Source organism: Prosopis cineraria, unplaced genomic scaffold (assembly GCF_029017545.1).
Source record: "Prosopis cineraria cultivar Desert tree isolate PC_DT_omini unplaced genomic scaffold, ASM2901754v1 PC10, whole genome shotgun sequence".
Taxonomy (NCBI): Eukaryota; Viridiplantae; Streptophyta; class Magnoliopsida; order Fabales; family Fabaceae; genus Prosopis; species Prosopis cineraria.
In genome coordinates this window covers 23,116,938-23,189,026 of record NW_026555341.1, presented here as the reverse complement: position 1 = coordinate 23,189,026, position 72,089 = coordinate 23,116,938, and the positions used below count along the sequence as shown (strand labels likewise).

The 72,089-nt window shown below is 29.8% G+C and overlaps 2 protein-coding genes across 2 annotated transcripts; both read right to left on the bottom strand.

The window, feature by feature from the left end:
• Positions 1-40,316: 40,316 nt before the first annotated feature.
• Positions 40,317-41,699, bottom strand: LOC129284586 (glutathione S-transferase U10-like). Its single transcript, XM_054920106.1, has 2 exons — positions 41,299-41,699; positions 40,317-40,962 (listed from the first exon to the last, which is right to left on the bottom strand). The coding sequence occupies exons 1-2, from the start codon at positions 41,620-41,622 to the stop codon at positions 40,600-40,602; spliced, it is 687 nt and encodes a 228-aa protein (XP_054776081.1). The 5' UTR covers positions 41,623-41,699; the 3' UTR covers positions 40,317-40,599.
• A 17,429-nt stretch (positions 41,700-59,128) lies between these two features.
• LOC129284476 (protein FEZ) lies at positions 59,129-61,314 on the bottom strand. The gene is made up of 3 exons (XM_054919970.1): positions 60,935-61,314; positions 60,539-60,846; positions 59,129-60,279 (listed from the first exon to the last, which is right to left on the bottom strand). The coding sequence occupies exons 1-3, from the start codon at positions 61,116-61,118 to the stop codon at positions 59,422-59,424; spliced, it is 1,350 nt and encodes a 449-aa protein (XP_054775945.1). The 5' UTR covers positions 61,119-61,314; the 3' UTR covers positions 59,129-59,421.
• Between the last annotated feature and the right edge of the window lie 10,775 nt (positions 61,315-72,089).

The window sequence follows — 72,089 nt, the reverse complement described above, 5'->3', positions numbered from 1 at the left end:
TTGATGTTTTCAGCACGAAACTCCTCCAGTAGCTTATGATATTCATTGATTTTCTTCTTCACATCCTTGTTCTTAGTCATCTCCCATTTGTAGTAGTTTCCCACAATGAACTTTTGTTTGCCGGCATCCTCAGTGGTGTAGTTTGTCACCAAGAACTCCCATATTTTACAAACTTCCTTGTAGACACAGTAGACATTGAACAAATCATTAGATAAAGTGCTAATGATCGTGTGTCGGCATACCTTATTTACATGAGTCCATGCAACTCTCTAGGCCTGGTCAATATCAGCTAGAGGCTCGAATTGAGCAAGAGCAACAGCCACACCATGCATGAATGGTAAAGACTCATTCCTGCTAGTGTTTGAAGTTCCTACCATCAAAGACTTCTATCTTCAATATGTCTGGGAACGACCTCGACAGGGGGACGGCAACAGCGGTAGGGACGTACTGCTCTCCAGCCGAACCACTGGGTATACCTTCAGGGATGACATTCTCAACACTGTTGGTCGCCATTCGATTTGAATAGTTCTTAAGATTGTCGGCAGTACCGGCGGCATAGACATGAATGACGAGCTGCTTAAGTTGTGCCCGGAAGGACACTGTCCTTAAGAACTATTTTGGCATACCGGGTAATTCCTCAAGATTAAACAAGCACAGAAGCAAGGGACTAGAACAACATAAACTAAAAATGAAGTCAGATGAACAACACAGTTAAAGCTAGAGGGAGGAGAGAATTATCCCGAAAACTCAAGAGGCTGACAAGTTTATCTATCCGTACCCATGGCTATATATAGCCCGAAGATGGAGACATGAAAGTTGGCTCATAATCACCAAATTAAGGCTTTGGTTACACAAATATAAAACACTAAAAATAATTATTTATTTAATTATTTTGTAAAAATAATCAGGTAAAAGAAACCCAATACTTCTTAAACTCGCATCCAAGGGGGCGAATTAGCTAATTTCAACTATGATTGCTCTGAGTTTGTCTGTCTCATGTGCGCGAGCCCACTTCTCCTCCAGGCCCATTTTACTAGCCCACTTCATTCTTTAGTGTGGATATACTAGGAGAGTTCTTCATTTAGGCAATGTGAAACTTTTGACACACACACACACAACAAGAGATCCAAACCAAATTGCTCTTGTGAAAGGACAACCAAGGAATTGATGTTGAATGGTTTCTTGTTCGTCACATCCAATGGCCCATAAGCTAGAGCCTGCAAAGTGATGATGTGCTAGAATATCCTGTGTAGGAATGGCTCTACTGAATAGCTTCCAGGCAAAAACAAAAAAACAAAAGAAAAAAAGAAAAAAGTGTTTTTTTTTAGGAATTTTGAGCTTCCATAGTGCTTTCAAAAAAAAAAAAAAAGGCTGGCTGTGTTGTAGTTTAAGAAAGCTCGATTTCATGGTGTAGATTCCTGGGCTATGTCTTGTCAAAATTAGTTTGTCCTTGCACCTTTGATAGCAAGTAAGGATAAAGGTAATGCTGGAAGTTTCCTGATCAGGTGTTTCTATCACCCCGGGCACTTTTAAATGGATTTGGATTTCACTTTTCAAATGAATTTTTTGAAAATATAATGCCTAAATTAGTTTCCACATTTTGAAAGTATAAAAGCACTTTTAGAAAGTAAAAAGTGGAAAAAAACAAACAGGCCCTAAAAATTGTTTGGAAAGCATATTTGAAGTATGTTTTTTTAAAAGAAATTTAAAATCAATCATTATTCCCATTGAAACTCCATTTCAAAATGATTTTTGGTTTGTCCAATCTAAACACTAAAAACCTTTCATCTTACAATAATAGCAATTAAAAACATTTATATAAAATTTATATAAGTTAAAGAATTGTTGTTAAAATTTAAATAAATATTTATTGATTCGAATTGATCTTTTATCAACAAATGATTATTTGAGTTTTAACAACAACATCTTTTAAATTAGTAATAGCCATTTAAGCTTGTTTTTCATTTAGGTTTTGACAACAACGGGTCCTTGATTGATAAATAAATTTTATATAAAAATCCTTAACTACTTATTTTTCCTTTCATCTTCCTTTTCTTTCCTTATTCTCCACTGCATTATCGATATTTGGCCAAATAATACAATTCCTCTAATGCATAAAACCGTTTTTATTCTTTTAATTTTTCCCTATTCATTCCATGTTTATTACATATTTCAATGATGAGATTTGAATGTTAAAAAATGGGAGCCACACTTTCTGATTTTATAAACTTCTAAAGATACTTTTAATTAAGAATTAGAGAAACATAGCTTTGGTGATTATTGATATTATAACTCCCTGCATAATTATCCAAAAAAATTCCTTAATTTATAAGAATGTGACTTTAAAAAAAACATTTTTTTCATTCAAAAATATTTCAACAAACCATACTGATAGAGAAAATATTTTGTTCCAACGATAAATTAAAGCTCCTTCAGAACCATGTAGAGTTTAACAGAATAAACCGTAGTGTCAGCACCCTTCAGACAAAAATCCACCATATGCAGTTTACAACGCACCCTTTAATTACCCCCATAGCCTTGCAACTTAAAAATCTAAGTGCAATAAACTATTAGCAGAAGCCTGAATTGCCATAAAAAGAATCATAACCACACAGAGATAAATATTGAAAATGAAAATAAGTATTGTTTGAACTAAATCAGATTTTCCAAATTTATAAGCAGAGATAATATAAAAACATTTCACCAAGTTGATTGACATTGTAAGGATCAAGCAGAATTGGTTAAACTATGAAGTATGTAATTCCCTACTTCTGTGGCAGAGATAATGAACAAATAAAGCTTTTGCCGATGTTAAGTTTTTCCTCAAACAGTATGTTAAACCTAACTTCTAAATCAAATGGTGAATTTTCAAGATTTTTTTGCCCACAATTTGCAAAAATGCAAGTGTTTAAAAATAAAGAAAGTGAAAAAATAGAGATCAAGCAAAATGCAAGAACTACAAAACAGGTGTAGATATAGTACTATTATTGTTCTGAAATAAATTGTAGAAACTGTATTACGAAAAAAGAAAAATGCTGGAGTAGCGATGCTGTTATTCTATCAGGTATTGGTGCTCTCTGATAATGGATGTGTACTAATCTACAAAACAGGTTGAGTATATGCACGTTATCTTTATCTTTTCCTTTTGGCTCCATATTCAAATTTTTTTTAGGACCATTTCTTGCGATTATTGTCCACTCTTGTTAAAATGTTTTGGTTACTACTTTTTGATGAAAGTTATCCACTTCCTTTTACAAACAATGGAGTTGGTCTTGGGAAAATAAAGTTGGATTTTACCTCAAAACACCTACTGATAAAAGTAACTGCCGTCAAATTAGATCAAGGAAGAAATAGATATCATTAGAGTTCATTAACATCGTATCAGTGTTGAATTTCCATTGCTGATGCTATAGAGCCCACAGATATTAAATGTTAACTATTTAAAATATGGTTATTACATTTGGGCGTGACAGGAAAGTTACTAAATTTATATTAACCCACATAGAACATAAGTGACATGAGAGATTCCCTTCCCAAAATTCCTATGAATACTATGGAAATTATTATTAAAAAATAACTATTTGACACTAACCTCCTTTTACAATTGTTTGTGCTAAAATATGAAACATCTCTCAAATAGGTCACAAAGTTATTTAGGCTAAGTAACTAAAGAGTCAAGCCTAATATAAATAAAGAGGTTGCCCTCAAGCTTAATAGAAGGCTACGATGGAATAAACATGCCAAAATCTAATTAGTTACAAATATTGAACCATTGACACATAAAGACACGATCTCAAGTGATTCCAAAATCTATAGACATCGTGTCCAAGTATCTTGGTGAAACGAGCTGATTACCAAACATGAAGAACACTGAGTAAAGACTGTGCCATGAGTTTCACGGGATCCCTGATTCTTTGACAAAACATTCTAGGTACAGGGAATGACTACCACCACTTTGACACTATAAGAGAATAAAAAGATACAGAAGAAAGACAGTCAACACTCAACTAAAGACTCACACTTTGCATCTTTAGCTTTTAGTTTTATTAGTTAGTTCTTACTTTCAATTTAGACTTGTATCCTTTTCACATTTCAATAAAAAAAATCAAAAATACATATTCTACCAAACCTTGTGTATCTTTTACATTCGAGTGAATTGTGATAAGGAAACTCGGGATCCTCTTATTATCAATTAAAACTTAACATCTCTAGCACATCTGGTATTTGTTGTTCACCATAAACAACTATTATCTTTTTTTATACCAAATAATTCCTAAAATAAGTTTAACAAATATATGTCCTAGCATTATTTGGAATCTGAAAAGAAAGCCATAGTATTCATATCGCATGGATATTTGAACAGTAAAACTTGGTTTGGATAAAGAGAAAAATATGATAAAAATAAGGAGGATACTAAGAGGGGAAATTCCTCACATTAGTAATTTTTTTGTTTTACTATTTTTCAGAGTTTTTCCTTTTATTATTCTCCCCTTATTATTATTATTTTTTCTCCATTCAAACCAAGGTAAGAATTTTTATGCATGTCATGTAGAGATATTGATACATATTTTTTCATTGGATTAAGTGCTAGACCTTATTTTTTTTCTTTGGTTTCTCGCAGAAATTCTTCTAATCTTATTTAAGACATTATCAAATATTAACTGAGCACCTTTCTTGATGGGGATTAAGTACCAGCCTTTATTGTTGTAAACATATTAAGCTTGCTAGCCCAAAGAGCAAAATGGGGCCCACACTTGAGCAGAAATTGGACTTTATACACTTGGAAATAGTTCCAAGGCCAATGCTACTTGGGCAATTTGCTGCTCAATGGTCCACTTTTGTTTGGTAGCAGTGGTTTTGTAAACGTGATGACTTCTTCAAAGCATTCAGTGTTTCAGTGTTCTTCGGCCCAAATTTGAGCCATGCCCTCTATTCACTTTCACTTTCAATATATATATATATATATATATAAGGCCAGATTGGACCAAAAGACGCAAAAAAAGCAACCTCACTTGTTGGGTTTGGCTTTCTCAATATTGCTCCCCAATTTGTGAGGATACTTGTTAACTATGATGGTATGGGATTGAATTCCCCCCAGTTAGACTTTTTGATTTAGGCTTCGGCCCCTTTTATTACCAAAAAAAAAAGTGGAAGATTAAAAAAAATAAAAAAAAAGTGACAAAATGGAAAGCATTTCTTTAAATGGGCCTAAAATTGAGAGGAAAAATATATATGATGGTACTTATTTTTTCTTTAATTTTAAATTATAATTTCACTAGTCAAAATACAAACTCTTATAAGTTTGCTTCACAAAAAGGCTAAACAGACAACAATTATAATCACAAAATCAATGACAATTATATATGCATAATATGTCCCTAAGTTAATAATAGATATAAATATAGATATAGATATAGATATATATATATATATATATATCCTACTACACAAAGACGAAGGAGGCTATATAAGATGCAATTTAGCTCTATACCTCCGGATCCTTTCCTTTACTACTACCCGAAGTGTTACTTGAAAAAATTTAATCATGGGGTGAGATGAACATCTTAGTAACTAAGAAATCTTAACTTCTAACACATACAAGCATAAGCATGAAGGCATATAAAGCAGTAGCTAATAATATCATATCAAAATAAAATATTTAAATATGCATGATGAATTAATTTTCTTTCTTATCTCCTTATATTTTCTAACTAAATCCATGGGCTATAATTCATAATAGGATCAATCTATATGATTAGACTAGCCCAAGCTCCTCAATGTTAGAGGGGTGACTTGACTAAAGATCACCACTCCCTAACTTGGACAATAAACTCCCTTGCTAATTAAATTCCTATAAGGTGTCATATTTATTGCCAGTAACACATAACCACTCCCAAAGTAGGTATCATTGGCTAAGCCCAAATCATACCAAACTCCTATCGGAGCTAGTGCCACAACTATCTAACACTGGATGCTACCCAAGTTTTGTTCATGCCATGTGGGTTTATAATATAATCAACTCTCAACTAGGTTGAACTCCCACCTATATCAATTTTCAATCATGCCATAATGTATGTCAATTCCAATCATGCACCATAATGCAATTCCACATGCTAAAAAATTATAATTTCTAATCAACATACTCAATTTCATCTACATATACATGCTTCACAATTTATATTTAAAGAGTTCTCAACTATTCTCATAATTTACAATGAAGTGTATCTTGTTTCACCCATACTATTTAACAAATTAACTTATACCCACTTGACACATTTTCTAAAAATATTAAAATTGCATCTATACATATAACATACATTTCATAATTTTTATAATACTAAAAATACTTAAAACATGCATATAAGGAAATTCAGGTTCCCAATTACCTCCATCCCTTGAGTCACTTAAAAGGAGCACCCATGGATTCAATCCAATTTCAATCTTCCAAATACTCCAAGAGCTCAAAAAGAGTTTAGTCTACAATTAGACAACCCAAAAATATCAATGTAATATTAATTTCGTCACTTTCCTAACTACCCATTTTTACTCAAAAATTTTTAAATTTTAATTTATTAGGCAATCGTGCTATTTAATAGTTTCATTACCTTCATTAGACCCCAATAAGCCTAACTAAACCTATTAACCACTAACATGATCCTCACATTGCCAATTTTTAACCTAAGGTTTGCTTAAATCAACAAAAATTTGGACAAAATATCAAAATAATTCATACCCACTGTCCTAGCAACAAAAATATACTCCCAACAACTCTATTTTATTATTCTATGATTGACAAAACTTTCTTCATAGTCAAAACAACCAGAAATTTAAATTTATAAAAAATCTCAAATCTTTCACTATTAAAAATTTAAAAATAAAGTGAAGAAATAAACTCAAAAGATGTTAGAAAATTAAACAACTAGAAAATAAAGATATTAAGAGAAGAAATAGAGACAAGAGAATGAGAGAATTTCTTATGAATTATTACATCCTTCAATACAAATTACATGCCCTATTTATAAGCATGGTCTTACACATCAAGGGTTACACAAATAATAAAAGCAAATAAAAGGTAATCAACTCTCATGATAGGGTTATTTGTGAATTGTAAAGAATTACAACCCCTTTCTTTTGAGCAAATCTATTGTAATATATTTAGAATTAGGTGCTAGTAGGATGTGATTATGTATATATGTGTGTGAATATGTGTGGATTATATGGCTTGTGTATGAATTTTTATCTACTTGTAGACTTGTAACTAGGAAACTTTAGTTATGGTTTGGGTTTTGATGGATTTATTTAGTAGACTAAGTTTCTACTACAAGTAGATATTTATTTTGATATATATGTGATTCTACAAATAAATGCAAAGTGGTTGTATTGTAAATGGTGTGCTATGGGCAAGCATACACTTGGATAAAGAGAGTGGGTGCGTGGGCCTCACAGAGATCTCTGAACCAAGTGAAAATATTTAGCGTGTATATTCACATGTATATATGATATTTGAAATAGTTTTTGGCTACTCTTGTGTGATTTGAAAATTTTGGGGGCATAGAGTCCATTTTAGAAAATGGCACTCGGGTGGTTAAATTTTAATATAAGGGGTTTTTCCATTATTTAAATATTCTATCAGGTACTCCTAGTCTTATTTGACGTGTCCAAAGTGTTCCCATAGGTTTGTGACCATTACGATGAGATTTGAATAATTTTGAAAATGGTTTTTACCAAAAAAACTGTACTTTTGCATCCAGGTATTCAAATTTCAATCCGACCATTGGATTTCTATAAAATTTGGGTGACAAGTAAAAATTTTTATAAGCTTTGTGTGGGCTTTAGAATCACATCGATCGGACATCGAATGGAGAAATGACACACTTCGGAATTTGTTCTGGAGGTACTGTTATGATAACAATAGTGTTGATGTTGGGACATGCACAAATTTTGATCTAACCGTTGGATCTTTTTAAAATTTAGTACACTTATAGTACCCTTTGAATGTTATATGTGAGCTCTAGAATTTCTCTAATTGGAGGTTGGATGATGAAATGGTGCACTCTAAAAGTTAGTCCAGAGGTACTATCATGACAGCTAAAAAGCTATTGTGACAGCAAAAATGACCAAACTTTTAACATGTCCAATTTTTAATCTGACCGTTAGATCTTTTTGAAATTTGGTGCACTACTAGTAATCATTAAGAATGACATGTGAGCTTCAAATTTACTTCGATTGGGGGCCAGATGACAGAATAGCGTTGTGAACACCGTATTTTGTCTGGACATTTTTTTAAAATAATAATAAATAATCAAAAAATACAAAAATACAAAAAATAAAATTTAATCCTTTTTTAGGATTATATTTTCAAAAAAAATAAAAAAATTAACAAAAAATATAACCTTGCTTAAAATCTCTTCGAAATTATCCTAACTATTCAAGATATTAGGAACTAATTTTGAGAGTCAACTTCTTTTGAATTTCTTCCTTTAAATTTTGTTATCTTCCAAAAAAAATATGTTTGCTTAATTCAAAATCAAATTTCTTTTGTCTTTTTTTTTAACTTCTAAATTAACAAATAGGATTTTAAAAAAAAAAAGAAAGAAAGAATTATAGTTTTTTAAAAAAAACAATAATACACAAACCGATGGGTTAAATCTTACCTCATCAGTTCCAAACTTGGTCTTTTGGTCAGATGCCATGCACACAGAGATAAAGAAGACCGAAGCACACATGCAAAAACAAAAAGAAACAAAGATGACGCACAGCCACATAGTTAAAAGGGAAATGCAGAAGAACACTAGAGGCAGATACAGAAAAGATCAAATATGAAAAACACTTGGTCATGCAAAGAAAAGGAGTCAGAGACGCATGCAGAAAAAGAAATGCATGCACGTATGAAGAAGAAAAGAAAAACAAATGCTAGACACGCACGCGAGCAGATACAGAGAAAAGGAGAAAGAAATAGAGAAGACGTGCACGGCAAAGAAAAAGAGCCCGAGCTTTAACAATAAAAGGATCTCTCACGCAAAGATCTAAGGAGGAGGGGACTAGATTTTTTTTGCTCATGGAGGAGAGAGCGAAGGAGAAAGGGATGGAGACAGAAAAATAAAGGAAAAACAAAGCATGGAGAGAAGGAGAAATAGGAACATTTCAGCGAGGGAGGATAAAGGAGAAGAGACGGATCTGAGACGAAGAGAAAAACAAAGCATTAGGACCATAAAAAAGAAAGGAAGGAGAGAAATGAAATGCAAAAAAAAAATAGAGAGAAGAGGGCATCTGGAGAGAAAGAGAGAAACAGAGAAGGAGAGATGAGAAGGAAACTAAGAAACAAAGCTTGAAGGAAAGGGAGAAGAGAGAGACCGAAGGAGGCAAAAAAAAGAATAGAAAGCACAAGAGCACAGGGGACAAAAGAAAAGAAACTCAAACTAAACGAGAAAAACAGAGCAGAAAACTAGACGAAGAAGAAAAGAAACTGGAGCATGAGAAGTAGAGCATCGAGATAAGGAATTTTTGGGGGAGAATAAGACAGAGAAGGAGTGTTGTATCTGGCAAGAAGATTCTTCTGAAACTTGAAAAAATGAAGGAAGATAAGTTCGCAGAAAGTACTACGCCGGACACCATCGTCTTTATCTTGCCCCAAAAACTTGGCAAGCTGCACAGGACAGCTGCATCTCTCATCTTGCTGCTTCTCTTTCACTTTATGTTTCTTCCTCTTATGCCTATGGTTTTTACTTCAATATTTTTCCTTATTCTTCTTTAGTCTATTATTCTTCTTGTTATTTTTTGAATGATAAGATGAATCATGCTCGCTGTCAGATGAACTTTCACTTCTAGAGCAGTCAGACATGGAACATGAATAATATGAATCAAAAGAGCGGTGGTGCCTACGATGTGTTTTAGAGTGGGATTTAACCTTTAGGGCTTCTTTATCTCGGACCCGGTGACTTATGTATGTTCTTTCTTGCTTAAAATTTTGTACTCCTTTTAAAATTTCATGTGCCTGTTTCTTTCAATCATATTATTTTGGAAAAAATTAAGAGTATGCATATGTTTAATATGAGACTATTGTTTATTCACAAATAACTTTAAGGCATCAACTTCATTTTGATTTTCATGCAAAATAAATTAGGTAATTAATGGTGGTGATGGTATGCAGATCTTGTTAATTTTAATTGTTGGATGCTATTACCATTACTCTCATCATTTTCTTTCGAAAGTCATATCTGAGCATTAAACCAATTAAAAAATCTTGAGGAACATATCTTCAAGTCAAAAGAGGAGTAAAGTGTCAAAATAATTTCTTTCTCTATTCTTTCGAAAGCTAACTCATATTATGCACCGACTGCAAATGCAAATATTTTGATTATCTATTTGTCGTGTGAGATTTTAAGAATCTCCGTAGGCATTTAGAATGATTTCATATTGTGTAAATCAATAAGATTTTGCAGGTATGGAGATCAATCTTATAGGTATTTATATGGGTTTCAAAGACCCATTATTAAAATAAACTCTCTTTTTATAATTTAAATCAATAAAACATTTAAGTCTCATGTGAGATTTTAAGTATCTTCGTAGAGACTTAAATTAATCACATTATCGTGTGGGATAATAAATTCTCACAGATATAGTGATTCACAATTTGTATGGTGAATACATAAACGAATTTTGTAAATAAAATAATGAACATTTTTATAATATTAATTAAATAAATTAATAAATTTAAATTATGATCATATCGTTTGATAGGATTTTTTGGTCATGTGAGATTTTAAAACTCTGTAAACCTTTAGAGTAATCGTACTACCGTGTGAGTCAATAAGGCTTCGCAGGTATAACGAATAAGATTTCTATATTTAAAAATATGTGTTATATAATTACACATTAAAATATATTTAAAGAAAATATTATTTAATCCTTTTACTGTGTGAGACTTTGAATCTCCGCAGATATTTAGGATAATCTCGTATCATGTAAATCAATAAGGTTTTGCAGATATGGGAGTAAAAGTTATATATTAAAATTAACTCTCCTTTTATAATCTAAATTAATAATTTATTTAAGTCTCATGTGAGATTTTAAGAATCTTTGTAGAGATTTAAATTAATCACATTATCGTGTGGGATAATAATTCCTCGCAGATATAATGATTCTCAATCTCTATAGTAAATAAGTGATTTTTGTAAATAATCATATAATAAATAATTTAGAAAATTAATTAATCAAATTAATGAATTTAAATTATAATTATATTTACCAACTATATCTTTTGGTCATGTGAGATTTTTGAATCTCTATAGACTTTTAAGATAATCGTATTATCGTATGAGTCAATAAGACTATGCAGATATAACGATTAAGTTTTTAATATATATATATATACACAAAATTTATATATTAAATTAATTACATTAAAATGTATTTAAATAAATTTAATTCCTTTATCGTGTGAGATTTTGGAATCTTCACAGATACTTAGAATAATTGCATTACCGTATGAACTAATAAGGCTCTACAGGTATAGTAGTTAAAATTCTCAATCATAAAACAAAAAAATAATAATTTTAAACCCTTTTCTTTCTTTATTCCAAAATTTAAAAAATCAAGAAAATAATTAAAATTAAATTATTTTTTACAATTTAAAACACACATATCAAATTTCAGAAATCATTTTATTTGCAAAATGGTGAATTATTTCTAGTTAATTTCTCTTCAAAAAAAAATATTTTCACCAACAACTTTCAAGCCCAAACTATGTGGACTTTGATCTCTATCACAGGGTACGTAGGCCTCAGAGTCAAATTCTGAGTCAAGTCTGTTCTCTCTCATAAATAAATAAATATTTCTCATCTAATTCTTATCATTTTTATCAAACACATAAATATAAAAGGGATAATTAAAATAATTATAAAACCATATTAATAGAGCACAACAAATTCAGGTAACCATTTTGACAAACGGGTGTTGTGGGATGCCTAACACCTTCCCCATACTCAACCGACTCCTAAACCTATTCTCTGATTTTCGTAGATCACCCTTATCCTCCTTTTAAATGGTTTCCCAATATTTCCCTCAAAATCTTGGTGGCGACTCCTCATTCGATCCGATTCCCATCGCGAAGGTCGGGACCTCTGCTCGCGCGCCATCTGTGTCGCATTTTTCTGGGTGCAACAAGTGCCTCTCAAAAATTAGCCCGAGAGGGCTGTCATGACAATAATTTAATGCTATCTGACAGCATTTTTTTACCTCGCTTTCACCTAGTTTGCTTTCGTGCGCTATAGGTAAAACCTATAAATTTTTTTTAAATATTTTAAATGTTTATTTTACGATGGTGTATCTGTTTAGTGATTTAAATAATTTATTTCCTAAGTTAGTTTTAGGATTAACTCCTTAACCACACTTAATTTCATTGAATTGTGTGATTTTTGGATAACACTCGGGGAAAGTGTTACACATTACAAGCAGTATTATCTTTATATATGATCGCCAGGATCATTTTATTAGAAGACAGGCCACAAGTAGCTCGTATGTGATGGATTAATGATTTTAACCACACACATTCTTGACTTGCTTCATGTACAGGTAGAATTTTTGTATGATTAGATGATGTGGCTGATATTGTCTGTTTTATAGATTGCATGAAATGGTTGTACCATCACATATGAACAAATAACCCATCGTAATCTATGAACATGAGGATCGGACAAAAATCTAGCATCTGCATAACCAATAAGGTCAGCTTTAGGTACTTTGAAATAAAATAATCCCATATCCATAGTACCCCTAAGATAATGAAAAATGTGCTTAACACCATTCCAATGCCTTCGTGTTGGTGAAGAACTATTTTTCGCTAATAAGTTAACAGCAAATGAGATGTCAAGTCATGTGTGACTAGCAAGATATATTAGTGCTCCCATTACACTAAGATATTGTACTTTTAGACCAAGTAGTTTTTTATCACCTTTTTGAGGTCTAAAAGGATCTTTATCTACCTTCAATGATCTTATAACTATTGGGGTACAGAGCGGATGTGATCTATCCATATAAAATTATTTTAAGACCTTTCTTGTACAAGTTTCTTGATATAGAAAAATTTCATTATTCATATATTCCATTTGCAATCCAAGGCAAAATTTTGTTCTTCCTAAATATTTCATTTCAAATTATTTCTTTAAGCAATTTATAATAGTTGAAAGCTCTTCAGGTATTCTAATGATATTTATGTCACCAACATAAATAGAAATCATAGCAAATCTTTTCTAGATCTTTTTTATAAAAATACAAGGACAAATTAGATTATTTTTATATTCTTCTTTCAATAGATATTCACTAAGTCGATTATATGACATACACCTTTATTGTTTCAATCCATATAAGAATTTATTTAACTTGATTGAATAATTTTCTCGAGAACTTGAATTGTATGCTTCTAGAAATTTAAATCCTTTAGGGAGTTTCATGTAAATGTCACTATCAAGCAAAACCATACAAATAAGCTGTAACAACATCTATTAGATGCAAATTGAGTCCTTCACCTATTACCAGGCTAATTAAATATTGACAAGTAGTTATGTTTCAACAAAATCAATTCCAGGCCTTTGTATAAATCCTTGAGTCACAAGCTGTGCCTTATATCTTACAATTTTTCCATTTTCATTTCTTTTTCACACAAAAACCCATTTATATCCAACCGGCTTGACACCTTCAAGTGTATGGACTATAGGTCCAAAAACATTTTGCTTTTCAAGTGAGTTTACTTCTGCCTCAATTGTGTCTTTCCATTTTAGCCAATCCTCTCTTTGTTTGCATTCCTTAATGTACTTTGGTTCATGATCCTCATTATCATTTATTACATCAAGCGCTACATTATATGCAAAAATATTGTCAATGTTGACTTTATTCCGGTCCCATTGTATTCCATTTATAACATAATTTATTGAGATTTCATTATTTTCACACATTTCAAGCACCTGAGTTTCTTCTAGAATTGAAATATTAGTAGTGTCAAGTGACTCTTCATGAGTTACTAACTCTTCTTGATTATCCCTAATCTAACCATCCGTGTTTCTAGCTCCTTTTCTTTTTTGAGGATTTTTATCTTTGGAACCAATGGACCTTCCACATTTTATGCGTGATTTAGAATCATTTGCAATAACAGGCTGTCCAACTGCGATATTAATTCTAATTGGAGCATTAGCAGTTGGAATATGTGATTTAGTTACTTTCTTTAGGTCCGTATGTAATATCCTCCTCCTTTTATCTCACTATTAAAACTCAAATCTTAAGAAATCAGGAAAATGAGATGATAATAATCATTAAATACAAAATTCTCATTGGTTAACAAAATGGAGACCCCAAGATTATAAATCTAAGTCAATTCCAGTCTTGTAAAAAGGCAAAACAGAGTTTGCAAATACACGGAAGTAAGGGATTATCACATAAGTGGTTACATAAGTGCAAAGATCTAGAACAAGAAAAATTTTAAAAATTTAAAAGGCGTGCTCCGTGGCTCGTTGAACATACATCGCGGTGTGTTCGCCTTTGTGACAAGCGCCACGGCTTGTGATGCCATGTGCCGCGGTGCAAATGCACGAACTTTGACAGTGAATTCTGCTGTCAATTTGACAACTTTAGGGCCAACTTTTGACGCGCCCCAATTCTCCGTTCGACGTCTAAATGATGTGAACTAGAAGTCTACAGAAAGCTCTTTCCAGGCTCTAACTAATGGCATTGATCTTAGGCTCAAATTATTTTCAAAACAAGAATTGGACACCTTTTTTAAAACTTACTCCTTTACCTCAACTTTCACAAAATTCAAGTGTCCTATCCTAAAATTAAGGACCCATGGCTACTGACATCAAATGACCACATTCAACTCAACAAAGTTAATTCGTACAAAGCACCAAAACAAAAAAGATATGTCCAGATCAAATTCCCACTACTCAACCCTTTAACTTAAAATCATAGGAAGGGGGAGTTTACCATAATTTTCATCAAGATTTCTCAAATCATCACATAATATGTGCTACCCTTACTTGCATTAGTATTTTGGCCCTATCAACATAACACATAATAATCAACTCTCTCACTTGGGCCCAAAATACCAATTATAATTTACTTTTCTCTTAATGCAAGTAAGTAAACAAAAGGGAAATCCTAGTTGGCAATCAAAACTGTCATATATATAAATTACCCAAATTAAAGAGGCCTACTATAAAAGGATCGTGATCCTAAGCCTCGGGTTGTTTTTCTCTGTCCACACTTCTTGAGCTATTTTTTGAAATATTAAAGGTAACGGGGTGAGTATAAGTATTCAGTAACTAAGGTCTAACTAACTCATGCTAATGCATAACAACTAGTTTAACTGCAAGTGGCAATTAATATTAATACTCTAGACCATGTGAGATATTTGAAAACTTAATGTCCCTAGTTTAGCTCACATAATAGCAACTACTAGGAAAATATTGCTTTTAGCACTTTTCATAGAAATAAAGTTGATCAAGCCATTTATTGACAAGCATAAAAGTAGGAAATAATACTCAACTCAAAATGCCATCATTATGGACTCAATATAGACAACAAGTATTTTTACTTACTATATGCATGATCACACCTCCCTTATCTCCTCCTTATTCCTTTGATACGAAACCGTGGGCTATAACCAACAAGATAGTCTGTATTCTTTGACTTCCTAGCTTAAACACTTGTGAGGGGATTACCCAGCCAAGGCGCACCTAACTCACTTATGGATCATGGTTTTCCCCATTTCTCATACTATGGGGTGTCATATACCCTAGACTAGCTTTCTTATTGAATCAATGGATAGCTAGTTACCTTCAAGTCCCTTATTGAACCAGTGGGATAGTCCCTCGTTGAACCAGTGGGACAGTAAGGATAGAATTAAACTAGGCAATCTACCATGGGGATGGGGCCTTACCATGTGGATTTCTCATCTACTCCACTTCTTAAGTGAACTCCCGCCTCTCAAGATCATGCAATGGACATTCATGCCATAACTCACACATATACAATTCATAGAACATCACATTACACAATCATTAGACTTCTCACATGCATTTCATGGAACTTCAAAATCCAACAAGTCATTAAACTCTCAAATCACAATCATTGTACCTCACACATTTAAAATCATTGAACTTCATCATTACACAATCCTTGAACTTCTCAAACACATTTCATGGAACTTCTAAACCAAATAAATCATTGAACTCCTGAATCACGATCATTGTAACTCACACTAGTAAAATCATTGAACTTCTTAATTATAAAAATCATTGCACTCCTAATAACATTAATACAAAAATCCACCATTATTGTTCTCAAGAAAAACTTAGCATCATAAACCATAAAACTCAGAAATTTGATCCAGTGGATTTCTTCACAAATTAAGCCACACTTGCATTTCTTTTATTTTACACATTTCAAATGATAATTCATAAATCAATAAGTTAATAGACACACAAGCACAAGATAGAATTTTTCCGGTTACCTCAAACATTTGAGAGGTCAAAGGTTTCACCTCTCAACTATTCACTCCCGAAGCTTTTAAGAAGATTAAATGGTGCCAATGGTAATTACACTACAAGCATTTACCATACAAAACATCAATATCTATTTTGAGCTATTTTTTACTAGCATTCTCATCATTTCTTAATACTCAAGCTTTATCCTAAACTCATGTAGAAGTATCTATAAGGTTTCTTAGCTTCCTTTAACTCTCATTTATAAATGAAGCTCTTAAATGGGCATTAACGAAGCTACATTATTTCCAACTACTAAATTTATGAGAATTTCAGACATTTAATGTCCTCTAATCACCAATCATCATAAAATCATAATTATCAAGTTTACTTAGCTCAATTTACCCCCATTAACTCTATTTAAGTCAATGGGTTCAGACCCATAACATCTATGGACCGAAAATTATCATTAAAAATCAAACCCTAACTTTCACTATCAAAAAAGAAAAATGAAAGAAGAGAGGAAGATTTACGCTAGGAGGCTTACCTTGGGTGTTTATGATCTCTAAATTACTCCCAATAATTAGCTTCTTCAAACCCTAGCTTAGCTTTTTCACCACTCCTTTGTTCTCCTTTGTTTTCTCTTTTGATTCACATTAGGTTTACAACTTAATATTGCAAAATTCTGGCCATGCACTACAGCGGATGCATAATGCGCCACAGCGCATGGCACAGAGAGCTTCTACCAAGTGTGTTGACACGTATGTGCCGTAGCGGACTAACCCCATGCCATGGTGCATGGTACAGAACCACTCCCTTCAGAAATTCTTCCTCTTCTATCCCCGGTGACCCAATTCTCTTTCAGACCCGCGTTTAGTACTGAAATTGAGATTAAACACGCCCGTTAGACCTCTCTAGCCATACCTCAAAGATTCTCTTTACTAATCTTTTAAAGCTTAATTAATTTGGATTTAAAAATTGAGGATGTTACATTGTAAATGCATTTTACAATTGATTTGCTAAATTTTATAAATGAATTATCTTTTAAACTTCTAGTTCACATTGCTTTATATGAGAATCAAGATGAGATAATGATAATTCATTCTAACTAATTTCTTTTTCCAACTGCTTATTTTCTCCCTCTAATATTGGGAAAACTGATTCATCAAAATGACAATTAGCAAATCGAGCAATAAATAAATCTCTAATTGATGGTTCTAAATATTTAATTATAGATGAAGATTCATACCCAACATATATTCCCATCCTTCTTTGATGACCTATCTTATTATGTTGTAGTGGAGCAATTGGAACATATACTGTACATTCAAAAATTCTTAGATGGAAAATATCAGGTCCCTGACCAAAAACCAATTCTAAAGGGGACCTCTCAAGATAACTTATTGGCCTGATATGAATTAATGATGTTGCATGTAAAATTCATGCCCCCAAGTAAAAATTGGGAGATTTGATTGCATAAGTAATGGTCGTGTAATCAGTTGTAAGCATTTAATCAGTGATTCTGCAAGTCCATTTTGTATATGAACATGTGCTACAGGATATTCAACATCAATTCCAAGAGACATGCAATATTCATTAAAAGCTTGTGAAGTAAATTCACCAACATTCTCTAAACATATTTTCTTAATAGGATAATAAGGAAAGTATACTCTTAATCTAATAAGTTGAGCAAGCAATCTCGTAAAGGTCAAGTTACAAGAAGATAACAAGCAAACATGCGACCATTTTGTTGATTCATCAATTAAAACCATAAAGTACTTAAATGACCCGCATGATGGATGTATAGGCCCATAAATATCACCCTGTATGTGTTCTAGAAATGTGAGAGACTTAGCTTCTATTTTTATTGGTGATGGTCAAATAATTAACTTGTTTTTAGAACATGCAGCACATGAAAAATCATGCGATTGTGGAATCTATTGACCTTTCAATGAATGTCCACATGATTTTTTGATTATCTTTCGCATCATAATTGACTCGGAATGGCCTAAACAGTTATGCCAAACATTGAATTTATTACCATTTGTAAACTTCTAGTTTACAACAGTATGTATTTCAATTTTATTAATAAATGTGTAATACAAGCTAGAGGAAAAGGTAGGTAATTTTTCTAGTGTGCAATTTTTACTAGAAATTAAATTCGTGTTGATAAGACATTCTTTATTTTCTTCATTTGCTGTCTCAATATGATATCCATTTTTGTAGGTATTCTTAAAACTCAATAAATTTCTACTAGACTTAGTAGAATAAAATGCACCATCAATGTGCAATTTAGTTCCTCTAGGCAACAATATATTCGCTCTTCCAGAGCCATCAATCATCTTTATACTTCCGGATATAGTTTGAACATTAGCTTCTTGCATTACCAAAAAAGAAAAACATTTTTTATTTTTTGAGTATTGTATGAGTTGTTACATTATCAACGAGACACATCTCTATTATTGTCATTGGTACCAATCAGATGAATACTCATTCTTTACTAAAAAACATAAAAATATATAATTAAAACATGGAGCACAAAAACTTTATTCATTGAAAAACAACAACATCATAAGTAAATTCTCTAAAAAAAATATTATAAGTAAATTCTTTATTCCAATGCAAGAAAATTAAACTGACACTTAACTATAAAATTTAACAACATCAATATTTAAGAAATTTATTTCTGGACATTTCTTTCCCCAATCAGGTGATCAATTATTCCATTAGGATTGGCAAAGAAATTAACAACATTCAAATGAGTAACATCCATGTCACTATAATCAGAATCACCTTCTTCAGAAGTAAACTGTGTTTCTATCTTTGCCTCTTTGTTTTTACTTTTACTTTTAAGCGATTATTGGTAAAGACCAATCAAATATTTTGGAGTACGATAGGTACGTGACTAATGACCTTCACCACAACAATGATAACACAACTTTTTAGTATTATTATTATTATTATTATTGTCATTCCTACTTGTTCCTTTCTTGTGTTTCTTTTCATTATTTGTCCACTTCTGGTGGAAAGATGTACCACCATGACCACGACCAAGGCCTTGTCCACGACTATGGCCATAACCTTGAGCTAGTTCATTTGGCACTATATTCACTTTAGGTAATGGGGTAGAACCAGTTGGATGAGATTCATAATTTTTCATCAAAAACTCGTTATTTTGTTCAGCCACAAGAAGATAAGAAATTAATTTAAAATATTTTTTTAAAATTTTTTTCATGATATTGCTACTATAAGAGCACGTTGGGTGCATGAAATGTGAAAAATATTTTTTCTAACATATCATTGTCAGTGACTTTTTCTCTACATGATTTCAGTTGAAAATGATTTTAAAAATTACAGAGTTATATTTGCTCACAAATTTAAAATATTGTAAACGTAAATACATCCAATTATAACGAGTTTTTGAAAGAATTACAGTTTTTTTATGGTCATACCTTTTTTTTAAATTGTTCCAAAGAACAAGGGGGTTTTTTATAGTCAAATACTCAGTTTTCAACCCTTCTTGTAAATGGTGACAAAGAAAGATCATAGTCTTGGCCTTATTTTAATTGGATGCTTGATTACATTCCTTGATTGTGTCTCCAAGACCATCAGTATCTGGATGAATTTTTGCATCTAGTATCCAAGATAGATAATTTTTTTCAGTAATGTCAAGAGCCACAAACTTAAGTTTTGAAAGATTCAACATATAGATATTATAATAAAAATATGATAAGAAGTAGGTGATATTCAAGATTAAACAAGATTAAAAGAATCAAATGGTTAGAAAATAGATTAAATCATATATGAATATAAAAATTACTTTGTAATGAAAAACCTTGCTACAAAAGCTGTAAATTACCAGAGCTCTCATGTTGATAACGTGTCATAAAATTAAGCAAATACAAAATAAAGATATTGAGAGAAGACATAGAGATAAGAGAATGAGAGAATTTCTTATAAATTATTATGTTTTCAATACAAATTACATGCCCTGTAGGCATGGTCTTACATATCAAAGGTTATACAAATGATAAAGGCAAATAAAGGATAATCAACTCTGATAATGGTGGGAGTATCATGAGAGGACAATCAATTTTTATGATGGTGGGAGTTTCATGGGAGAAGATGAAGATAAAGAGATGATAAAGATGTATATCCATTATCCTTGTAATATTCATAATAAAACATTTAAGAAATTTATTTAATTTTAAAAGTTTTAAATCATATTAAAAATATCTGTTGATGTACCCTAACTTTTGAAATTGCCTCCAGACGCTTCGCGAACGCTGTGTTTTCTTTCCTCTCCAGGGACGCCGAAATGAATGTTCTGGGAGGAGGAGATGATAGCACCCAACATATTAGGTGCAAACCACGTGACCCTCCATTCAAAAATTCTGACCCCTTTTTCTCTTGTTCTTATATACATAAATATATAAAACACATTTGTTATTTTCTGTTTCTTTTTTTTCTTTTTAATTCTATTTAATGTGTGTGTATATATACACATATTCCTAAATCTTCTAAAAATTAAAAGAATTGAGCTAATTTATATATATTTTTTAAATAAAATTTTCAAAAAATTAAATTATTTATAATATGTTAAGCTGGAATAATATCTTAAATAATTTAATTTAATTCTACGTAATCTATTTGTTTATTTATTTTAAACTATGACCTAGAATAAAATCTTTAAAATTTAACCCCACAATAATCTTACTAAATTCTTAATTTATTTTAATGTGTTAGTTTATGTTTTTGGGATATTACATTAAATGTACACAAAAATAAAATTTAAGAGAATATATAATTAATGACTAGGAGTTATTTGTATAAATCTGAAAGCTCAAGGATATTTATTATTAAGTTTTAAATATTAAGAAGGTTATTTGTCATTGATCCAAAGTTTAGGAAAGTTTTGTGTAATTTAATCTAAATTTTTTAATCCTGAAGATTAATATCCTTTAGTTTTTATATTTAAAAATATAAAATTAAAAAATTTTATATTTTTATTGAAATATTATGTAACTTTATAATTAATTACATATTTTTTATAATTCAAATTTTGTATAATTAAATTGTATTTTAAATAATTTTAACGTCTAGAATTTCCATAAAAAATAATAAAAATGAAAATAGTTTATTAAATTAAATTTTATTTCTTTTATTTTCCTGGTTAAAAATATTATATTAAATTTTCGATAAAATTCAAAAGTATTTGTGCTTTTGAAAAGTTAATAATTTATTATTAATTTTAATTTTAGTGATTAACATATCTAATAAATCAAAATTTAAGGATTTAATCAAAACAAAATAAATTACAAGAATCTACTTTAAAATTGAAAAAAAAAAACTATAATGACCTACCATTTTAAAAATCCAGAAAATAAGGGTAAAGGTTTAAATTTGATCACATACTATTTTTTCAAGAAGATCTAGTAGCATAAACTATCAATGGTACAAAATAAATTATGAACTTTAAAAAACAGAGCATTTAGTAGCCCGTTGTTAACTTCGGTGGATGAATGTTATGTGGGGCTCACAATGACAAGTGGCACTCCACGGGTACTTTACGTCAACATGTATAAAGGTGTAAATTTATTCATAAATTATTTTTTGAGAAGCACTGGGTAACTTCTACTATAAAAAATAGAGCGTCCAATACCTTCCCATTAATTTTGAGCAAACATCATTTATTTTCAGACTTATAAGATCTACAATGCATCAATCTTTTTGATTTTCTTATCTTCGTTCTCAGTTTTAGCTCGAAAAGAAAAAGTTTAAAGAGTTTTTATATGAAGATATGCATGAAACGATGTCAACAAAGAAGAAATAATTTGTGGGAAAATTAAGCTAGAATCAAGCTTCTCCCACGTGTGGTAAAATCAAGCTTATACTTCATTAACTTCAACCTCATAATACCTTCAGATAAAAACTTTTTAAACCTCTTCTTCTCAAGTTAAGATTGGAAATGAAGAAAAAAAGATTGGAGAGATTGACGCATTGTGGGTCTTATAAGTATAAAAAAATGGTGTTTAGTCAAAATTGATGAGAAGGTGTTGGATGATCTGTTTTTATAGTAGATGCTATCCAATGTTCTTCAAAAAATAATTCATGACTAAATTTATACCTTTACACATGTTGAGGTGGAGTTTCTCGTAGAGTGCCACATGTCATTATGAGGCTCATATAATACTCATCCATTGAAGTTAATGTTGGGTTATTAGATGCTCTGTTTTTAAATGTTCATGGTTTATTTTACACATATAATAGTTTACGCTACTAAATACTTTTGAAAAAAATATTACATAGCCAAATTTACTTCTTTTCCCTAAAAAATAAAGAGAAAAGCAAAGTCAGTAATTTAAAGTTGGCTAAAACATATAAATCATAATACTTTACATTTTGAATGCCAAATTATCTTACCTATGGATTCCCTATGAATAAGAAATCAGATTTTCCATCTACAGAACCCATACTTTACCATTTTTCTACACTTTCAGTGCCGAAATCAACCATCCGATCGATAAACTAGGACGCGGGGTCTGTGGTGTTTTTTGGAATTTATGTCTTTTCTTGTTTGGCTGCTGTTGAAGTCTTTGCTCCAATAATAGTTTATTAAAATATTAACACTTTATATTTAATAATTTTTACCCGTGTTATTACTTGCAATGATAATATGATAATCACCAGTTAATTAAAGCGGCAGATCAAATAGTATTTTGGTCCTTTATATAGGTAAAACTAGTCAGTATTAATCATTTTTTTAAAGTCCTTTAATGTAATTTTTAATATTCTTTTTTATAAAATTTTCTACATCAACTAACCATCAAACTTAACATTTTCAATGGCAAAGGTAAAATTACATTATTTTAAAATATTAAAGGGAGACATTAGACATAAAAAATATATTAGACATTTCTATTTGAATAGTCCGGTGGCAAAAATATGCTTTAACCCAATAATAATAGTTTAGGTTATTATTGAACTCTTGTCAACTTTGATGCAGTTGTACAAAATCTCATTCACCTTTAACAGTTTAAAATTAACTTTTTTAACCTTTTATTTTTTTTTTTACCACAAACACCTATGGTTAAGTTTTAGTTATCTTATTAACATAAATTATCATGTCATATTAAAAAAGATACTTAATAGCTTATGTGGCATCTAATGTAAGCTAATAATAATAAAAAAATTATGGATAAAATTTTTATAAATTCGAGCCATTTCCTTCATTTTCACTTTCAATATAAAAGGAAAACAAAAATAAAATAAATCACAAATTTGAGAGCATTCTAAGAATAGGGCACAAATTTGGAAATCCAAAAAAAAAAAGAAAGAAAAGAAAAGTCAGCAATTGAAATTAAAGTTGGTTAAAACATATAAATCACAATACTTTGCATTTTAAATGCCGAATTATCTTGCTTACGGATTTCCAATATAATTAAATAAAAAATCAAATTTCCCTTCTATCGAACTCATCCCTTTATCCCTTCTTTTTTTTTTTAATCATTTTCAGCGCTGTGCATGAAATCAACCATTTGATCGCTAAACTAGGATTTTGGTCTGAGATGTTCTTGGAATTTATGTCTTTTTCTTATTTGGCTGCTATTAAAGTCTTTGTTTTAAAGGATTAACTCTTTAGCGTTTAATAATTTTCACCGGTGTCATTGTTTAGCAATGATAGATAATATGACAATCACCTAATTGGTTAAAGTGCCTAATTGAATGATATTTTAATCAGTTATACGAGTAAGAAATAACATTGGTTTCTTGTAATTTATTTATAATTTAAAGAATTTAGTTAATATTAGTTTTCTTATCAAATTCTTTAATATAATTTTTTAAGTTCTTTCTTTTTTCGATAGAATTTTTTTTAAGTTCTTTCTTATAACTGTTTCAATCAACTAATCATCAAACTTAACTTTTTTTCAACAATAAAGGTAAAATTACATCGTTTCAAATATTAAAAGATGACATTGCAGTACAAAAATATTTAGACTACCAAAGAGTTTAAACTAGGGTTAGGTTAATTAATCTAGGACTAGGTTAATTTATGTGATTAGCTTCATGTGGATGCTTAAATATGCTCTTTCAACTGTGGTGCACTATCTTCCACAAGATTATTTTTACTGTGTCATTTGCCACAGCGCAACAAGTGTTAGATGCTACAGATGGCTTATATGTTTACCAAAATGCCCTTGTTTATACTTTTATTTTTAGAAATGTCCTGTTTGACATTTTTATCTTTTTTAAACTGTTTTTTGAATAGATTAGCCCCTGAAACCCATACTTCACCATATTAATTATGATTTATAACACTATTTCAGGTTTTTTTAACACTTGTTTCAATGGAATCCCATTTGGTACTCATTTAAATAATTTAATTATTTCTTAAATTATCATGGTAGGTTTAATTTACTATATTTAATTCTTTTTATCATAGTAGATCCTTTTCTATTATGGTAGTTAACTTGAAAATTATTTTATTGTATGAAAAATCTTTTTCTACCATGGTAAGCTTTTTAAAATTTAATTTAATTATTAATTATTATGATAGATTTTTTTCTATCGCGGTAGAATTTGAAAATAATAACTCTTATTCTTTCCACCATAATAAACCCTTTCTTACAATAGTAGTGTCTTGAGAAATATCTTTTGTTTGTTCTACTATGATAACATTGGTCTACCATGGTAAGTGTTGTAAAAAGTTGATTCTTGTGTTAATTACTATATTTTGGAAAGTAAATTGATTTGAAAAATTAATGCATTACAAGTAAGACTCTAAACATATCTTTTAATATTAATTTACTTTTGAACTCTTTTTTCAAGAACGCTGAGCATCTTGAAATATTGTCAAAATAAAATTTAATAAATATTGTTAAAATATTAAATATTTGATAATTTAAATAACATCATTTATAAATATTCATCCAAAATTTATAAATTTTTTATAAGAATTTATAGATGACTTATAAATTATGTGTGGAAATTAAAACAATAATAATAATAATAATATTTATAAATAATAATATGCATACTCGGGGCTCTCCCCGGAGGAATCACCGTTCTTCTTGTCCGTTCTTGTCATGGTGCTCTGGCAGGCTGTGGTTTCAAGTTCATTTTCTCCTTTAGTGCCCTATGTGGGTCTATATCATGGAACTTGGTTGGCTTCCCAAGGAGTGGTTGTCCTGCACCAAGGAAAGCTGAATATTTCACGTAATAATCAAACTTGCTAGATGGCTTAAGAATTTATTTATAGATATTATTATTATTATTTATAAATCTTCACACGCAGTTTATAAATCATTTATAAATTTATGTAAAATTAGTTTGATCTGTTCATATTTAAAAATTTTTATATTTTGGATGAATATTTATAAATAATATTTAAATTATTAAAAATGTAATATTTTAAATAATATTTATTAAATTTTATTTTAATAGCATTTCAGGAAGCACTCTTAGAAAAAAAGTTTAGAATCAAAATAGCACTAAAGGGCACGGTTAGAGTCCTAAATATTAGTGTGTGTAAGCCCTAATCACATGCCACATTAGTAGATAATTGCAAAGTTAATAGGTGATTAACAGAAGGGGTTTTTTTGCTCCTTAAAGAAATGATTCAGGGAGAAAATTATCATACTTATTAATATAATGTACGAAAAAAAAAATTAGGGGTAAAAACAAAGCTTAACTTTTATAGTGGTGAATATTGTTGCATATGTACATATGTTTTTTTTTTTTGGTTCAACTTGATTGTATGTAGCAAATTGTTGTAAAACGATTGGAGCTTGATCTGATGGGAAATAATATGTTTACAAGTATCTAAATAAATCAAAAAGTCTAAACTTCAGATATTATGTTTCGGAAAAAAAAAGAAAAGAAAAGAACAAGAAGCGATGGTAGCATCTGTTATATATGAATGATAGCATTTCCCTTTATTGGTACTACCATAGAAGAAAATTTCCCCTAAAGGAAGCAAGAGATGCGATTTATTATTATTATTTTTTAAAAAAAGGGTGCTAACTCTTTCTTAATTAAAGGTGGCGCTATCTATTGTTTTAATGGCAGTGGCAGGTGGCATTTCAGGAATGTTACTGTAAGTAAGAAAATAAACTCTTCCAAATTAAACTTATTTTTGTAGTTTGTATGAGTTTTTCATTAATGTGATTTTAAGAATATGTATTATTCATATAAATAAATACTACATTGAGCCATGGACAAGGAAAATGCAATCAAATCAACTAAATGTCCGTCTAGTCTTACTTTACAAGGAATTTAGGATATGCCTTGGATGAGTTTTAATGTTTGGGCATTGTGCTTAAATAAAACTTAAATAGAATTATATAATTGTGTAATCAAATAAAAAAAGTAATAAAAAAGAATTATATAATTGTGTTAGGCATTGTCTTTAAAAAAAGCTTAAAATTTGTTTCTTGGTCAAAATAATTTACTATGGATACAGTCCTTCATATTAAAAATATATGACAATTTTATCTACTTCATAATTATCGAGCAAAGCAGTTAAAAGTGGTTTGTCTAATTAAAATAATAAAAAATAATACTATTTTTCAAAGATTATCCTTCAATTAAAATCATGGGGCTTTTGCGCACATACCCTATATCATATGACCAAATAAAAGAAACAGCCAATCATTTTTTAAAATTTAAAAATGACTTTTTTAATATTTAGTTGATATATAATTTACAAAACTACCCTTTTAAAATTATAATACTCTGCTTTTTGTAAATATCAAAATAGACTCAAAACATGAGAAATTAAGTGAACAAGAGAGATAAATGTGAGCTACAGTCACAACGAAAGAAACAAGTAGATCAAATCCATGGACAAAAGAAAGCAGAGCAATGTAAGTGAACCACAGTCACGACAGTGAGAAACAAATGCGAGGTGAGAGACATTGATAGTAGTTGACGGAACGAAGCACGCCAACGGGAAAATAGAGCTACAAAATTTTTTGTAGATTGTGCTTGATTTATTTTGGATAAATGATTATGTGTTTTTCATGTTACTGATATGCGATACTACATCATTGATATACAACAGTATATCAATAATAAACAAGCTTATGTCTGATTGTTTGGTTATGTTGATTTGTAAGAGTATATCAGTGTTATAATATCACTAATATACTATCATAAATTAGAAACACAAAAACAACATAATCTTTTGCTCAAAATAGATCAAACTAGGTTCATAAAAAATTCTAGACACCTTAGATTATCATAAAAAATCAAATACATAAAATAATAAAAAAAATCATGAACAATGAGAGAATAATATGTGCTTTCTATTAATAACTCAAATGAATTTCATGATCAATGACAACAAATAATAAATTATGAACAAATGATTTATTCATTCAGTGAAGACATTATCTAGATAAATGAAGATGATAAAAATTCAATGATAGATGATACTTTTTAACTTTCAAAAAACAGAATACAGGATAACTTTAATTTGGATCTTGAACTATGCAATGTAGAATGCAGAATCTGATGTTGGAGTTTAATCTTCAATGTCAAATCTTAATTTCATAATATACCTAGGAAAAACAAAGAGTGAGAGAGAAGAAAAAGCATTGATATATGAGACTTCCCTCCTTTGTGATAAAAAATGATTGTGAACATATAATTCAATTAATTAAAGATTAGTGACAAGAGATATATTATGTTTTAATAATATATTTATTCTAATAATGAAAAAAAATCACATCTAATTGATTTTATAAATATGTCATATTTTAAAATATTCAGAAATATTCAAAAATCTCATATATAATTTATAGAAACTATATTTTTTGATGCCATTGAGCTAATTTACTCTAAAATCATTCCATCTTAATTTTTTTAATTTATTTCTTTCATATAATATCTCTCTACAATATAATTAACAAAAGAATTTATAGAAAAGAAAAAAAAATAGAACTACTGACTTTTTACAAAACATCATATGATCAATACTAGTTAGAAAATGTCTCTCGCGCGCGCGCGCACATATATATTTTGAATTAGGGTTAGTATTTTTTTGGAGTCCTGGTTAATTAATAAATGGGAATATCGTTACAAGGGACTTATAGGAAAATTGTAGCTCGAGTCACTTGCTTTACAGCAAGCTCTTCTATTTTTAGATTCTCAAACCTCTTCATATGATATTTATAGTTCTCCGGAATATGTTTGATCAAATTTTCTTACAAAGGTTTTATTCAGGGTTGTACTTTGACACCATGGCATTTGCATTGCAACATGACCTTAGTGTCTTTCTTTCTCTTTTGATTTTTGTACTGTTGTATTTATTTCTTAATAATAGTTGACTGTTTTTATGGGGGGAAAAAGTCAATGCGAACTTGCTCTTAAAAAAATTGAAATTTCAATGTTGACTTTGTAACAGATCACTCTTCGAATATTGATGTTGATATGTTTTATCATATTTCTTACATACATGCATAAATATATATGACTTCTGTGCCATGTTAATTTTTTAAGGAAACCGAAAATTATTTCTACAGCTCATTAAATTGAAATGCGATATAACAACAAAGAATGATAAGTTATACAGACCAGGTCATAATGTTACAGGACGACAAGATAATGGTTGGATTCATAGATTATCTTCAGCGTTTAAAATTTCAACAACATTAAAATATTAATTCGTTCGTGTCTAAACTTTTTTGGTTCCTATGGTTTTTTTTTAATCAAGTTGTGAAGTTAATTAATCCCTACATTTAAACTTATTTTTATAAGATTCTTTGAAGTTTTAATTATTAGACCAGTGTTTTAAGACCTGGACCATTTGACTAGTTGGACCACTACCTGGATAAAAAATCAGTTTGGTTTGACTCATTAACCCATTTTGGAGGTTAGATTACTTTAAATTGAGCGGTTTTGGCATAACTGGAGTTACCTTAAAAAGCAAAATAGTTGGACTATTTTAAACCATTTTTTTCTTTTTACTTTTATTTTAATAATAAATTTTTTATTCAATTTAAAAATATTAATGTCAATTGTTTTTGGTTTGTTATAGTAAAATTTTTAAGTGCATGATTTTTTTATTGGCACTATATAAATTAAACTTTAGAGAAAATTGAAAATTTATTTTCTTTAAAAGACAAATAAGGTAAAGAAAATTGAGAAAATTAAAATTTAATATGTTATGGCCAAACAACTTTAAATTGAGAATAATATTGTTAATATTTTTAATGTTATATATATATATATATATGCATGTAAAGATTTTTTATTTAATTATAATTTGGTACAATAATACTCATGGACCTCTAGAGGCATTTAATAGCACAGAAAGACCAAAATATTCTTATATATCATGGCAAGACTGTCAGACTAATTTAAAAATAATTTTAGATGAAAAAGACTTTAATACCCTGATTTTTTTTTAAAAAAAAATCATCCCAACCGTAAAAAAAAAAAAATTCAATTACCTTCCCTATCAAAAGAAAAAATCAATTTGCCTCCTTCAAAAGTTTATCTTATCTCCTAAAATTTTTTTAACTCCAATCTAATCTATATATTATAATTTCAAAAAACGATAGTTTGAGAATGGAGGGAATAATAATTTAAAAATATTTTTTATTTGTTTAAACGAGAAAAGTTATCGCAAAAAATTCCTATACTACACAAAAGAGGTAAATAAATGTTATTTAATAAAAAAATTATTTATACTATTCAATTTTATTTAATACGTCATTATAATTTTATGCTTTATTCCTTGATCTATAATAATTATTTAACAATTTTTTACCTTCGATTTAATTTAATATGTATTTAAAATTACTTTTGAAAAATTAATATATATATATATATATATATATCTTGAGTAAAAATTTTGCCCCCACTGTTTAATTTTTCTGAATCTGGCACTGCCATTATGAGAGAATGTTCCTTTTGAATATCCACTCAAAATAAGAACTCTAAGTTTATTGAGGAGCAAGCTCAAGATTGTGTGCTTTAATTTCTTAGGTTGAAAAATTTGTCCATTTATGTGTTTCTTTTGTAAGTAACAAACATGGACTAACTTCTACAATGCAACCAAACAAGAAGTTCATAAGCGACCTAATTTTATTATAAGACATCAGTGACAAAGTTATAATATTTTAAGATAACAAGATAAATGTTGAATTTAGTGGACATTCCATTATTCAAAATTTCAATATTAAAACACTGAATTGTGTCCATTCTAGAAATGCTTCTGCAATTTTTTTTTTTATGATATCAACTTTGAATTGAAAAATTTTGGGAGAATTCCATTGAAGTGTCATACAAGAAAATTAATTATTGTAAAGTTTATTGATAACTGAACTGAACTATATTGACAACACAGTCAGTTGTTAATGTAATAGTTCAGTTGTTAATAGACTTTGCAATAATTAATTTTTATACGTGGGATCTGGTTGTAATTTTCCCAAAAATTTTGCCATATAAACATATTCTTAATTTCACCACGAAATCTAATAACTCAATTGAAATTAAGTTTTACTGTTTAATTACTAAAATACCCTTTAATTATTAAAAACATTCATCATTGTCACCAGAGCTCCAATACTTATGGTCAAGTCATTGTTGTAGAGTTGGGAAAACGGGTTGAGCCCGTAGGCTAGCTTGTTTAACCTGCACAATTTGACGGGTTGGTTTGAAAAAATTAGCCCGTTTTTTAAAACGAGTTGGGTTAGCCCAACCTATAAAAAAGCGAATTAAAACGGGCTGGCCAGCGGGCTAGTAATATTTTTTAAAAAATAATTTTTTATTTTTTAATTATATTATATCTTTTTATAAATTTACAATAATGATAATATCTCTTAAATATATAATTTATGACTTTTAAATATGTTCTTTACATTTAAAATATAGTGTAAATTCTTTTTACAATTTGCAAATAAATTTTTTGTTATAGTTTATGAAGATGATTTATTAGTTTTTATAGAAATGTCTTGAATATATATTATTTATTAATCTCATAAATTCTATTGATTGAAATTATAAATATGAATTCACTAAGAAAAATAATATAAGTTTATATTCAAATTTTCTTTATTAGTGACAAAGATAGCACACCTAGGTGAGAAAATGATTAATAATAAAAATCTAGTAAAATGAATTTACTTGGTTAAATTCTATATTTATTTTATTTATTTATAATTTTTTTAATTTCTAATTTGCTTTGAAATATGAAATATATATATATATATATTTATATTGTATAAATTTTAAATTATTAAAAAAATTTGATAATTTTTTGCGAGTTAGCCCGCGAGTTGACTAGCCCGCTGGAAAATGAGTTGGGTTAGATTTTTCAGCCCATTTTATCTGGCGAGCTGGCCCAACCCAACCTGCAAAACTGCAAGCCCGCGCGGGCTAACTCACGGGCTGGCCCGCAACCAGTTTGCCTAGTATTACATTGTTGGCTACTTCCGGAGCTCCGCCACGAACAAGGTCAAAAATTCACGAAGGCGTCCTTGGGGTCTTGATTGGTTCCCTAGAATAGTCCTTGCTATTGAGCTACCAATGACTCTTAAGTAGTGTAAAATATTATATTTAGTCACTGCTACATATTTTATAATATTTGATGCGTCTAAGTTTTACGGTTATTACCAAAAGCGTTCAATAAGAGCAGGCGCAAATTAAGGAATAACATATTTGACGGTTAACTAAGAAATCATCAAATATATATATATATATATATATATATCAAAATATATGATGATTATATCAGAAACTGCTGAACTTTGCATTAAATATTTTAAAATTCGTTTAGAAAATTAGTTTTATAAGTTTAATGGTTTTGTGTTTAACTATCAAGTAATTGCCTGAACATATATTGCAGTTACATTTTAATTGTCAAATGTAGCATTTAAGTTTGATGGTTCCTTAATTAACCGTCAAACTTACTCTTTTAAATTTAACCCCTTTATCTCAGCCAGACCTACTGCACGCTGATAGCAATCCTATTCTCTCTGCCATCTCCTTTAAACCCAGCCATTCTCCACCCAAATTTGACCAAATCGAACCATTGTCCCACCAAATTGCACGATTTTCCTAAATCACATTCCTCATCGTGCCCCACCTGCTATTCGGAAATGCATTCTCCCCACCAATGAGTTTTTGCAGAAGTTCCTGTCGAGGTTCATGGGTTAGTTTGAGCTTGTTCTCAACTACGGAACTTTTGTGGCTCTATTTTTTGACTTGTGGTCAGTAAGTTTTTACCCCTATTGAATCTCTAGGCTATTTTGATTTTCTAGCCAAGTTGTTGTTGCTAAAATTGGATTGTGTTGGATTTTTCCTCCTTGATGATTTCTCATTTCTATTGTGTTTTTTATTTTTGAGTGGTTTAAATTTTGATTTCTTCATCCGGTTAGCTGCTATATGTGATTATTAGAGATAAGGTTTTAGGTGGAGCTGAAAATTTATGCTTAAAGAGTTTAATTTTGATGCATATGTATAATTTTAGGTAGAATTTTAAAGAGAAAGAACTTGAAATTTTAGAGTAATGCTTGCAAGGCGTTTGAAAAAATGTCTATTAGGAGAATTTGGCATATTATGGAAAAATACATGAGTTGTGTGAATGTGATTATTGTTGTGACTAAGTAGGATTGAATTATGTTGTATTAAATTGTACAAGGATAAAATTCAATATAAAGAGAGGAAAAGATGCCTGAAAAATATATGAGTATAAGCTGTTATGCTGCCCAAATATTTTCATATATAGAGATAAAAATTCATGACTTTATTAGTTAGTAGTCAAGTAGCATGACTTAGGATTAATTTGGAAAGAATATGAACATGTATTATATTATTAACATGTAACATACATCTTGCACCAACTCACTCTTTATTTGATTGAAGTTTGATAATGGTCGGGTTGAATTGTATTATTTTAATATGTGATGTGAATTTGGTCACTATTTTAAGAGGATATTCTATATTTAAACTGTTATGTTATCAAATTTTTTTACATAATAATAAAACTTCACGGTTTTATTACTTAGTACACTATCAAAAAAATTAAAATTACTAACAGACATTTAGTGATAAATTTCCCATTCAGTCATTAATTATAGGCATTAGTAATGAAAATTTTGTGACAAACTAAAATCTATCACCAATTACATAAATTAATAATGCATTAATGATAAATATAGGATTTTGTCACATTTTGGTCAAGTTTTATAAATTTATTGATTGAATTGAATACATCACTAATTTTTGTCACTAAATTTTTATATTAATAACAGATATTTTAAATTTAAAAATTATCAAAATGAACTTAAATATTTTATAAAAATAAAAAATTCATAGTATACATAGAGAGGTTCACATGAATTTTTTTTCAAAATTATCAAATTAAATAATTACCCAAATAATTTTTCTCTTATTATAAGTAAAATATATAATATAAAATGATATTAAAATAAAAAATATTTTATCATGTAAATTAAATATAAAATAAAATTTCTATCATATGAAAATATTTTAATTATAACATAGATAATATAAAATGATATACACAAATATTTATTTTCATAATATCTATTAATTGATATTAAATAATATATTTATTAGCTAATAATAAATATTGAATTATATATTTCCATGTGTTAATGTGTGTGTATATATGATAATAAATATTATCAACATATTTAAATAATATATTAAATATAAAAAAATACATTTAAGTTAAATATATATGTTCAATTAAGTAATACATACATACATACATACATACATATATATAATTTTACATATTAAAAATGAAAAGTCTTTGCAGTTCAATGTCACATTTAAAGAGAATTAAAATAGATTATTGACATAGAGGTAACTTGGCAAGGAGGTCCAAATAGCAATGACATGGTGGGTAGCGGGTGATGTTGACTTGTAAGGTGGCATGGCAATGATGAGTATAATATCCTAAAATTTTAATTCACGAATCTAGTTACTGATTAAAGGGTAAATTAATAAATTAGCGAATTAATTACATAATCAAAATTTTAGATGGCAAGTGGAGGTTTTGACCTCTTTGGATGTTTAATGAATAGGATCGGGTGGAAGAATGATGTTTTGGAGTAAAGCATATGAGTGCGGTGAGGATTTCCTTTACTGTGCCACACACTAGGCGCATGGCACAAAATTCTAACTTTTAAGTGTGTGGATCAAATTGTGGAACAGAGGGGGAAAAAAAGGAAAGGAAGCACGATAAAGTAGAGAAGAAGATGAGCCATGCTAATGCAAGAGGTTACAGCCATTTAGGAGATATTTTTGACTTATCACTTGCCGGGTAAGTTTCATACCGCCTTAAGCTTTGATTCTATACTAATTTCTCTTAGTTTAAATTATAGAAAAATTGAATTTAGGAGTTTTAGGGGATTGTTTTCTGACCCTTTAATGATGAAAAGACTCTTCAAAGTTAAATTAAAATTTTATGACTGGTTTGAAAGTTGGTGATTAAGTTTTAAAGCTATAGGCTAGATTTGACCAAAACTAATAGGTTAAAGAGGTTGGAAGTTTGGGTAGAAGTATTAGGAGAAATTTTAAAGGATGAAGTGGACCTAGGAAGGACATTCAAGATCATGTAGATGTATAGTTGTTATAATTAGTACTTTTAGTCAACTTGATAATTGATTTAGGGTGCTAATTGTGTATATTGTCATAAGTTGTGCATTGACAAAGTATAAGGAATTTGAACAAGGAATTATGCGACGAGTAACCTTTCTTAAGCACAGAAAGGTTAAGGTAATCAAGTAATTTATTGTGTTTATTAGCTAATATAACTTCTCATAAGTGAATGCAAAAATGTGATTTTATGAATTTTGATCTAATGAATTTTGCCAAATGCATGTTTTAGCATTAAAAAGGGATTTCATAATGTTTAATTTTCTTTAGAGGTTTTTAAAGGATCAATATATATATATATATATATATATGAGTATGGAAATGAATAAAAGTAGTTTTATGTGTGTGATAGTAGCATGACACTAATAGTGGGTGGGAGTTCACCCTACATGTGTTTATGGTAGAGATATGTGAGCAAAAAAATCTATATGATCGGGCTGGCACTATAGGACATCTGGTGTAGCATTATATTTAGGACTGTTACCATGGGATATCCGAGCAGTTTAGCAACTCCTTAACTCCCGTGAGGGTGCAGTTAAGGGTCAACAACACCTCTAATCATGTGTAACTGAAAGGGAAAAAGTATAGGCTGAAAGTAAGGTAGAATACCTTTAGTTGGATGTTTCTACCACTAAAAGTAAGCTCAGATCAATATATAATCAGTCTAATATAGTCAATTATTTTAGTAAAGGAGTTTGGAGGATCAAGGGATAGAGAATTATGCTAGAGCGAGGATTTATAAAGTGTGGCTATAAGTATATATTTCCTTATGTAAAATAAGTATTTAATAATTATATAAAGATTCTAATTACTTGTCTATGGTTAATCTGGTTAGTAAACAATTAACTATTTTATTTACTGAAATTATTATCTCACTCATGGTTATTCATATTTTACAGGTCCTGACATTGAAAGTTCAAAAGAAAAAGACTCTGGTTGAGATTAGAGAATCTCTTTTTGCCCAATTGGGGTTAGTGTAATGGAATTGTTACTATAAATGATAATTTCACATATAAGTTGCCTTAGGACTATATACATGTTTGCATATCCGTGAGGATGCACTTGTGTGTGCTTCTTTTTGTTGCCTAGACCCGTAATGCGTATATATGTGTTGTGATGAATTTTGTAAATGAGGGCTAGGGTACCAATACAAATGCATATTTGTAATTTATAATGTGATAAAGGTGTATGAAGTTTGGCCAAGAATTGTCATTGTGTGTGAAGTGTGGGAATTTGCCCAAGTATATGGAATGTGTAGTTAACTGGCCAAACTTGTATATATACTTGATATGGTGTATATATCTATTTAATCAAGTGTTAAAAGTCCTATGGATGTGGTCAAGGTTCTAGAAATGACTGATAACACTTGGTTTAGAATTGAGGAGCTCGGACGAGCTAAAATGACTATAATATATCATTTTCCATTTAAGTGTCGAATTTTCAAGAAACAAATATCATCTCTGAACAAAACTAGTGTCACTATCTATATTTTGTGATAATCTTTATGTGGGCTCAAGAATCACCCCAATTAGATGTTGGATGCGAAAATGACACATATTTGAAATTCATATCAGAACTGCTATTTTGACAATAAAATCTGATACGTGCGTTGCAATGTATGGTGCACATGTTGTGGTGCACGGTACAGAATGAGAACATGTAGCTCTATGTCATATGCTGCATCACATGTGTCAATTCTATATAAAATTACTGTTTTGTCTCCATTTCTTGTTGCTTTGGGTATATGACTATATTGCTCTTGCTATGTATGAGTGTGCATTTTAGCATATTTGAAATGGTTTTCAAATGATTTAAGTTGGGATCCCAACCTTTTAAAATGCTTGGTATTAAATTGAAGTGTGTAAGAGTGGTATTTTGTGGTGCCTAAAAAGAGCACTACAATAAGACCCACAAAAAAAAATTTTAATTACAAAATAAATTAGTGACAGAAATTTATTAATTAGTGACAAATATTTTCTGTCACTTAAGTGATGGATTCATTTTGGTCACTAAATTAGTGACGTCATATTTTTGATAGAAATTAGTGACGGACAATCCATCACTAAATCTAAAATTAGTGATCAATTTTACTTATTAGTGATGGGTTTGTTTGTTACTAATTCATCTTTTTTAGTAGTGATAATCAAATGTTTTACTTAAACTAAATTATATTATATTAAACCTTTTATAAGGATTAAATTTAATATAGAGAAAGGGCAATATGCTTTCCATTTTTAAATTGTCATGTTGCCCACTTTTTTTATGAGAGAAAACTTCAGTTTTATTCCTTTATAGTCAACTTTTTACCTAATCTAAGGTTGCATTTGGATGGATAGATTTAAGTTAGGAATTTGAATTTAAAATCTCATATTTAAAATTCATAGATTCTAAATTCTTTCTTTGGATGATATAAAAAATTTTAAATTATAATATTAAAATTCTTTGTTTGCATCTAAAGTAAAATTTTAAATTTTAAATTCTATATTTGAATTTAAAAGAAACTTGGACGATTGGTCAAAATTGACGGTCCGAATGGGCAACTTCTAATGGGATTAGATAGTTAAAGCTGATTGTGATAGTAGCACTAGTGATGACCAAGACAGAATGGCCGACTACCACTAGGATTGGATCAACACAATGATGGGGACCGAACGACTGAATTTCGCTGGGACAAAAACGACGGTGGCAACTAGGATTGAATGGCTGCCTTCCACTAAGATTGGATCGACGATGATGGGGACTGGATAGTTGTCTTCTAACTAAATTGGACTAATGGTGATGATGGCGGTTGGATAAACACCCTCTACTGGGATTGGCCCAACAATGATGATGAGGACACTATAGCTGACTCCTATTAAGATCAAATCAATGGTCGCGATTAGGTCCGGCTATAGTAGGGGTCATAATCTGACTCGTTGTAAGACTAGGAAATTCTAAAGGTGTTCATCATAGAACTTGCTCTGCTAGGTAAGACCTAGGAGAATATCCATGAGTATACCCTAGGCTAGGGTAAGGGGTGATGGCTCTACTCTGTTTAAGGCTAGAAAGTCTTGATAGTCTAAGTGTTGAGTGTACTTCGCTAGAGGGAACTCAGGAGACCACCCATATTGATGATACTTGGTCTGAGACAATAGTTTAGTGGGTTGTGTTTCATTTAAGGCTGGAAGTCTTGGTCCAAGCATTGAGCTTACTTTGCTAGGAGAATTGGGTGTGCATGAGCATAGTAGTAAATGAGAATGATATTTTTAAATTCCTATTTATATTGTTTTATTGAAAATGATGCTACTTTAGCTCTTTTTTATGATTTTACTTACTAACCAATATTTGGGGTTTATCCAAGTTATTGAGACGCATATTTCACTTTGTTACCTTTGGTGCACAAGTGAAGAGAGCTATAAAAGGCTAAGAAAGGAAGCTAGGAAAGAGTAGCCTTGCTTCTAGTAATGGTATAACATTACCCTATAATGTAATGAATGTATATGATTGTAGTTAAGGATTTAGTTGCCAACTAGGATGCATATATGTGGATGTGTATACATAACTATGATGTTTAAAAGCTTGTTTGTATATCTTGTATTGTATCTCATTGAGTGTATCACATAGTAGTGAATACATGAGTAGGCCTAGATGCTATTCAAGCAATTATATGATATGTTGTGTAACTTGTTCCATTAGTAATGAATGTGAATGTATCATGTGAAAATGTGTATATATGTGAAACTTGACTAAATGGCGAGGCTTAGCCCATTTGTGTGTAAGTCAAGTGAATTGTGATTGCCAACCATATGGTGAGACTTAGCCCCATATGGGAAAGTAAGGTGTTGAAAAATGGAACAAGTGAGTTTGTGCTTGTGTGGTTATGTGTGTGCCTCATATAAGACTACAATGTGTAATGTGATATTGAGAGGTTAAATTGTGAATATGATGTGATATAATGTCTCAATTAGGTTTATGTGATCCTTTTTGATTTGGTTCAAGGCCCACAATGATTTAATGGGACAAGAGATGATAATTGAATACTGAGAGTGCTAAATTTTGAAAGAAAAATAGTTTTTTACACTTGAGTATTCAATTTAAGATCGAACTATTAGATCATGTCCAAACTTATCTCATTACATAGATTGTGTTATAAGCTTCGTGTGGGCAATTGAATCACTTTAATTGGATGTCGAGTGTGAAAATGGGGAGCAGCAAAAATTTGTATTAGATTTCTACCATGGTAGCAGAATCTAATATATGCGCCACGATGCATGATGTGTTAGTTGTGGTGCATGACACAAAATTAGAGCACATTGCTCTGTGCCATATATTACGGTGCATGGCTTGTTTTTGGGAAAATTATTTGGTTGTTTCTTTCAAAATTTCATCAGCCCTTCTTATTTAGCATATTTTTTATGAAGTTGGGATCCCGTATTTTAAAAACAAATTAATTGAGGGCTATATCTCTAATACTGTATTGTAATGTGTGTATGAATTGATAAAGTCTAGATGAAATGGGAGACTTTACACCATGCGCTATGGTGGATGTAGCACGTGTCACAGTGAGAAAAATCCTAATTGTGTTCACATGTTTCACTCCGAGATGCGATCCTTCCATTCGAATCTGTTCATTCAACACCCCAAAGAGTCAAAATATCAAATTATTATCCAAAATCTAATGACTCACTAATTCACTAATTTACACCTAATTAATAATTAATTTTAGAATTAATAATTTAGGATGTTATAAAAATTGTATCTCTAGTTACTGGCTTTACAGCAAGCTCTTCTATCTTTAGATTCTCAAACTTCTTCACAAGATATTTATTTAGTTCTTTTAGGAATCTGTTTGCTAAAGTTTTCTTACAAACATTTTATTCAAGGTGTACTTTGACAGGCATTTGCAGACTTTGCAACATGATCTTGGTGTCTTTCTTTCTCATTTAATTGTTGTATTTATTTTTTTAATAACAGTTGATTGTTTTAACGGAAGAAAAAAGTCAACGCGAAATTGCTCTTAAAAAAATTGGAGTTTCAATGTTGACTTCTGTAATGGATCACACTTAGAAGATTGATGTTGATATGTTTTATCATCTTTCTTACATACATGCATACAATAGATGACGTCTACGCCACTTAAAGATTTTTTGTTTTTTGGACGGGCGATCGATATAATTAGAACATTGATAAACGGATGTAATAGAATCCAAATAAAGCAGACGCCTCATCTAATGAGCAACCCAAATTTTATTTTACTGCAAAGAAGCACCTCCCTTACCATACAAGCAACATTTGCTATTTTTTTTTTATAAAAACCACCAATAATGAGAAAACACAAAATGAAACACAGTATGACTTTGTTTGGATTAAGAAGAAAATAAGAAGGAAAAATTAAAAAGGAAAAACTTTATTTTATGAATGAAAAATGTCGTCTTCTTTTTTTCCCTACATTTCTTTCCTTATTTTTTTTTTAGATGATGGTAATATTGTGTTCACAACACAGTACAGAGCTCTAGTTTAGAAGACCAAATTTGTCTATGAACGAGGCCACCAACTTATCATGAGGAGGCAGTGTCTCCTTCATTAAAGGATGCTCCTTCAAGGAATCCACCCATGACAAGAACTCTGAGTTCGTGTGGGGATGAATTGCTTCAACTTTCAGGGCCTCTTGAACAGCCTTGTAGTTACAAGCTTGTGTTCCCACCACAATATCCAATAGTCCCAAGCACTTGCCCTTACTATAAGTGAATTCTTCTTTACCAAAATCTTTCTTCAACCCTTCAATAAAAACTCCAATAATTTCATTCATCTTTTCAATTTCTTTCTCCCTCTCTTCTCCTTTTGATCTGAAAACGGGATATATAGCTGTAGCAATCTAACGAAAAAAATTCAAGTTTTATTAGAATATTTGACTTACCAAGCTTTCCGTTTATTAATTCATCAAATTAAAAAAACTAAAGAAGTCAAGTAGATAGGCGAGCTTTGGCGTCCTAATTTTTTTAAAAAAAATATAAACTTTTCAAAATATTATTCATTTAATTAGAGAGAGATATTTAACGAGTGAAATAACAAGGGGTAATGATACAATAACTTTTATTAATGAATTAGTATTCTTTTTGTAAAACATCTTGTATTCCAAACAATTAACATCTTATACAAATAGGATGGAGACAGTAGATTGTAGAGAAAAGGTAAAGGAAGTGGCACTCACTTTTTGATCAAAGTAGTTGACCCAGAAGCGAACCTTGGCCCTTTGATAAGGATCATGAGGCAAGAGTTTGGGAGTGTGATTCCAAGTCTCATCGATATATTCTAAGATGACAAGAGACTCGGCTATTGGCTTGCCACTATGTAAGAGTACGGGAACTTTTTGATGCACGGGATTGTTCTTCAACAGCAACTCACTTTTGTTTGTTAAATCTTGCTCCACGTATTTGTAAGGTATGCCCTTAAGTTTAAGAGCTAGTGCAACCCTTGAGCACTGGCCACTTGTCCACTTTCCCAAAAGCACAACTTGGCTAGCTTTCTGTTCCATTAGGTGTTTCTGTTTTCTGTATGGTTCATCAGATTGTAGCTATTTGAGAGGGTTTTATAGAAGTTCTTCTCAACTTGGTCAATGTGTATTTCTTGAGGAAGAAGTTGTGGAATATATACTTTCTCAGACATATGGTTCATTATTTATAGTAACAAACTAGGACTAAGTGCAATGATGATGCATGCAACCAAACAAGAAAAGGAAAAGAAATTTAAGAAAACAAGACCGGGTCATAATATTATAGGACGACAAGATAATGGTTGGATTTAATAGATTGTCTTCAGCATTTAAAATTACAACAATATTAAAATATTAATTAGTCCGTGTACAGACTTTTTGGGTTCCTATATTTTTTTTTCCATCAAGTTGTGAAATTAATTAATCCCTACATTTAAACTTTATTTTTATAAGACTCTTTGAAATTTTAACTATTAGACTAGTGTTTTAAAGCCCGGACCATATGACCAATTGGACCACAACTTGGATAAAAAATCAGTTCGGTTTGACTCGTTAACTCATTTTGGAGGTCAGACCATTCTGAATTTAGTGGTTTTAACATAACTAGAGTTACCTTGAAAACCAAAATATTTGGACTATTTTGAACCATTTTTTTCTTTTTACTCTTATTTTAATAATAACTTTTTTATTCAATTTTAAAATATTTCTGTCAATTGTTTTTGGTTTTTTTTTAGTAAATTTTTAAGTGCATGATTTGGTCTATTGGTTCTATATGATTTGTAATTTTATTATGAAACATCACTGACAAAGTTATAACATTTTAAGATAACAATATAAAGGTTGAATTCAGTGAACATTTCATCATTCAAAATTTCAATATTAAAATACAGAATTGTCTCCATTCTAGAAATGCTTCTGCAATTTTTTATAATATCAATTTTGAATTGAAAATCTTACAATATAAACAGATTCTTAAATTCACTGCAAAATCTAATAACTCAATTGAAATTAAGTTTTACTCTTTAATTACTAAAATACCCTTTAATTATTAAGAAAATTCATCATTGTCACCAACCACTACCTATGCCCAAGTCATTGTCGGCTACTTCCAGAGCTCCGCCGCGGACGAGGTCAAAAATTCACCGAGGTGGCCTCGGGGTCTTGATTGGTTCCTTCAAATAGTTCTTGCTATTCAGTATTGACCTACCAATGACTCTTAATTAAGTAGTGCAAAATATTATATTTATTGCAAACTTGTCAGCATGTAGGAACATGTAAAAGTAGACTTGTTAACGCTTTAACTCTAATTATCACTTTCGTAACTTGTTAATATGCAAATTCAGTTGCAAAATGAAAGGTTTGAAAATATATCAAGGAAGCTTTTATAGTATTAATTAAGTAGCCAGATTTGTTACAATCTTAAATGAACTTGTCATTTCAATATATTTTACTTGCCAATTTGCAATGGTCACTTAATCGGTCCTTAAATAAGGGTTAAAGAGTATTTTTACCTCTCTCAATTGTTCGTTCAGGAGTGTTTGGTATCTCAAATTTACACGAGGTGCAATTTTTCTCTTCTACTTTTGAAAATTGTGTACTAAATACCTTACGGTAAAAAAAGTTAACTTTAATTTGATTGTTAGTTGACTTAAAAATTACAGAAAATAATATTAAAAATTATAAAAGAGAACCCAAAAATTACATATCAATTCCTAATATGAAAACTAATACCAATTAAATATCCTAAATTGAATATAAATACATAATATAAATTTTATTTCTAATTACCCATGTAAAATATCAAAATACAATTTCATCCAACTAATTTAATTAACTAGTTACTAAGTAATTAATGGATCACAACTTCTAGCAAAAACACTAATAAATATTACATTTGTATTACTAATATCATATTAAAATATTAACAATTTAATATATAATAATTTAAAAATTATTATTATTTACAAATCTCCACACACAATGTACAACTTAACTTTTAAAATTTACACATTCTATAAAAATTTATAACATAAACTACTGTATCTGTTATTTATAAATGGACGCTTTTTTTTTACACTTGTTATAAATTTTTTAAGAAGGACTTATAAATTTTGGAGAAAGACTTATAAATTATCACACTATTTTAAGAATTTTAATTAATATTAATTTTTTTAGAGGGTATTTATTTGCAATTTTATACTACATGTAAGTTTAGAATATTAGATATTTCTAAATGAATAGCCGAAGAGAAAATACCCTTTAACTCCTTAAGTAATTAGAACAAGACGAAAATCTAGTTGAGCGGAGAAATTTTTTCTATATACTTTGCCACCAACCCCTTACCCAAATGCTGCATGACCTTGTAGTTGAGGGAGTGCTCCTATCACAATGTCCAATACAGTCCCATGGACATATCTTGACAATAGGAGAATTCCTTAGCAAAATTGTCATCCGACCCTCCAATAAAAAATCTAGTAACCTCATTCAAGTATTCACTTTCTTTCTCTCTCTCTTCCGCTCATGATATTATTATGAGGTAGGTAGTTGGAACAATCTAACAACAAAATTCCTTCATATTAGAAAAAAGGTTGTAACTTAGGGTAAGGAAGTTATACTTACTATTTATTACAAAAAATTGATCTAAAAGCAAAAATCTTAATTAGCCTGTTGATAAGAATAATGAGGTATGAGTTCGAAATAACCTCTTGTTTGATTGGAAGGGGAGGAGAAATTTTAGTGAATTTGATTGTAAAAAATAGATAAGTAGGCTCATAAAATTTTAGTAAAGAGAATATAGGTAAGACAAAGGAGTAAAGAAAATTAATTTAAAGCTTATTTTAATCTTCAAAAACATATATTTTTTAAAAAACAACGTTGAATATAAAAACAACGTTCTAAAATCACTTTTTAATTTGTTTTCCACTAATCCATCTAATAAATGTCACAATCTTAAATTTTCAAAAGGTTGAATGTGTTTTGTTTTGGAGTAAAAATTTCAAAAAATTCCTAATCATTTTGAAATATTGAAAGGCAATAAAACACCGTATTTATTTTTATACATACTTATATAGAAATGTACTTAAGATTTAGAAGTAAAAACTCACTTCATCTAGAAACATCCTTTATAACTTGGTATGTGTTTCAAAATTCACTATATTATATTTGAAAAAGATGTAATAAAGGTAAATAACAAATTACAATCTCAATGATGATATTAGGACAAAATTATTCCTTAAAGCAAAAATATTTCTCAGCATATCAATTTGAAAAATAACCTAACTCCGTGAGTCCTCTGAAAATACTAGTTCACAACTATTTTGAGAATATGTTCATAATAAAATATAGGAAGAATCTCACTTACGGCCTTCAAAATACAAAAATTTGCATTGTTAGCCCAATAAAATTTGAAAACGCACTGTAAACGTGATGACTCTTTTTGCAAATTTTGTTGTAGATAGAAAGATGCATTTGCCCTTGTCTCAATAGAATGTTATGTATACACAATATGATGTTCATAAATTTTTAATATATTCATAAATATACAATACATATAGTGACATAGTTTAACTTGAAGTAAAATGTACAAGTAAGCAAATGATGAACAACACAATGTTCACGAATGCACAATACATGAACATTGTGTTGAGAATTTGTAGACATCATATTGTGCATATATGGACAAGCCCTTGAGACAAAGGCAATTGTGTCTTTTCATCCACAAACAAAATTTGCAAGAAAGGCCCCTTGCAGTGCATTTTCATACTCTATTAAACCTATAGTGCAATTTTTTTGTGTTTTTGAAACTCTAAGTGCGATTCTCGATCCCTAGAATATATTTCAATTTTCAACATCCCCAATTAAACACTTTAACATATGTGTGTGCGTGCGTGCGTGCTAGAGAAATGATATGTTTATTGAACAATTTATCTGATTAAAATTCAATTCATAAAAACTTTGAATTAAAGAATAATGGGTTAATGAGTATTATATACTCTAAACTATTGCATGAAAGGGATCCTTGATCCTGAAATCCTAATATATGCAAAAATTCCTTTCAACTTTCAAATTCTGAGCACCTAAAACTTTGCTGTTAAGTTGAAGAATATGGTTGTTATTTTTAAGGGTCAAGATGAATGCCACATCAACATACGATTGGGCCTTACAATTATAAAAGTAGCGACCGTTTTTTTCAACTTAACCATAAAGTTTCAGGAACTTGAAATTTAGAAGTTAAAGGGAGTTTTTGCACATTTCAGGAGTTCAAGATCTACAATGTTATTTGCACAATAATTTAGGATCTATGGTATCCATTAACTCAAGAAAAATTTGTTATAGGTAAAAAAATCATATAGCCATATACTTGTAAATCTAGATGAAAAATATGATATTATTTATTATTTTATGATTGATATACTTTTAAATCTTGATGAAAAATATGACATTATTATTATTATTATTATTATTATATAATTATTTTTCTCTCAACACTCCTTATCTACTCTTTACATTCTACAACCTACTTACTTGGCTTATTGTTATCTTTATACATGTAGATTTCTTTTATGATAATATTCCATTGTCTCCTATAACCTTTACTCAACCTAAGGCTATGCAACAAGCTCGAAAGCCTGACATGCCATGCCCGGCCTAGCCTGATGATTTTTTGCTCATCCCATGCCTAGGAAAAACTACTTAAAAGCAAATGGGCATGGTTGGGCTGTGCTCAAACCTTGGGTTGGGCAAGGTCTAGGGTCGAGCTATCCAACCAATCAGCCTTGCTTGACCTAAGGGAATATATATATATATATATATATTATGTATAAATTAAAATGATGTAGTTTTGAGGAAGCATGGGATCATAGTGGTAATTTTCTTTGTTTGTTAGCAATGAAACCCTACAAACCTTCCTCCGTTTTCACTTACAATCACAGTCAATGACTTGTCTCCTCTTCTCTCCTCTCCTCAATTGCCATCTCCTTTCCTCAGCTACACCACCCCCTTGTTTCGCTTCATTGGTCGTTGGCACTCGAAAGCGTCATTCCTCATTCTGTCAACTTTGTTTGTCATTCCTCCCTCCGTTGCCTTCATCCATTGTGAGTGAGACTATAAGAGCTTTGCTTGTTTAAAAGCTTTGTTAATCACCCGTCTCGTGTTCTTACTGAGCTTCACCTATGAAATGTGAAGATGCAAATCCAAGCCATGGCTTCTGCTTCTGAGGCTTTGGATCTCTTTGATGTTGTTCATTGTTGCCCATATCAAAAAGGTATTAACTTAACTTTCTCTCTCTATCTTTTTGTTTCTCTATCTCTCTCTAAAACCTAAAGAAGAAGATGATGATGATGAAAGTGTTGTGGTTTGTGACTTGTAAGTTGTAGGAATTTGATACCAAATTTGGGCGACGATGCAGTATGTGGTGGGTTCAAGTTTTGGACATTTCTTCACTCATTCTCAAGGAAATTTCATTAAATAAAAATCATAAAAACTACACCTTTATTTTGGATAATGGCTTATGGATCTACTTGTTTTTCTTATTTATGCCTAGTGAATGATGGATATATTTTGTTTGCTTTGATTCCATGTTAAATTACCTTTTTTCATATTTATTTTTAGGTTATTGAACTTGAAATTGCTGTTCAAAAATGTCTTTTTTAGGGGGCTAATTTGAGTCCAAAATGTTTGATTAACTATATCGCTGTTGGAAGTCCAAAATTATGTTCAAGTCCAACAAACAAGCTTTCAAATGTCCCAAGAAAAAATTTGACATTCAACTCAACTTGCTCGATCTTTGCCCAACCCTACCCGCCCAACCCTCACATTAATAGGCATCTTTCAGGTAGGAATGGGCTTTAGGACAAGGTTTTTTTGCCGAAAGAGAATTAGGGCAGGGCAATGGACTAGGGGTCTACCTTATTTGACCATGCTGATGCACAAGCCTAACTCAACCCTTACTATAGTCGTGATATATATTCAAGTCTTTATTTTATTTCCCCAATTAAAAATGTTGAAGTTCTTGGATTCAAATCCTTTCTCCCCTCCTTTGGATGTTAACAAAAATAAGAATAGTCAATTATTAACAAAGAATTAGTGTATAACTTCCTAAACTAACAAGGGAAGTGAACATATCTCAATGCTATATATTTCCATAACTACAAAGAGAAAATCTTCTTGAAAACAAAACCACAAAGCCACAGAACATGAAGTTCTAATCCCAAAATATGACACCCTTATTTTTAGAAATAAAAAATTATCATGTATTAATAATAAAATCTTGCCAATTAGATATTGGGATCCTATTAAAACAACCAAGGCTTTCAAGCCTAAAACCATTTTCCATAAACTAAACAAAAACAAGAAGAGACTTCAATAAAAAAAACATGGCTCAACTCAAAATCAATAAAATAACTCTTTAAAAAAATTTTTGAAGGATCCCAAAACACCATACTTTATTAAATGCTTCAAAACCAATAGAATAGTAACTTAAATGCATATTCTCAAGTTATGGCAATAAACATAATGTAAACTAAACATGTGCGATACCTATAAGACAATTGAGTCATTGCTCAATACTCTAATGCCTTTTCTTGCGACCATTCAAAACCCTCACCTAAAAATTGTATGGGTAACAAATGAGATTTAATGTCTCAGTAATAATGAGAATTCTAAATCTACCACCAATAAACTAATTCAAGATTTCATTTCACAACATGTATTTACATAAATAATATTTTTCATAAAACTGTTCACAAATGAGTTTACAAAAGAGAATACTATTTTTATAAGTCAAAAGTATCTCAAAAATAATCATACAACAGGTGATGCTAACCCTAACCGGCCCCCCTTATATCTCCTATCCACATTATCCTGCAGCAGGAATCTAGGTTGAAGATACACTAGACCAAAAGTACAATGCCTACAAGACTAAACTCACCTCCTTACAAAAAAGGTGTTTAATGTCTCAATCTCAAATTAAGGGAAAGGAGCCCTGACAAGAAATGCCAATTATGAGATCATTAGTGATGGCTCATCATGTGACCAAAATAATAATAAAATCTCCAATACATCCACCTTAAACATATCATTCCTTATACTTCCTACAAGTACATCACATTCATAAACCGTTCCAAACACACAAGCATGCTTAAAAAGTTTAAATCATATTATTTTTAGTTCCAAAACAATCAAGCATACTTGACAGAATTAAACTATTATGAGAATTTATTTTCATAATACAATCATAATTCAATAAAAACTAGCATGCTTGAAAAGAATAAATTAACTTTGTGTGTGTGTGTGTGTGTTAGATATCACAAGCATACTAGACAGTTTAAAACGTGTATTTCCAGTCCAAAATCAATCAAATAAGCCATTAACTGGGTGCAACATTCCTAGAACTATATATATATATATATATAAAATAGTGTATAACAGTTTTTCAATATAAAAAGAACAGCCATTGTTATCTCTTTTTCAAACTAAAACTATACATTATGAAATGTTCACAAAACTACCAACACAATTGCTAGTCTAAATTTTAGGAGCCTTATAATAGTAGAACTGAATTTTTGTAACCCAACAATATCCAAATGAAGTTCCCAAAAATATCATTTTCTATCACTCACGGTCTCACTCGCGCTCCCTCAGGCACTGTCTCGCGGCAGTATAACAATTGGCACGAAGCATGAATGCCTAGCACCATCATAGCGTGTGTTTATAATACCCTTAAAACCAATTATATTGAAGAAAAAATTGCATATCGATCCTATGGAGTAAACTTATTTATAAATAACTCTTAAAAAATTTAGAAATCACACCTAGGTCCTTTGGGACTTAAGTGTAATTTGAAATTTGGGTAAAAAGACAATAATGCCCCTATTAAACATATATACATTACATCATTCAAATAATTTATAACTACTTCATCAATAATTTACAGCTATAACTTTATCTTTTTTACAAATGTAACTTCATATATACAGTAATTAAATTGATCAGTTTAATGACTGAATATGTAAAGTTACAATTGTAAAGAATTGAATTTATAGTTGTAAATTATTAGTGAAGTAGTTGTAAACAATTAATGTTAAACTTTGTTAGTAATACATTATTGTTTAACTATTAAATTTGAATATATAAAGTTACAATTGTAAAAAATTAAAAATTATAAATTACTGATAAAATAGTTATAAATTAATTATTTAATTGATGTAATATAGATTTAATATGGGTATTATTATCTTTACAACTTAATTTTAAATTATACTCAGGTCCCAAGGGACCTAATTGTAATTTCTAAATTTTGCAAGGCTATTTCTAAATAAGTTTGCTTTATGGAAATTATATGTAATTTTTTATTTTATTTATTTATTTACTTAGTTATTTAAAAAAATTAATTACTTTATATTTTTTTTTTAAACTCTATAAATATAAAAAATTTATATGTGGTTCGACATGTTATTCAAATAAAAAAGAATTGTATTATTTAAAGATATGCTAAATTAAAAAATTAGTTTAAATATTTTTATTTCTTCTTATCTGACCATATAATTTAAATCCTTTTTTATTTTAAATATTTTAAATATTCATCCTTTTTTTATTCTAAAAGTTATATCTTTCAATCCTTTTAGCGAAAATTGTCTTTATTCCACTAATTATATAATTAATTCTAATTATCATGAAATTTCATCCCAATATTATTTAAATCCTTAAAATAAAATTGGAATGTTACAAAACTCCCTCTTTCTCATGCAACATCACTCCTACATTCTAAACTCAACCCTCTCTCTCTGCTCAAGCATCATTCTCATTCCAAAGTCTTAATCTTCAACTTCGACACTCAAATGATCAACTCTAACCTTGGTCTCCAGCATGACATAGGTCCCTTGACCTCTATTCTATGTGCGCACACAGCACTATATGTGCACTATCGTCTATTCTATGTGGTACCCAATCCTGCCAACATCACTCTTCCTCAACTCTATCCCATAGTCATCATTGATTGTATTGTTAAATGGAAGGCTAGTGCTCTAAATTTGTAACTATGATTAGTAGTTTTTGATTTTATATATGTGGTTTTTCATATCTATGTGGTACTTGTTCATCTCCTTCATGAGAATTTTTCTCTTATTTTTCATATCTACAATTTTTGTTTTTTTATTTTGTATTATATTTTATTTTTGTTTTTTTCCCTCTTAAATTCTTGAGGGAAGTATATTAGACATAATGGCTTATGATATTATATTAAGTTTAAGTTTTGATGATGACAAATATAGTTGTATTAACATAGGTAATATGTTTGAGAATATAGAAGAGTTAACTATATGTAGTAGTTGTTTTCTTTTATATATATATATATATATATATATTAGTTGACTATAACTATAGAATAAGTTTTTTAAAGTGTTTTTACTTATATTGTCATACTATAATGAAATTTGAAAAAAATAATTTGGTCCTCAATAGTTATTTTATCGTATCATATTTTTTCTCATCCTAAATTGATTATATATCCAGAGCGATCAAAGTGTTATTTTTCATAACTTAATATTTACAATATATATAAGAATTTTTATATGCATGACATGATATAATAACTTTTATACTTACCCATGCATATTGATACTTGGATTAACCACTTTATTCTTGACATATTATTGAAGGCTATCTAAAGTAGAAATATGAGTGAGTATGAAGAGGAAACCATTTGAATAATAATCATTAGCATGCTTCACTCAAGAATGAAGAACACAAAGATAATGAGAAAGATGATCTGATTGGAGCTCAAGTAAATGAAGAATTACAAGCTGGATCCATCATAGCCTTAATCTTGATAAGTATAATATCATTAGGCTTTCTAATCTTTATGTTAAATTCATTGTTTTATATGCATCATAACATATAGTTTAGTTTTAAAATAAATAATGAGATATAACCTTGATATTATTTTCAATCAATTATATCTCACAAGATTTGAAAATATTTCTCTTAATATTATTTGAAAATTAACTCCATAAAGTTTCTTAAAATTTATATTTACTCAAAGTGAATTATGTTATTAACATTTGAAATTCATTAAGAGTTTGGGAGATATTTAGTTTTGACCTTAATTCAATATTTTCTCTATATCTCTTAATATACAAATCTATTAATGTGAAACTTCTTTCTTTTAAAAATAGACTTATAAAGCTTTTTAAAGACATCTATTAATTCAAAATAGATTTTATATGAAGTAGACATAATTTTTTAATTTGGCTGTTTAAAACTTCTAGTACTCAAAAAAGCCCTACTGACCTTTGCTCACGTTTTTGATCATATATCTCAAAATACTTTGATTTTTGAGTGGATATTATTTATTTGACAACTAGACATCGATAACTTTCTAACCATAGGTCATTTTTCCGATTGGACTTAAAATAAAAGAGTTATGATTGTTAGAATTTGACCCATAAAGTGTGTTATGGAAATGTGCCTTTAGCACTGGTGTTGTGCTATTAACACCAATGCTATTACTTCATTTTTGACTAAAAACCTCTCTTTAGCACTCGTACTAAGTGTTAACACCTATTGATATTTTAGCATCAGTACTACTTTTCTACACCAATACTAATCCTTATTTCTTCAAAAATTCTGGCGTCTTTTTACTTGTTTCAATGGAAAGCTTTGATATATCTCTTTACCCCCCTGTTCAACTTGCTCTCTGAAAGAAGTCATCTATGTTATTTTAACACATATGCTATTTATTAGCATCGGTACTATTCTTCAAAGCTTTAAATAGATGATTTTTTGTTCAATTCACATTAACACCGATTTTTTATCAACAACTGTGCATAAATTCGCATTTGAAAAAAACACTTATTTCCATAAAATGAAAAAATCATCATCATTTACAAAGAGCCTTGTATTGGTACTATCAAAATAACACCTATGTTATTTTCATTATATTGTCATTTTTTTCTCATCACAGCATCGATACTAGTGCAAATAGCACCAATACTAAATTGATTTTTCATGCTCTGTTTTTTCTCAATTCTAAACTCTTTAAAACTCATTTCTTAGCTATTCTTTTCATCTGCAATCTATTCTTAATAACCTTCTTAGAATCTATCTAAACACAATTAATTACTTGGATCATGCTCTTTGTGATTTATTCTTGATTTACACCACCTGTGCCAAAATGCTTCACCAGTATAAATCTTCACCTACTTTTGTCAGAGCATTAAATGCGTAAATGTCATTATATTTGTTTATAGCTCTAACACATAAAATCCATCTGAAAAGCTACCAATTCCCTACTATCTTTTTTGGGTGATAGTACCATATGCAAGAGAACTCTGCGAAAGCACTAACAGACTTATACTTTATAAGAAGATCAGAAGAGAGAAGGGAGACTACTCCAATGCTATTTTCAATAAGTTTAATGGATCATTTATAAATTTCAACTATAAAAAGACTCATCTATGAAGATCGAAGAAGAGAAGTGAGTGGCACAGCGTGATCTCAATACCTTCGATTACTCTCTATATGTCTTCAATATTATTATACTTCAAGTATTCATCAACTCAGTGAATGAGTTTGTATCCGGACCACTTTGTGATCAAAATCTCTCTATTATTTATCTAAGCAAACTTAAGATCAGGGAATCTTAAGTGAAAAGTAAAATACCTCTGTATGGGGGAGAGAAACAGACTTATAAATCTGAGCGATTGCAAGTGGCTTCACAAGTTTTCGAATCGAACTTGTGAGTTTTTTGTAAAGGAGCGTAATACAGACATTAAGTCTGAGATTGTACTGTGACTTCACAAGTGCCAAATCGAACTTGTGGTTATAGTGAAAAATCTCATAAGGTTCTTGAGGACTAGACGTTGGCCAAGTAGATTGGGTTGACTTAGGATTAAATTTCCTGTATTGCTTGTTATCTCTCTCATCTTATTAGCTCTGTTTATCCTTTCATCATTCATATTTAAGTTTCTATGATCAAGAGCTTTAAGCAAAAAATCAAAGAATACCCAATTCACCCCATCTTGGATGACCGACATATCTTACAAAGTAGAGAACAAAAAAACAAAAAAAAAAAGACTAGAGTAGTAGAGACAATATGCAAATATGAAATTAATAACAATTGATGATAAAAAAAAAAGACTAGAGTAGTAGAGACAATATGCAAATATGAATTAATAACAATTGATGATAAGGTCTTTCATTCAACAATTCAATGCAAAACAAAGCCCGTATTTAAAAAAAATGCTCATATATATATAATATATAGTGGTTATTTCCAATAACCATTGTATAGTTGCCAATATATGGGGGTTAAAAATTGCTATATTGGCTCAAAGAATATATAGATAGAATATATAGCGGTTAAAAATTATTATATATAACAAAAATAATCACTATATAGTAATGATTCCCCAACAAAATCTTTCTCCACCCCTCCAATAAAAACTCTAATAAGCTCTTTCAAGTTTCATCCCCCCCCTTCTTGATATTATTATGGGGTAGAACAATCTGACAACAAAATTCTTGTTATTAGAATCCTTAAATAGTACTAAAGCTTTCATCAAAATTTCTTCATATTAGAAATAGATTGTAACGTAGGGTAAGGAAGTTATACTCACTATTTATCAAAAAAAAAATGATCTAGAAGCAAATCTTAATTAGCCTGTTTATAAGGAAAGTGAGATAGGTGTTCGGGACAATCTCTTGTTTGATTGGGGGGAGGAGAGGATATGAGAGATTTTAATGAGTTTGATTTAAAAAAAAATAGCTAAGTGGGCTTATAAAATTTTACTAAATAAAATAGATGTAAGATAAAGAGTAAACAAAATTAATTTAAAGCTTATTTTAACCTTCACCAATTTTTCAATCGAATTTATTAAAATCTCTCATCCCTTCAATTCCTCCTACAACCAAACACACTAGACTCGAAGTGTCATCAATGTATTTCAAGATAACAAGTGACTCACTATTGCCTTATCACTCTGCAAGATAAGTACTAAAAAAACTTTTTGTGGACTGGATTATTCTTCAGTAATAACTTACTTTTATTTGATCAATGTGCTTCACCACCCTTGTGTTCCTAGAGAACCACTTGGTAGTCTTGGTTAGCTTTCTCTTCCATTTATGTTGCTGTTTTCTCTATGGTTGATCACTTTGTAGCTATGTGAGGGGATTTCATAGAAGTTCTTCCCCAGCTTGGTTCAACTTTTTATTGTAAATAACAAGTACGTCAAGTTGCCAACTGCAACCACACTGGAAATGAAGAAATACTTTCATTTATGTATCAAATCTTTAATTTTTTTTTATTACCCATAGGTATCCTTTTATTGAAGGCAATTCTATTCAAGGCATTGTTGGGTACTAATTTTAAAAACACCTTTTTCAATGAGAATTCAAATATTAATTTACCATTTTGTGAGAGACAATATCCTTCTATTAGACCTAACTTCATTTAGTCAAATTTTTCAATTAAAAACTAATAATCAAGTGAAATTGGACCTGTTACTAAGTTATGTGAAGCCCAATAAATTATGGGCCTTAATTTGCTTGTTGCGCGAAGGGCAAGCACTTGGCCCAACAAAAAGAAAGAAAGAAAGAATTATATTTCAGTATCAATCATGAATATATCAATATTAATTCAAATATTAAAATATAAAATGTAAAATTTCTAGTAAGTTGTACTATTTACAAGTAAAAAAATGTTAGAAGCACAAATCTTTTCTTGATTTTCATGCAATGCATGAGGCTAAACTAATTCATATTTTTATAATTAAGTCATTCTAACATTTTTCTAATAATTTATTAAAATTATATAATTAAGTAAATTTAACGTTAATATTGAAATTGTGTGGGTTGTAGGCAATTATCTTTATATGCCTATAAATTCTATCAATAAATAATTAATTGGTTAATATTAATAGGTATGAGACACTGCATTCAAGCAGATGCGTGATCTCTCCATAAAGTTGGCATGGTTCTTCTTGCGTATCTTTTTCTTCTTTTGAATTATACACAAAAAATCACATATATTTTTAAATTAATTATAGGTCATTTTACCTCTCAATTTTAAAGATTTTCTTCATCATCACCTTAATATTAAACCGTTAGTTATTAGTGAGTCTTACTATTTTTTAATATTTTTTATTAAGTGCTTGTTGGTTAAGAAATAATCAATTTTTTAATTAAAAATCAATTAATCAAAAAAGTATCCAAACATCATCTTTTTCAGTTAATAGATTGTCAGGGAATAATTGATTTTTTTTCCTGTATTTGTGAGCTTGAGAGAAAAAGGTGATAAAAAAGCATTGAAAAAAATTATAAAGAAAAACCCAAGAAAAAATTATAAGAAAGATACAAAATTTAATAAAAATAAAACCAAACTCTCTTCTTTTTTTTTATAGTAAAATTCAAACTTTGGATCCTCAAAAAAGTTGCTAGCATAAGTTCCTGTTAACTACCACCCTCTACTTAGCACTAACTATAAAACTAATTCAAATAAAATATTTATTAGTAGAGAAAATTTAATTTAATTTAAAATTTAGAATCATTACAAAGATTGTTGCAAAGAAGGAGAAAGATTTTGTATCATTTGTTATATTGTTGCATTTTTTATATTGCCAAAATTTCAAGACCACTTAACAATTTCGCTAGATATAGCTCATATCCATGATATCATTAGAGATCAATTTGTGTATTATCATCTTTATTAGCTATTGTAAATTGATGTTTGTTATTTAAGAATTAAATCTTTCTCTTTTATTAAATTTATTTGACCTAAGATATATTGAGTTATTTTATTTACATAAATTAAATTATTAATATTAATATAATTTAAATTATAAAAATCATATATGTAATTGAAATAATTTATTTTACTTCTTAAATAAAATTTAATAGATTTAATAATATTAGATATAAATTTATCAATAATTTAATTTTGAAAAGAAATATCTTTTATGGTAATTTACACAGCTAAAATTGATTCTGAATAAATTATTCAAACATCTTTAATTCTATTAAAATTAATTTTAAAAAAATAATATTTTAAATAGATTACGTTATAACATAATCAATTATAATTAAAATTAACTATTTAATCAATTATTTTCATAATTAATTATATCCAACTGAAATCCAAATGGACCCTAGGTTAAGGGTCATTTTTGCCCCTCAACTTAAATATTTCATAACACAAAATATTAAAAAATATGTGAGGCCCATTAGTAGTTAATTAATGGTGAGAAAATGGCAGGATGATAATAGAAAAAATTTTTGAAGTTAAAGGACATAATTGACTCATAGTTGAATTTAAGGACATTTGTAACTTTTCACATATAGTTCAAGAAAAAAAATGACCCTTAATTAATATTTTTTTGGTTAAGGTGTATTTTTATTTCTAAATTTTTTTTAGGAGCAATTTTACTCTGATACTAATAAGTGATATAATTTTATTTCTGAACTATTTTTCCTATAAGCATTAGCGACCTTATAGAAGGATTTTTTTTAGTACCATACTAATGAGTACAAGGATAAAATTGCTCTTCGAAAAAAGTTTAAGAATAAAAATCCATCGTAACTGTTTTTTTTTTTTTTTTAATGAGAGTATATCTTTGATTCTTTACTTTTGAGATGGGTTTTATTTCAGTTTTTTATGAGACATAAGGAATACATTCAACCAACAACAGAATCTAATGTCTGATGAAAGATAGACAACCGAAATCAAAGCTAAACCGAAAAGGAAACCAGAAAACTGAAGAACGGAGGAAGAACAAACATGAAGCAGGAGCCACGTACCGCATTAAACACGTAGAGAGAAAGTCTCTCCTCTCCTTCCAACTCCTTTTCTTTAGTGCACATTATTAAAATTCAATTCAACTTGTCCGGTTAAACCAATTAGTTGTTAAATTAATATTTTAATCAGTTTAAGAAAATGCTTTCATTATACTTCTATGCTAGAATATATCATAAGCTAGAAGTCAACTTTTTGTTTCTTTCGTCATTCATCACTTCTAATTCAAAAAGTAGTTAATGATAAAAGCGACCATTTAATTAGTTTTTATTTATTGTAATTTCTTTTGATTTGTATGTTCCTTTTTAATTAAATAAACAAATAATAAAAGAAAATATTTTATTTATGATCAGTTTGAATATGGTTCAATTATGGTACGGTTTTGATCCATTAATTCTTAAATCAGTATCATGATTAATTTAATGATCGGTCTAGTTTTCAATACTTTAATAAAAAAAAAATTGGTTTGCTTTCGATGGTTTCTAGGTAACACTGGCATTCTAGAGCTTGAACTCAATGTCTATGATTAAGAGGATATGACTTTCTTAGAGTTAAACTGCGGTATTATGTGACATAGTGTGTGTGTAATAATAGATTGAATTTAAGATTTTAATGTTTTTGAAAAAAAAAAAAAGATGAGTTGGTGGGTTAACTTAAATAACTATTAAGCCACGCTCATTGGGTTGGGTTTGAAAAATATCAACCCATATTAAAATGGACTAGTCTAACTCAGTCCATTTTAAATCCTAACTCATGTGCCAATCCATGTTATATATATATATATATATATATATATGACATGACCAGGATTGCCACCTAAAGGCCATAACACTTTTGTAATTTATTTGTTGAAGAAATGTGAAAAGTGTAAAATGCCGCTGAAATCTCATGATTTATTTTTATTCTTTTTTTAAAGAAAAATAAAAATTAGTGCCAATTATTTAGATTATGTAGATTTACTTTTCATATATGCATTGCTAGTATTAGTGCTCTTTTTTAATTAAATACTAATGATATATACAATAATTTTTTCCAGTGTGTTTGAGTGTGATCTAGAGTCCATCAAACGCGAGTCCATCGCCTTCTCAGTTTCCATTTGTTTTGTTTCGTTTTGTTTTTGTTTGTTTGTTCGTTTTTTTTTGCCCTTTTGAATGAACCTACGATCATCCTCATCCAATTTCAGATCCCCCCCCCCCTTTCCATATAGGCACAATTATAGGCTTATCTATTGATTTAAGGGTTCATAATTAGATTGTAATTGAACCAAACCTGTTATAATTAACTTAATATTTCTTAAGTATTATATAAAATTATAATATAAATTCCTTCGAAACTATAAACTAATATATAAATAAAGAAATATTTAACAAGAGACAAGAAAAATTATAAATCATTTATAATTTCTGTTTTTATTTATTTGAAAGAATCAAAATATTTTTTGCATGTTTCATCTTCAATTTTTTATCGGCATCAGCCATCAGGTATAACATGGAGATTTTCATAAATATCAAATAATACTTGATAATATTAATTTAAAATTATTTTTAAAATTATTTATCCTAAACCGACAGCCTAAATATGTTAGAAGTAGCGTGGAAGCACCATTAATGGACGTCCCTATTATTTCTTGTCAAAACCAGTCGCTAATACACACACACCCCCCACTATTGCTATAAATGTGTGCCTGTGGTATATCATATATGTACGTGTATGCCAACGTGTGTACACAATCCTGCTCAAATACAATTTGCTTACATATATATTTTCATCATTCTTGTGTTTGAACTTTTTAAGATTGTTGACAACTTTCTATTCCACAAACACTTGCATTTTGTCAGAGTTACAAAAGGTTCAAAGTCATCCTAGCTCTAATAACAATAAAAGAAAAAAGCTAACATGCTAATTTAAATTGAACGTACAGAAATCTAAGGGGATATGGGGAAAACCAGATAAAAAGAAAAAGTCAGACCGACTACACTACTGTCTATAAGCTAGCTAGAAAAACAATGGCTTCTAACAATTAATATATGTATATAATAATAAATTCGATGAGTCTCCTAAGTATAGCACTTGGTAGTAGTGGAATAACTTGATGGGGGCACGTGATCACAAGGACAAGATGAACTATCCCAAAGCAGATTTGACTTCCATGCTTCATGCATATTCAAATTACCGACACTGCTTAAAGCAGCAAACCCATTCATATTATTATTATTATTATTGGATCCTCCTCCTGTCTCCATCTGGTCTTGCTCCTCCATCAGCACTCTAGGCATTACCACATTCACTGGGTGATTCATCTTCACCAATGCATTATTCCCATCTTGGATTAATACAGGTAAAGCTATTGATGATGATGATGATGAACACCCAGTATTATTACTGCTGTACTGTTCTTGGTGAAACCCTCCAAAATTGTTTGCACCCTCAGATGATGATGAAGCCTTGGTACTAAAGTGATCCCCAAGCAAAAAAGATGATGATGACATGCTCAGTAACATTGAGGAAATGTCCATGGCAGTGGCTGCTTTAGCAGTACTGCATGGCTCGAGAGGTGATGGTGATGAAAACATAAGGTCTGAATTATTAGAAATGATGGGTGATTGGTCAAAGGGCTTGTAAAGCAATAATGGGTTAATGATGGGTTTGTAAGAGGCAATATTATCTAAAGGGCAAAGAACACTACTGGTTGTGGTGGTATTTGTAGGAGTGGTACAGAACTGGTTGGGTAAGCTAGTTTTCTTTGTCAATGACATGTTTTGATCTGAACAAAACTTGGAAGTGTCTTCGTCGTTGGTTAGCATCTCAGAAGTGTTCATTTCATGATGAGGGAAAGGAGAGACCCATGAATGAGAGAGAGCTCTCTGGGCTGTAGAGTTTGTTTTCTTGAATATTCTGCAGATTGCCCATGAGTCCTGCAATTTCAAAAGAATAATGTCAAAGTCAGTGTATATAATGATATTTTCAACCACACAAAGAATCATTTAGTTCACTATCATCTTATATCCCTTCATATATCTTAACAATCTTGCATGCTCCGATATATCAGCTTGAAAGTTCTTGAGCTCAAAGTAAACATGTAAAGATTTTTGAACATCTTGAGTAAAACAACTTGATGTAATGGTGAGTGCTGAGTATAGTGAAATATAGATTTAGGAAGTTGCTTGTACTTACATTAGCAGGGATGGTTCTTTCTGTGAACTTTTTTGGTGAAGAGGATGAGTCAGCAGAGAGAGAGGGTAATCTGAACTCATGCATCATCCAGTCAGTTTTGACTCCTTTGGCAGCTCTTCCTTTGTAAAAGACAAGAGATTTCTTCAACCCAATGCACTTGGAGCCCTCAGAGGAATATATGGGCCTATCAGTACCTGTGGCTTTCCAGAATCCAGCTCCTGTCACCCTATTAGGCCTTGCACTGTTTCTGTATTTTCTGTCTCTAGGACAGTAAAAATACCACTCTTTCTCACCCGTACTTGCCAACTCTACAGAATATATAAATAACACATATTAGATTTGCTGAGCAGATAAGGAATATAATGTTGAGAGAGAGGGGGGGTGGTAGGGACTTACTTGGAAGATCCCATGGATCATATTTATAGATATCAAGCTGCTTTATGAGTTCTATAGAGAGAGGTCTCTGCTGAATCTTTCTCTTGAGGTAGAACCCAACAAGCTCCTCATCAGTTGGGTGAAACCTGAACCCTGGAAGCATAACTTCATCAATCTTCTCAGAAGAATCACTTCTCTCTTCCATGATATATCTATATCTCAAACTATATTCTTCTGTAGTTCTAAATACTGGAAAGAGGGAGTACCCTTGTGTTTCCCGGAGATATATATTACAAGTAAGAACAAAAAACTCAGAAACAAGGTGCAACTTCGAAGCTACACTACTTTCCGAGAAATGGCGTAGGCTTTGAAGAAAAACCCTAGTACGAAGAAGAAGTAAACTAAAGAAGCTAAGTGAGCAAGTTGAGAGTGAAGTTTGAAGGCATTATATGCTTCCTGGGAAGGTGTCTGCCTCCGAAGGATCAGCCGCCTTTTCTGGTGACTTTAAAAGAGTGTCTGTGGTTTGCGAGGATCTCGTAGCTTTGGCTCTTATTACACTTAAAGAAACTGATGGAAAAACTCTTTAAAAATGAGAAAGAGAGGGAGAAAGAGAGAGCAACTACCAAGAAAAAAGTAACACAACACCATTACTATTTCTTATTTAAGACATTAACATGCAAGCTAACACTAATTAACAAGAACACAAACATGAAATACCCTGTTGCTGTAAAGGGTTTAATTAGGACATTTATATGGAATTTTAAGGGTTCATTTCATGTCTAATATACATATAATAATAATAACAAAACTCAGTTTTCTAATTATCTGCATGCTATTTTCTAGTATATAAACACTGATGCAAATTTTTAACAGATGTCAAACATCAACACATTTTATTCTTAAATAGCACCCTAATGAACTAGGATTTCTTTATTTGTTTATGATCAAAAAGGTGGAATCTCAATAAGCCAGTGAAATTATCAACTTATGGGGATTGTGAGCCCATATTTAATTACCCATTAAACATATTAATCTCATGAAAGTTTTGGTCCTATCTGCTACGAGCCAAGACAGAACAAATTTCAAAGTAAGGATTATTTAAATGGGGTGTGGTGTTTGAAACTTTGAACTAATTAACATTTGGAAACGTGGACCTGATTGAACCAGATTCCAAAACACAGCTCAAATTTTTTATATATAAATAACTGAACCGAAAAATTCCAGATAGACCCACTTAAGATTACTATAGTATTGAGTATTGATTCGCAGTTTGCTCAAAATCCGAAAATCCCGTTTCTATTCCATTCCCCAGAGCTTCTATTCCACTGACTTTGTCAGACGAGGAAAGATTATGATTTAAGAATAGGTCTAACAATTTTTTATATTGTCAAATTTCAGATTACTACAAGAGGACTTGTGATCTCAAAGTTTGAAAAAATGTGGAGGAGACCGCTTGGTATTAGAAAACATTATTGTTATTAATAATTTAATACTAAACTAAAACTCATTTGTTTATTGCTTCCAATGCTTCTGATGAGATACCAAAGTTACGAAGAACTTACTCAATATTGTGCTTCGGACTGAACAGAAAAAGAAAAATATATTAGTGTTCATGAAAAGGAAAGAAAGAAAGAAAAAAAATATATATTATTGGTTTTGTTATTATGATTCAGAGCATTTGATCTTTAAGCCTTGCTATACCTTTGAAGAGTCTTTTACCTTTGACATGTTTTTCTCAACCAAAAGTTCTTTTCACCTTAACCTTTTTATTTTCCTTGTCAGGTGTTGGGAAATAAAGGACGTTTTTGGTTTTGTTCATTTTTTTTAGAAAAAATTGTTTTGTAAATCAATTTTTAAATATTGTTTTTCAACACAAAACAAAATGAAAATCTATTTGATTATATTAATTTTGAAATAATTTTATAGTTAAAAAAGACTGATAATAATGGTTGATAATAGTTAATAATGGTAGCTTATATGGTAGTAATTTGTCATAATTAAAGATAATTTACAATAGCTAAATGTAATGTATTTTAAAAATTTTAAAAAGAAAAAGAAAATAGTTTTAAGTTATTTCCATTTAAAAAAAAATAAGTGAGAAAAATTTTAAAAACATTCAAATTCAAAATACTTAACCAAACAATTTTTTTATTTTTAAAACATAAAACAGTTTTTAAAACTTAAAAACAAATATCCCCCTTCATTTTAAGTTTTCAATTTTATGTATTAAAATGTCAACTACAAGGAGGTTCTCCGCGTTCTCCTTTTTCTGCTTTTGTTTTTTTCCCCCGTAAGAAGGTTGGGATCAATGGGGTTTAAGGACTTATGAGGTGATATCTAGAGGTCTCACAAATTTTAAAAAGAAAAATAAACATACATAAATAAGGTGGGAATCTGGATTTGGATGAAATCCATTATTTGAATACATAAAATTTCTAAAAAAATCCCATGAAACGGAAAAATACATTTACCTAGATGTCCTTATTAAAAAAATGAAGAATTTCCTTGAAGGACCATAAATGTGACATTATTAAAAATGAGGCCTACATAAATTTAAAATTTCACTATAGGAATTTAAACCTAAATTGAAATTAAGATGTAAGGCGAAATGACTGAAATGACATTAACATGTAAGGTAAATATTTTAACAAGTAATTATGGGGAATTAATAAGTAACGTTAAGCATTTAACAAATATGGTAATTAAGGTAACAAGTTATCAAGTAATGTCAGAAAATTAACATGTAAAGTAAATATTTTAACAAGTAACTATAGAAAATTAAGATGTAACATTATGCTTTAAACAAGTACATTAATTGAGTTGACAATTTATCAAATAATGCCAAGGAATTAACATGTAAAATAAATATTTTAACAAGTAACTAGACACGTTTAATAAGTACAATAATTGAGTTAATAAGTTACTAAGTAATGTCAGGAAATTAACATGTAAAGTAAAGATTTTAATAAGTAACTATAGGGAATTAACATGTATAGTTAAGAAGGTTATTTCACTTATTTTGTCTTGCATTTTAATTTTAGCTCAGGCCTAAATTCCTGCAATAAAAAATTTCATATTTATTTGGGCCTCATTTGTAATAATGTCACATCCTTAGTCCTTTAATGAAATTGATAACTTTAGTGCAAGAAATTGACAATTTTAGTATAATAAATTGACAACTAATTTTACAAAACTGACCATTGCTTGCAATAATACCAGTAAATAACTAAAAATTATTATATTTATTTTCATAATATTTTGTTAAAATATTAATATTTTAACATATAATAATATAAATGTTATTATTATTTGCAAATCTTCACACACAATTTAATCAACTTTTGAAATTTACACAACTTTCAAAAATTACAACTATGTGTGATTTAAAAGTGAATGTGTTTTTAACATTGACTGTAAATTTTTGAAGGATAACATATAACTTTTGGGTAAAGATTTATAATTTATCAAACTATTTTAATTTACAAATTAAATCAGCTAGCATGAAAAACACATTCATTTATAAATCTCAAAAACACAAATTGAGTTATTAATTTTTAAAATAAGATTTATAAATTTTGGAAGACAATGTATAAATAACAACATTTAAATTACTATTTTGGTAATCAAAAGTTTTTGTGAATTGGGTTATGGGGCTTACAAATTGATCTTTTAGCTCAATTTTACAAAATTATCCAATAATATGGGATTATGCTTTTAGCCCAAAAAAGATACATTGATGCAGCTCAGATAGAATTTTTGGGTATGTTAATTCACAATGGATAGTATTAGACCAGTTCACACATTGTTGAGGAATTATTGAATTTCCTTGATCAAAACTTATCCAAAACTCAAGAAAGCAAAGAGGAAAAAGAGGTTAGTGATTGATTATAAACCTCTTAATGCCTTTCTTCAAAATGACAAATTTTCTTTGCCCAAGATTAACACTCAGTTGGTACATCTAAAGCAAGCTAAGATATTTTTAAAATTTGATCTCAAAATAGGTGGATTCATCCTAGGATGGGATGCTTTTGTTGGGTTGATATCTTCATTTTTCTTGAAAGGGAGTTTAATGCAAAACTTTTTGTTTTTTCATGGAGGAGATGGATGCTGAAATTGATCATGATTTTCATAGCAGAATTCAAGAAGTTGATCCCCAATGTATTCGTATCCTGGAAGAGCCTATTGAATCTCCTCTAGCGAGATTGAACCTACGACCTTGATTATTATGGGTCAAATTCTTATTAACTAGATTAATAATATTAAGTATTAATATTCTACTAAGAAATTATCAAAACAAATGTATTATTTTTTAATTACTTACCAACATTCTTGTCAATTATGGTGATCTGATGATCATCTAGTAATTGGTTAGAATGGTTAGTCAAAATGATATTCAGTCTTTTACGTGTCAAAGAAATAGCATTTATCTCTTGATATTTATTTATAATTTAGAAAACTTAATCGGTATTAATTTTCTTAAAAAGTTTTTTATTTGTAATTTTCTAGTTTTTTTTATAATTTTTGAGATTATTTTCTTTACTTTCTAGTCAATTAATAATTGAAATTAACTTTTATTAATAGTGTGAGCAACATTTCACCATTTTTAATTTTTGAGGAGGAATGTTGCACACAAAAAGAAGAAGAAGCAAAATTACCCCTTAACATGTAAGTTTGTATGTATGTATGTATTGCATATAATTAATAAATAGTTTAAGTGGTCTCGTATAAACTTTTGGATTTTTGAAAGGCTGTGCGCTCAAATCCTTGCATGGCCATTCCTTTCCATTTTAATTTGCTCATCAATGTAATATCACATAAATTCACTATGTACTTAACATCAATTACCAACTCTATCATTATAATTAGAAAATAACTAATCACATTATTATCTTACTATAGTAGCTAGAAATGCTCAACTACAATTGAAAATAGCTAACTATATTAGAAAAGGATTGAAAGTCAACTATGAACAAGAGAATTTGACTTATATAAGTAAAAATCCTTCATTAGCCCCTGCAATGATAGAAAAGATTCTACCATGGTAGAATAGGATTAAACAAGAATAATAAAATCTACTATAGTAGAAAGAGATTAAACTAACATCATAAGAAACTATTATGGCAGAAAAGTTTGAAACTAGAGATTTAATAGGTATAAAACCTTTGGAAATTGGAAGTCCAAGTTTAATAAATTCATTTTAAAATCTATTATGCTAAATTAGAGAGTTGAAACATTCTAATTTTTAATGTAGGAGTTTAATTGAGGATTTATGTTGAATGAAAGATTACTTGGGGTAATTAAATTAATTAGGCTTGTGATTACAACTCAATTTGGATCTTGGGATGATAATTAGGGTTGTAGGAGATCCACAAGATAGTTTAGGCTAGGGTCTATATAACATCTTAAATTTTTATCTGAAAACTAATTTCTAATCAAGGATAAATTAGTAAATTAGTGAATTAATTAAATAATTAGGATTTTGGATGGTTAATTAACATTTTGTCTTGTTCAACTGTTAAATGATTAAGATCGAGTGAAAGAATAGTGGTCTGAAGTGAAGCGTGTAGGCTGCAATAGAAATGCTCAATATGCCACACACTACAGCTTGTGAATGGTACACTATGGTGAATGGCACATAAATTTGAATATGAATATGTGGATCAACTCATGAAAAGAAAAGGAAAAGGGGAAAATGATAGCTGGCTTTACTAGGGTAAGGATTCATGAGCACCTAGAGGTTAGTTCCAACCTGTTGCTTAGTGGATAAGTTTTGTATCGCCCTATGCTCCTATTCTATCCTAACTACTCTTAGTTTGGGATATAGAAAAATTAAATTAGGGAGTGTTAACGAGTTGTTTTTTGACTTAATAGTTGTAAAAAGGCTATTGGATGTTAAACGAAAGTTTTGTGACTGGTTTGAAGATTAATGGTTAAGCTTTGAAGCTATAGGCTCTATTTAGCCTAAATTGTAAAGTCTAAAAAGAGTGACAATGCATGTGTTGCTTATAAGAAGGTTAATAGAAGTTATAAAAGATACGAGAAAGGTGAATAAAAGTTAAGGTTCCTAATTGAAAGTAATTAAGTAATAAAGTGAACTCAACTTAATTTAACTGTGATAATTAGTACTTGTGATCAATTTGATAAATAACTTATAGTGCTTTAATTGTGTAGATTAACATGGCTTATGTGTTAACTCAAGCAAGGGGAAGCTAATAGATTAAAAAGTACCACAGGTAACCCCTCTTTAGAAACAGAAGATTTAGGATAACTAGATAATTCATTCTTTCTATTAACTAGTTTAATTGTTTATAAATAAAATTGTATAGTACGATATACATTATTTTAATTATTGGCATGATTTGAAAATTTACATGATTTTGCTGTGAAAAGGATTTGATTTATAAAGTGTATTACTAAAGAAAGTTGTTTGAAAAGCTAAAAGGGTAAATGTGATTTATTATGTGGTTTTGTGTGTGGGGGGGAATATAATTGAGAAATGCAATTATATATGTGAAAGGCATAATCATAGTAGAGGGTGGGAGTTCACCCTAGTTGATGGAGTATAAGAAAAATTTATATGATTAAGCTGACACCATAAGACATCTAGTATAGCAATATGGCTAACATCATAGGACATTTAGTGTAGCAACATGTAAGAGGCTGACACCATGGGACATTCAATATAGCCACATGTAAGAGACTAACATAGGACATTCAGGCAATCATTACATGATTTGAGCTCCTTAGTATTAGATAGAGTGAGGTGTTAGAGTAACAACATCCCGATCGTATGTGTAATAGGGGGAATCTATAGTCTGAAAGTGAGACAAAACACCTTTGACTGGGTGATTTTACCACTGAAGGTGTGCTCAATGCAATTTATATAGAATTAGTTCAGAGCCTATGGGTTCAATTGGGATAATATGAAATTTTAGTTAGATAAGATGATCATGCAAGTGATTATGATTGTTTATGCAAATGATTATATATATAAATATATATTATATAATATCCAATTTATGGTTATTCTTCTTAATACATAAATATGGATTGTTATGGTTACTGGGACTTTATTTCACTTAGTGGTTACTATTTTATAGGTCTTGAGACTAGTAATAGCCAAAGGAAAGATTGAGGCCAAGTGTAGTGGATTAGCTACATAGCCTGTTGAGTTTGTGTAATGAAATTGAACTTTTTTTGGTTAGAATGAAATTGCTTTGTTGTAAATATATAATGTTTATAAGTTACCATAAGAATGCATATACATATAATGTGTTTGATGCACTTGTATGATTACATGTGTATCTTAGCCATATGGTGTAAATGATGTGGAAATGTGAAAGTGATGTGAATTGCGACAAGGAGAGCTAAAACATTGTACAAGTGTATGATTGTGTGTTTTGAATGAATGATTTTATGATATTTGGCCATATATGTGATTTTGTTGAAAAAGGGCCCTATTATGTGAAAATGGTCATCTGAGTGGCCAAATTGTATATGGTTGCATATTTAGTGATTTGATTGGTTAATTAGGTAATAATTGTCCCATTGAAGGTGGTCAAAGCCTTATAAGTGATTAATGTCACTTGATTTGGATTTGGGACGCTTGGATGAGTGAACATGACATAAAATGGTCATTAACATTAATGTGTCTAATTTTTAAAGAAAACATCAAATTGAGATGAAACTTGTATCATTAGCTAGATTATCAGAAAAACTGTGTGAGCATTTGAATTACTCTAATTAGATATCATATGTGAAAATGGCATGTGCTAGAAATTCTCATCTATCAAATTGTCATGATAGCAAAAAAATGTCATGTGCATCACGACATATGTCATAGAACATGGATTTGCAGCTTTGCACCACATGTCATGATGTATAGTCCATTTTGGGCAAAAATAACTATTTTGCCCCTGTTTTCCACTATGTGATATTTATGCATTCCTAAATGCTTTTGTTATGCATAAATACTTATTTTTGATTGGTTTAGGTTGTTTTCAAATGAATTTTGGGATCCCAATTGCTTTAAAAGAATTTATTTCTATATTTTTAATATTTGTGATTTATGATAATTGAGAGATTTAAGGACTTCTAATTACCTTTACATGGTATGTGTGGATAAGTTTGGTAATGGAAAAGGACATTACAATCTAGCCTAAGATGCATGGGATTGAGATAGATTTCTATCTCTGTACCATGTGCCATGACACAGGGCACATGTCATGTTCACTATGACACATATGTTGGAAATTAAAATAGTGCCAAATGTGAATAGAAATAGATAGGGAAGGAAAAATATAGCAAAGTGGGTATGAAAGGGAGGTTGTCTACTAAGGTTTGGAGGAGCACAATGAATATGCATGAATTTAAGGCTCCAATTACTTAAGATAACTAACTTGATCCTTCTCCTATCCTCTAATCTCTAATCAAAGTTAGGTTTGGGCTAGAGAAGTGCTAGGGCTTTCGTTTTTGGGAGGTCCCAACCATGAGTTTGGATTTTTAGGATTATTTAAAGATAAATAAGTGGCGATTCAATTGTTTTCATGGTAAATAATGTAATAGGAGGTTTAGATCCGAAGCCTAGATTGTTAAGTGATGATTTGGGAGAATGGATGATGTTGGGACCTCATAAATTGATTTATAAGTTTAATGATAGTAGAAGTTTAACTTGAAGGTTAAAATGTATGGGAAATTACTTGGAAGTGGGATTCAAGCTAACATCATTCTCATTGTCTAGGCTAAATGTTGTTTTGCATGATATATATTTCTAATTTTTTGTACACCTTTTGTAAATGAGCATTTAGACTCTAGACTTTTTGATAAAACTTATTCAGAGCCACCATGATTAGAGTTTTGGCAATCATGGTCATATTTTAATGGGAGTTTGTTTTTTAAACCATGTATGAGGATTTATGATTAAATGATGAAGTTTTCATGTTAAGCATTCTATTATACTTAGTTAGATGGCTATAATTCAACTAGTGAATATGTATTTGTATGCTTGTAGAAAAAATTGATGATATGTATAAGTTATTTTGTGAGTTTGGAATGTGGTCAAGTGATATCCTAAGTCTAGTATTTGGTTTGGGTTGGTAAAATAGAGGTTTTTTGGGTTAAAAATATTGTTTGGAAACCTAAATAGTCTATGTTGGATAAAATTGTCACATGATAATATTTTTGTGTCTAATCAAAGTCAATAGCTAGTTCTTAATTGGATGAGTATGTAAAAACTCAGGATTAAAGGGTCAATCTATACATAAAATAATTAGCCATGGGCATCTAGTATCATAAAGTGATGAGGCATAAATACTCATAACATTACATGAGTGGGTGTAGAAGTGATGAAACCATTAACTTTATCCTAACAGTGTTAGTTTTTGGTGTTAAATACTAACTGTACATACCACGTGTCAATCTTCACTAATGTTAACTAAATTAGATGAGTATTCAAAAATTTATGCATGTTTAAAGTTTTAATTCACTTTTCATTCTATCATGGTGTTGATACAGAGCTATGTGCCGTGGAAGATGCCACATTAGTTGCAGCACGCATCACAGAGAGTGGATTGGATTCTCTGTGTCATGTGCTATAGTGGACAAACCTTTTGCCATGGCACATGGCTTCTTTGTCACATACTATGTTAATATGTTTGACATGTTAGCCATGGTAGATGTGCCTTTTTTTTTTAAGAATACCCTTAATGAAACTCTTCTTTTCAAAATACTCCATTTAGACTCTTTTACTTTTTGCAGTTTACCATAGGATACCTTCTCTAAATAGTATTTGTGATTTATTAAATACCTTAGATTTTAAACTCTTATTTCAATGCCAAATCTCGTTTCTGGTACATTTTAATTGTTTAGCAAATTTCTATTTACCATGGTAGGTTTTATTTATTATGTTAAACTTTGTACCATAGTAGACTCTTTTCTACCATGGTAGTCAATTTTAAAATTATTTATTGATTAAGAAAAATTATTTTCTACCATGGTTGAGCATAGTAAATTAGCTTTGACTATTATCCACCATGGTAGACTCTTTTCTACCATAGTAATTTTTTAAAAATGATTTTGTTTGATTTTTTTCTACTATGGTAATTTCTTTTCTACCATTGTAGTGTTTTAAAAAGTAAAGTTTTATCTTTAATTACCATGGAAGAGTTAATAAATCATGTTTGAAAAAGTTGAGTGTTACAAATAAGACTATGTCCATGCGAATGAACTAATTTGAGCTCATTAATTGTGAGAGATAGCCCAACCAAAAGTACCTTACTCACTTTTGGATCACATATTTCCTTAGGCCATCTCAAATTCTAGGGTATTATTTGCATTACTCCACACTCAATCTAGGGTGATAAGGGCAAAGTAATATCAAGACCAATCACAAGGGGCATCCCATGGTGATGACAATAATCAAGTGAATAATAATTCACTACTCCCATCCTTAAGGTGAACTCCCACTCATCAATATAATCATGCTACATAATGATGTTCAATTCATAGTAAATTCTCAATTATCACAGTATCATATCACAACATGGTCAAAATAATCATTTTCATCATTCCTCATAGTATTTTCACAAGATAATCCCACTTGGTTGAAATTTTAAAACAAAAAACATGAAATTTATGATATTAAAATACATTTGCAAGTTCGCAAAAAACCTATAAATCAATTAACAAGTAAAGCATAAGAAATAATTTTCTATGATTACCTTAAACCTTTGGTCCTTAAGTCACTAAAGGTTTGCACTTCAATAACTTTCTTCCATAAGCTAACCTTTCAAGCTCAAATGCACAACAATGTTAATCTACAACAATCCAATAATCATCATCAATATCAACTCAAAAATATTCTCATATTTCTAATTACCTCTCACTGACCAAAAATTATATTACTTATATTTTCTTACAGCTCAAGCATATAAAATCCTCCTCTAGCTTTAATTAACTCCCATTAGCTTATCTATCATCATTTATTCATTTTATAGCTCTTAAAAACTCAAATAAACTCTTTAGTCCCTAGGATTCATCCAAACCCCTTAACCCATTCACATAATCTTGCAAAATCATCTAACTTAAGTTTAGTAACATAAAACAACTATCATTAGTCACATCAAAACCAATGAGTTCAGCCAAAACCCTAACAAATCTAAAATAATCACCTCTCATT

What these genes read in the sequence shown, in the direction of transcription:
- LOC129284476 (XM_054919970.1), bottom strand. Translation starts at nt 61,118, where the DNA reads ATGGAAGAGAGAAGTGATTCTTCTGAGAAGATTGATGAAGTTATGCTT. An exon ending in TGATCCATGGGATCTTCCAA is followed by an intron (nt 60,847 to 60,934) that starts GTAAGTCCCTAC and finishes TATATTCTGTAG; the next exon opens with AGTTGGCAAGTACGGGTGAG. An exon ending in AAAGAACCATCCCTGCTAAT is followed by an intron (nt 60,280 to 60,538) that starts GTAAGTACAAGC and finishes TTGAAATTGCAG; the next exon opens with GACTCATGGGCAATCTGCAG.
- LOC129284586 (XM_054920106.1), bottom strand. Translation starts at nt 41,622, where the DNA reads ATGGAACAGAAAGCTAGCCAAGTTGTGCTTTTGGGAAAGTGGACAAGT. An exon ending in TCAACTACTTTGATCAAAAA is followed by an intron (nt 40,963 to 41,298) that starts GTGAGTGCCACT and finishes TTTTTTCGTTAG; the next exon opens with ATTGCTACAGCTATATATCC.